The sequence below is a fragment of the Gymnogyps californianus genome, chromosome Z (genome assembly GCF_018139145.2).
Source record: "Gymnogyps californianus isolate 813 chromosome Z, ASM1813914v2, whole genome shotgun sequence".
Classification (NCBI taxonomy): Eukaryota; Metazoa; Chordata; class Aves; order Accipitriformes; family Cathartidae; genus Gymnogyps; species Gymnogyps californianus.
Window position 1 is genome coordinate 51,914,872 of NC_059500.1, and position 72,089 is coordinate 51,986,960.

Genomic DNA, 72,089 nt, shown 5'->3' on the forward strand with positions numbered 1-72,089 from the left:
AGGCAGACCCTGAGAGGATATCTCACCAACTTTGGTCACTACTTCTCAGTTCACCTCTATCTTTTCAGCTGAGATAAGCTAGTAATTACACCTGACTAATAAACATGACTCTGATTGTAGTAGCTAATGACAGCTTACAAATTCCTCGATTTTGGTATTCATATGATCTTACTTTGCAAAATAAATGTCACAGAAAAATACTATGCTTTTAAAAAAAAATCTTTTTTTATTAAAGAAAAAAATAGAACTTTTATATGTTAAAGATAGCTTGTGTTACAAAAATACTCCACTTTTAGTAAAGAAGTATTAAAATAAATGGGTTTTTTTCTTTCTTTTTTTTCCTTCGTTTTTCTTTCTTTGTCTGCTCTTGATAGCTCATTTATGTTTTTTTTTTCTTTTGTTCTTGCTTTGACACTAAGTTGATTTCTCACAGAAATTGGAAGATATTTATGTGTCATGTCAGCATGAAATAGTCATTTCTTATGATCACTCACTCCCTATGGGTTCCTCTATTTCTCAGTAATTGCAGCAACTGTTGACACAGATAGTACAGTACTGGAAGAGCATCATGTGGTTACCTGTGTAATCCATATCACAAGGTAATTAAAAATGTTTTGTCCCAACTGTAATAAGAGTTTATTTTTTTAAGAACTGGATCAGTTCATGGAATGTGATAACATGGGTTTCAACACTGTGTTGTGTGTAACATCAGCTGAGAGATGCTGAATTTGCCTTTCCTATTGAATTTAATTTGTGTGAAGATATGTTCTGCAGCCTCAAATTTTACATAATTTTTTTCATTCATCTTTTTATACTTCAGTTTACTACCCAGCTACCATCAGCTTGGCCTGATGTGTCAGGAAATGTCATTTATACTTTTGAGAGCTCTTTCTGGAATCTGTATGATGAGGAGAACAATTTTAAGTATTTGCTAACCTCTGTATAGTTAACTTTGTAACTCAAGCACTTACACTGTGTTTGGTTTGCTACAATTTCTCATGCAATGCAATGTTTACGCAATTTTCTGGAGCTAGAACACTTACAACAGAAAGCACAGTAGTGCTTAATAATCATATAAATACTTGTATCAGGTTATCTGCATTTAGCTAGAATCGACTAATAGTAGCAGGACTGCCATAGTTATTTTCCTACTAATGTAACATCATCTTAATTGTCTGGACAGCAGTTCACTGTTTTGGTGGAAACGCTGTATTCCAAGCACTTTCAGGGCTAGGGCCTTAAGTGTCACATGATGGGAGGGATCTCAGCTACCCTGATTAAATCACCAACAAATGTTTAAGAGTATATCTTTCTCCCCACCTCCCAGATTTAAACATAAAAGCTGTGGTCCTGCAACTAACTGATGAAGTCATTTAGACAGCTGGTCTGCAGGTCAGCAATTTTGTCCTTTATACGTCTGGTCAACCATTATAGCTATCACACAGTCTCTTTAAAATTGGTCTTGAACACTTCTAACAGCAGAGCTGATGCAGCAAAGAGATTGGCATTGACTCTCCACCAAGTATTTTCTCAATTTCTAAGGTTTTGAAGCCCATGATGAGTTCTGTGGTGCCACAGCTATGTTACTGGCCTTTTTATTGTCCTGGCTGTCCTTGATTTATTCAGATAGTAAATGTCAGAGTTAATGAATTTAAAATGATGTTGATGTTTCTAAAATAGGAGAAGTAGCAGTAATTGTATTTGAAGGTGTTCTTAATGGGCACTAATACTAAAAATAAGTGAGAGGAAAAGGTAAAGTCATTAAAGAAATTCAGTTTAATCAAAGTTTAATACCTGCTAGAAATAATTATACCATTTCTTACTCCAAAGAGTGTATAAGTTGTCTTAGCTACTTAATTCCATATAAACCTATTGTTACAGAGAGGCCTGAATGGAAACTTGAATTTCATGTACCCTACAGAGCTCCCCTCCCTTATAACTCAAGATTCCTCACAAAAATCTACAGTGGCCAAAATGTGGCTCACGTTCATTGTAAGACACAGAGGTGAAATGTGAAAAGTGGCAAGGAAAAAAAGTTGTGCTGACAGTTTTCTCTAGTAAAATGATTTTCCAAATTTTGTGTTTCTGTCACAAATAATATTCTATCACATTTCTCTGAATATGGGTAATTTTGAGCTGACTTAAGTAAATAAATGAAAAATTAAGAACATCATAATTGGGAAAAATAATTTGGGGAAAGTCTGTGCCTACAAAAAAAGAGAATCATCATTCCTTGAGAAGATGGAATGGAATAGATGGCATTGACTCTACTAGTAGACATAAAACCAAAAGAATTACTTTAAAGCAGAGCCTCTGTAGAAAAAAAATGAAAACCAACAGACATAACACTGAAAAGCTCTGCTCAGCTGGAAGGGAATAAGAATTGAGAAGACATGTCTCTTACACTTTCCTTGAAGGTGGTCATTAGGGATCATGATAATAATGATTTTGATGAAATACCACAGACTAGTGTATACCAGGGCTCCTGAACATATATCCTGTGTCTTTTGATCCTTTCAGTTACAGAGTTTTTAGACCTCTTCTGTATTGTTTATCTACAATGTGATAATTAGGACCCATTTCTTTTTCTTGTCTCTCCCTCTTGGACAAAAGCTCATTTTTCTCAAGTGATGTTACAGCCTGTGCTATGGATTCCAGCAAAGCAGACACAGATGAGCTCTAGCTGCAAGACATTGTCACAGGAACATTCTTCATGCCTTTGCAGAACAGGTTTAATTGAAAAGCAGTAAGACATATTCTATAATTTAACTTGCAGTTGGAAGCAAAGGTGGCATCAATGAAAATTCATCCTCTATTACTCAGATCAGATGGAAGATCTGGTAAATTAAAAACAAAAATTAGAACAATTGTGGATAGTGTTATCGCACTAGAAATATGTTTTCTGAAGCAATCCACTATGGGTAATATTAGAGAATTGTGCTTCTAATATTTTTGTCTTAGCACTTCAAATCTGATTAACTTGTGCTGCTCAAAGGTAAAGGAAAAAAAACAAACAATGAAAACTAAAAGATTAGTAATATATATGAATTTCAAAATGCCCATATAGGGTTTGCTTTTCAATTTCGTTGATACTAAATCAGTAAATTTTAATAGTATTTTCAGTTTCACCATAATAAAGCACATACAGGATAAATACCAAAGTATTTATTTAGAACAGAAGTCCCTAAAACATTTTCGTTTTCTCCAAACACTTTGTTATGTGCTCAAAATGACACACATAGCTCCCTATCTCTTTCTTCAATCTCTTTTAACGGTTATGATCTTCTCATCTTACTTACAGCCAATCAATGACTTTGGTTAAAGATGACTGAGAAGTTATATAGTGTTGGGCCAGTTCATATCAGCTTTGGGATAGATTTAAGTCATAAATTCTTGGTTAAAGTTAAAACTGGATTACTGTTTTTACCAAAAACATTTTCCATGTATTAAAATCTGTGTTAGCGACCCTGCACAGCATTAATATAATTGCACTGCATGCAACCATGTGTGTTCTTTGACGTCCTTGTGGTAACAGAAACATTTGTCTTGAAATAAATCTTTTTAGGAAGTTTTGATTTTAAGTAAATAAACAAATTAAGTAAGACTTCAAATGCTGCATTTCAGACATACTTGGTATAATGTAGGGAGAAAGAGTTTTTTGTTTTATAAATGCAGTTCATCATCTGTCTCTGTCTATAGTATTGATTTCATGATGCTATTTTTATCAGAAAACTTGCATCCTGTGAGACAGCAGTTTGAAAGTCCTCTATGCATTCATAGCTGCAGGGTGCATTCATAACTGCAGGCAGAGGAAGAAAGCCATCTGAGATAAACTGGAAAACATTTACCTAATTCTCAAAAAGAATATGCAAGTTTATTTGGTCAGTGCTTAGCTTAATGTAGAATTTTACATCTAGAACTTTCAGAAAATGTAAACTATATATTATTATTATCTAAGGTCTTGATGGATTGCAGATGAATTTGGTAATTGTGGAATCTGAAACCTTCTGTGGGAACATATAATTTTTAGCAGTACATGCTGGAAAAGAACTTTCTTTTCAGAACAGATTATGTGACAGAAAAAGAGGGACATGTACATATATCTCAGTGTAGGATGTTTACTGAACTGAGGAAGGTGAGGATAAAAGGTCCTGCTTGGCTTGAAACTGAAGAACCTATTTTCAAGAGCCAGCCCTAAGTGTCTAAAACCAGCTGTTCTCCCTTGCTCATTTTCTATGAATTTGCACTAAAACTTTGAAGGGTCTCACTTTTGATCAATGTGAATATAGTTCTAGGTTATCAGAAAAACTATTTGTTGCTCAGCTTACTTTTATATCACTTAATTATTTGATGCTTAAGTCTGTAAGAAGGAAGTGAGAAGGTAGGATTTAAATACACAATCAAGCCTTTTCCATGACAAATTCCTAAAACTATGTTGTATATGAGTTTTTCTTAACCTAGGGAACTAGAATCATTTATTCTAGTCCTTAGATTGTTTCTTACCAAATTCAGTGTGTTTCATAAAAGAAAATCTTTAATATCTTCTGTGTGTTTTGGGAAACACCAAATACACTGTGGATATCATCAAACAATACAAATGAAAACAGCAGCTTACATTAGCTCTAGCCCTCAGTGAAAAGCTTATTATTTAAGATTTGGGTTAAGGAAATTCTGTTCTTGAAAGTGTAGAGTAGTATTTTGTTAAGGCAAGAGAATGGTTTTAGTTCTTCCTAGGTTCAGCTGAAGGAAAACCCTGAAAAGAAAGCAAGACAACTAAGAAATATGAAGTTTTCATATTGAATGACTTCTGAATGGGCTCTGTTCTAGTCATGTTTCAATACCAAAATATCAATACCATACACAGTAACAGAACTATTACCACTGCCAACAAATAGTTCTACTTGACGTGTGTAACAAGCACTGCCATTTAAAAAACATGAAAAACTCTTGCTCATTAAGCGTAATCCTTATGAGCATGATGCAGAACTTCAGCATAACCATTAAAAGGCTCTTTTTTGGTATAGGATCACCCTTGCTTGCCTTTGAGAGATGTGTCATGCTAATCACTCACTTTTGCCACAGGAGACTTTTTGTAATTAATTATTATCCCTGTTTTCTGTTTAACCCAGAAGAGTTTAATCCCTTCCATTTCAAGATGATATAATTTTATCTCTATTTCCACCATATTATGATACAGCACACTGTCTGTTTAAGATGTAACCTCATGGCCTACTATGACAGTCCAAAGGTATTGTCAGAACCTGAGGTTATCTTGTTTAAATAGATAGGAATATTTTCTTGAGAGCTGGCATCTCTCAAGAGATAAGAAGAAATTCATGGAAAGTAATGTCTTTGGCAGATGAAAAAAGTCCCCTAGTAGCATGTAGCACATCAGTGTCTGTCAGCTAATTCCCAGGAATACTCCAAATGATTGTGGTTGTCCTTTAAAAAGTGCAGGATAATTCACAAAAGCTTATCATGAAAGACAGGTAAGCATGTTGATTGCAGAGAATTCAGGTAGACGGTTAATTTTACCATAGTTAGCCTGACTAACACTGCTGTAAGGACACTTCTGCATGGGAAGTTAATGCAGAGTAACTTGTGTCCAATAAATTCATATCCTGGCTATTGTGTAGTAACTCCCACAGGTAGACAAGCTCTCAGTGCAGACTGATTTACTTGGTATTAAAGTTTTTTTGATAGACATATTAGTCCAAATGTGTTGGTTTCTTTTTTTTAAAGTTAGGGTTTTTTCCTTCAACTTCTCCCAAAATACAGTAAGACTAGAAATTTTTTACTGTGTTTGATGCTAGTCTTATGAGATAGTAAGAGTTAACTTGATCAAACATATCATAACAAACCATTTGTACTACTCTCAGGGAAACTCAATGCAAATTATATAAGTCCCCCTATGGCACTAAACAGCATTTTACATGGTTGAAATACTGCAGATGGTGCTCAAGAAGGGAAAAAAAAAAAAAACCAACTAAATAAACTGTATAATTTTGTAAATTAAGAAGAATGTGTGTTGATGATGTTTGTTTGGTTGGCTGATCTTTTCTTTTTGCATGTTTGGACCAACAGCAACAAAGCTGTACTAAGTGACCTCTTTCTGTAAAATCTTTTAAAATGTGATTTATAAAGAGGGTATGGAAAAGGAAAATAAGATTATGCACCAACTTTACAGGAAAAAAATTGAAACAAAACTGTAGTATAAATTTCAATATATGCTTATAATGTATTTAGATTTTTTTTATATCAGGATTCAGAAGCATAAAGGAGACTGAAATGCATAGCTTGCAAAGAGAAAATTGTCAAGTATTTGAAAAGCTAAATCTTGGAGAATGAGTTTTGAAAAATGGCTGTTGTAATTATTGGTGGGTTCATGCTCTTTCTGAATTCCATCATGCACTTTACTAAACATATTTTATTTTTATTAGTTTTATTATGTTATGCTCTTTGCTATTTTCATGCATCACAGCACTGTCATGCCATCAATTTTCCTTCTGACTATATCTGCAGAATTCCCCCTTTCCATTAGCAGGCAAAATGTACCATCTACTCCAAGGACACTGATAATGCCACTCCTGTTAATCAACTACTGGGCAACTCCCATGGGAATACATTCAGCATCCAGTACAAAAAGCTCTAACTAAAGTCACCTCCAGGACACCTGACCACCCTTGAAGTGGTTGTTAGAACATGTTAACCTCCTGCTTCTGCTCTCCCATCAGGCTGAGCCTCAGCTAGGGTATTTATGTTTAGTGGCTTCTTTAACTTAAGAGGTATAAGTTGCTGTGATTGGTATGACTTGCATTGTCCTCTGCCTCCCTACTTACAATTATTTTTTCTAGCTATATGAAAGCTGGTGTATAGCTATGCTATTTTTATTGTCTCAGCTTCTCTACAGGTTAAGTAGTAAAAGTGCCCTTCACATTCTGCTTACTTGATTATTAATAGGCAGGTGACAAAAAATGCCTTAACTACATGCATCTCATATATAGAGCTGTCAAAAATACAGACTTTTGTTTATGAATTCTCAGGTCCTAACTTACTCCTACAGTTTTGCCTTCATACTGGAAAGAATTTTAATTTCTTCTGAGCTTGTTGATGCTTAGGAAAGTTTTCTTGCAATTTAAGGTTAGGCTGTTCGATATTTCATGGTAACAGCTGATTCAGCTGTTCAAGATAGTGCAATGCTGATAACCATTGTCTCCAACTGCATGTAATTGTAGCTTAAATGTAATGATAATACCTAGACATTTACAATCTATCTGGTTGGATCTTCCAGGCTTTTTTCTATTCCCTTTCAATTGAATTCTATTCTCTTTTATGGTGAACATTAATCTTGGTCAGTATTGTCCTATCTCTACTATGTCTGTCCTGTATATCTGGTATATTTGTGCTTTACTGTACTATAACATAGCTGTTTGTTTAGGATTTTTTTACAAACTTTAGTTAACATAATATATAATTAATGTAATGTAATGTAATATAGCATAGTACAGTACAGTACACTATACTATACTGTACTACACTATACTATACTATACTATCTTATAACATTGCAGACCAAAACCTCTGAACTTTTTAGGCATTGGCTGAAAATGCTAGAATCCTCTTTATCTCAATAGTGGACTAAGTTGCCTTCTCTGCCAGGGACAAAGGTATTCTACAAGGAGAAGTTTCTATTCTGTTTCTCAGATACCCAATGTGGAATGATTAATTTATATCAGCATTACAAAGCTTCACCTAATAATGATTATCCAATGAAGAAAACAAAATTGTCCTCATAAAATAGTTATTGCTATATTAAACTGTGGAATTTCTGAAGCAATATTATTGCTGTAGCAATGAAACACACAGAATAATCTGGTATTTACCCACAGAAACTTGCCAATTAACACAACCAATATATAAATCTACAGATCGGTACAATCAATGGATGTCTTTTCTCTTGCCTTTGATGTTGTTTCCTTTTGCTGTTGTTACCACCTGAAATTAGAGTTGAAAAGCTGGTTTGGTCTGTGCCCCTAGAATCACTGATGAGATCCTCATCACTGAGTCATGGTGTTGTTTTTGTTGATTCAGGCTTCAGTGAAAGCCAGATTTCTTAGGTGGGTAATGCTGGGTTTACCATTGCAGTGTCACATTTGAACAGGACTCTGTTCCTGTGAACATTCACCAATTTTTCTCTTTAAAATCTTTTCCCTGTGTTTTAATTCTGTATGACATCACTCTCTGAAGTAACCCTTCTGCATATTCTTCCTGGCTCCCTCCTGCCAGTGCTCGTAAATCATTACTAAAACATGTTGATAAAAATCCAGCTCCATAAATGCCCACAATGCATCTCCACAAGACACTAAATAAATCTTCAAACACAGATGTAGGCTTTGTGAGAGGGTTATGCATTGTTCTTTAAAAAGTCTGTTTCCTTATGTGTATTCAAAATTATCTCTCTCTCATATAACAAAAATTTGCTACTTTTTTTCTCTCTCATGTTAGCTTTGCTTTGCCGATAGGAATTAGAACATTCAAAGGCTTTTGCATGAGGAACAGCAATATTGTATAATTTCTCCCTGAAGACATTTTTCTGGATGATTTGTGAAGAGGACTCCTGCTTTCCTGTCTTTCCTTTGCATTTAAACATCTTTCTAGAAGGAGAGGAAAAAGAAAAAAAAAATAATTTAGAAGATTGTTCTGTTTAAACTGTAATCCTAGATACCTGTGAGAAAATTCTCACCCATAATCTTTAATTCTTTTTTTCTCAACATACCTAACGATGTCAAAGAACTAGTAAATTAAAAAAAAAATCTGTGATCTGCTAGTGGTGACAGAAATCTATTGGAATCTATGTGTGTCAGTTGGTTGATATGGTTTGATTATGCTACTGTCCTGTAAGTAATTATTTATGTCAACGTAGTGTGATTTTGAAGGGTTGCATTTTAATCCTATGTTACTACTGAATTTCTTTAAAAAAAATAATTACCATAAACCTGGTTACTGTATGTGTTCTGTAAGTGAGATAGCAAAGCAAAACATGGTATAGAATAATTGAAAGGGGCAATATTTGAGGGCTCATCAAAATACAGGAAATAGATTCAGAGATTTTCTGTTTTCCAAGTACCTATACAGTAAATGCTACTCTGAAAGCTCTTTAGCCCTTATGAATTTCTCGTAACTAATGGAGTAAGGGTTAAATAATTCTGTGTAATTTAGTAGGGCATTAACTGTGAGACACAGTTAACGTGAAGCATTATTCCATGTTCTTTCTCCAAAAAATGTAAAACTATGTGTTTTTAACATATGGTTTACAAGCAAGCTTTGAGTTTACCCTTTGAGAACATCACATGATTCTGCTTTAAACCCAGTGGAGAGAGCTGCATTTCACAGCAGTCCCAGATAAGCCTGTGGCTTTGTAAATCTTTCACACAGTTTATTATAAATGCTTAATAGCCTCTGGATAAGCCCTGACTTAAATTATTTGGCTGCATGTTTTTGTTTACCACAATTTTATATGCAGAGATCAGTAAGATTTATTATTTTTGTACTATAAATAAACATTATAATCAGGTAAAATCACCAGAAACTAAATGTTACTAATGTTTGTTTTATTGAGAGATATGTTGTAGAAATGAGTTTGCCTAAAACTCTTTTTCATAATGCTGTTTTGGTTGCTCTGTTGTCCTTCGCCTCAGTAGAGAATATGAATATATGCTTTTTTTTAATAAACTTCAGCAATTTATTTATTTTTAAAAGACTCTCCAAAGGGGTAGAATATTTCCAAATATTCTTCAAAGAACTGGCGTGAAAATTACTAAAAAGGACAGATAAATATAAGTGACTATTTCATTGCATTAAATAGTGAAATAAGTATGATATTTGTCAAAATATGACACTGCACTACAAACATCCTGTAGCAGAGGAACAAGAATTTCTATTTTACGCACTAATCTTTATATACAGTGCAATTTTGTTTGGGGGAGACTGTAATTATAGTACTTTATGTGCAACTGCAAACTATTTATTTGCTGATAGCTGACTTCAAATAAGGATTGATATATAAATTCAGAGTACAAATCAGTGTTTGCCCCTTTGCACTACTACTTCTCCAAAAGAGCAAGAACATACAATGCAAGCCCAGTAACCAGTATCAGCACGTCCTCCCAGAAAATATAATTATAGTGAAGTTATGGCTCCTGAAGTTTGGTTAAAGAGAAGTATGAAAATGGAGATTGCTTCAAGCTTTGTCAAACGTTGTCTGTCTTTCTGCACCCCTTCCAACTTGCTTTCCACTTAAGCTGTGATCTTTAAATTAATTACTTACTCTCAGACCCATAATTTTTAGGTTATCTGCATTTCAGCCAAACACCCTTCCCACACTTTGGTAAAGAAGGCTCAGTATTTTACTGGCTGCCTGGAAGCTGAGCAATGGCTGTGGATTCTGGAGATGTCTAATATGTCTTGGATGAGTTTGCAGTCTTGAAGCATCTGGTGCATCCTCATTAGCACAGTAATCATTATATTTTTAACACCTTGACCAGTACTGGAATATTAATGTCTGTACAAGGAAGCAAAAGAGATAAATTACATTGCGGGGGGGGTAGAGGTGGGGGTGGTTCTGGAAAATTACAATATCCACTGTCATACAAATCAGGAATATAAAGTCTGTCATTTTAAAAAAAATCACTTTATGAATGTAAAGTTAAAGATCTGCCGCGGAATTAAAAGCAACTTGTTCCTTTGGACTACTTTAACTCTTTCTTATGTATATTCTCCAGTTATCTTTTAAAATATGGCAGTGACTGGTTCATTAGAATTATAGATCAACATGATAATCTTATGACATTTCTGTTCATACAAAGTTTATTCTTTCATATATTTTTTTTTTCTGATTTTTATTTTTCCCAAACAGGTCATGGGATGATGTGAATAAGGAAAATGTAACATGTGAATCACGTAACTTTTGTATTATTTTATAAAGATCCATTTTTATAAGCTTGTACTTTGTGAAAATACAAGGCTTTTTTTCTTCTGGAGATTATCTGAATTGTAGACAAAGTATGACAGTATAGCGGTAATTAATAGTGCACAAACTCCTGCTTTTTATGACCTGCCTCAGGTGTCTGTGCAGTGCAGCATTTCCCTACACAGACATCAGAGCTTAACAGGTGCTAACAGCAGTGTCTTTTCTCTGCTCTCCTTTGCACTCTGTAGACATGCTCAAAAGGGCATAATGTAAGCAGGTGCATTTACGGTGTGTTTCTTTTCTGGGCAGTGTTAGGTAAAGCATACTTAACAGAATGTTTTAAGAGTCACAGAGGACAAACTGTGGTTTTAGCCACTAAGGGCATCTCTGAGACAGTTTTGTTTGAGGAACTGACCAAGGTTACTTCTCATAGTTGACATCTTGTACAGTATACAAACATAAATCACAGAGTAGCTTTTATCTGCCTCAGATTCATGACAAAAAGCTTTGCAGTTTGACCTTTGCAAGGCATATGTGTTCTAACCAAATTTTACAATGTAAAAGTCACCTTTAAAGAAAGAAAGGGGACAAATAGAATAACAAGAATCTGTTCAATTATGTATTGTACAGGGAGGTCACTCATTGTGTTCATTCTTACAAACACAGTGCTTCGGCTATAAAAGTTTATTTTCATATTAGTACAACCATGGAAAATGAACTTTGAAATAAATTAACTGTTTATGCATTTTTCTATTGTAGAACTAGCCTTCAGGCTAACAAAATGTTAGCTTGCCTAAAAGACGTTCATTTAAATTAATAGTGAAAATTTTTCTGACAGCTGGTAATTTGCTTATTTACAGCTTCCATATTAAATCTTCAAATACAGTAGATACAAATTAATAACCTTCAGCTGAAGGGCCCTTGTTCCCTTTTGATTGTTCCAGTTGCAGAGAAATTGAACTTCCTTTTGCTTTTTCTGTTTCTAATTATCACCTTTTGACACCCCATTCTGTTTTCTCTCTTCCACGTAGAGTTTAGATATGTTGCTATAAAGTGGAAATAATTAGTTATGAGGCTGGTTGTATATCTCTCAAGTACTTAGTTGTGGCATCAAAACTATTATACACTAGATTCCTTTTTTGTTTTCCAAGAGTGATCTCCCTCACACAACTTTCATTTCATACCACAGGCATAAAGCGAAAATAAGGTAATTGGATTATTGCAAACACTTAAAAGTACATACAGAGATAAAAAACAGTTAAGAAGCCCTGTTACTAAGAAAGCCATGATTTTAGATGTCATTTAGGGTTTTTTTTTAAGTGTAATCTTTTTTCTGTTATGCATGCTTTTTATAATTTTCTAAATTAGATTACTGCATTCCTTATACCTGACTTATTTGTTCAAGAAACTGCCTGCCCACATACTGACCTTTCCCAGGGGAAACATGAAATCAGTGCTCTTGCAGTCTTCACTGACTCCTGGTTCATTTTGAAGTGCAACTGATCTGTTAAAATCCTACTGCTTAACAAATTAAAAACTCCCACAAACAGCTGAAATCATCTCATTGGCTACAAACAAAAGATAGTAAAGTTGTACAGTTGTAACATATGCGTGTTAAGCTGAGTAACAGATGTAGCAGTAGTAATAGTGGAATAGTAACAGGATGTGCCAGAAGCCTAAGGATTCAAGGAAGGAATTGCTGCATTTAGTGACACTTCCTTTTCACTACTATTTTTTCCTGTATCACTGAGATTAGGCCTATACAAATACGTTCATCCATGCAAATGCCATGCCTTTTTCCAAAATGCAGAAGTACTTTTAATGAATCTCCAGTAACTTTTAAATTTAACCCACCCACTGAGTAGAACTTTGAATTTATTGACCATATTTGTGTAAAGAACAGTTCATCTGTTTGTCTAGCAAGTAATTTAGAGAAACAATATTATTGAATCTTTTCTCCAGAGCAGAAGGAGCACTTTAGTCCAAACCCATTAAAACTGATATGAGATGAAGTAATTAATTTTTTTGTGCTTCTTTATTAATGGGGTATATATTAATAGAGAAATTTGTTAGATCCTTTTAAAAATCTGGTAAAATAAAAGGAACCTAAAAGAATCCAGTAAATGGTGGATTAGTTGGTTTGGTGAAGGCAATGGGGTTAGTGAAACTTAAAACAACGTGAGTGGAACAAAACTGAAAAGGGCAGAATTCCTACAAACAAGCAATAGTGATGTTTGGTATATTTAATTTTTTTGTGTGTATGTGTGTTTGCTTTGTTTTATTTTGGTTTTCTTCTTAGGTCACACTGAGCTTGAGTTTAGCTATTGGGAAAGTTATCCCTTTAAGTACTGAGAAAATGTAATCTAGTAATAATTGGCAGTAGAAGCATTGAACCATTTGATAACATTTTTCCAGATCACTTCTCAGAATAGAGTTCCGTCTTGAAAGTATATATTTAATAGGTCAAAATCAAAAAAATACGTTACAGTACACTTTAGTCAGAAGCAGATTTTTTTGCCACGTGTTCCAATGTGCTGTAGGGAAACTAGACCAACCTTTTCTGAGGTTCTGTCCATGTCAGCTGCATGTAAGAGTACCTACTTCGCTGTTGGTTTAAACTTCCTTATTAGTCACATCATTGTACACGCTCCTTCACTCTTGAGATCTATATTTGTAAAGGGAAAGCTGACTACATTATTTGTAAACTGTGTATACAGTTTGTACACCATAATAATGAAACGATACTCTCTTTTGCTGTGTTAGTGGGGCTGTGTAGTATATTTCATTTGTTTTCTGGGTACCTGATCTGAAACTCCTGGCATGTGATTTGAAGAACTGTTAGATCTTCACATGGCAAATAGAAAAGTCCTGCCCCTTTTCATTTTTTATTGTGTCTTCACATCTGTATTGACACACTAAAGACCTAGAGGTGTTTTACTGCAAGGGAAATTATGTATGTATTTCTACACACACTTAAAAAAATCAGTCTCCATCTTTTATGTTGAATTTCCCAAAACAGTAAATATTCTTGCATTGAAATCTCTGTGCATTTGTTCTCCATTTGCAAAGTGTGAAGGACAGTAGTAGTTAACCATATTGCACTGTAAGAAACATAAATTAATTTTTGGTGAGAAGCTAATATGATATGAGATCATCAGAGTAAATTAATGAGATCATCAGGTAAATTAATAATTTTCACCTTACTCCAAGAACTGAATGGGACACACAGAAGATTACAGAGGTCTGCATACTGAATGCTAAGTCCAAAAGAAAGAGTTAATACACTTTTGCGCAAAGTACGCAGTAGTTTGGGCTCTTCAAATAAGCAGGTTTTATACAAAACAACAAACTATGCTGTATAAACACACAGAAAAATACATTTTGGGTCTTGGAGAACAACTGCAAATAGTAATTATAGTATTTGGAGATAAGTTTGCATAGTCCATCAAAAAGGAGCTGGGTTGGCTTGGAGCACAAATAGATCATACTCAGTTTTGTCATGGAATGTTTTCCACCAATTCTTCTTTAGAGATTTAGTTCATTAACTGAGTTTTCTTCCATTTATACAAATGTAATCTGGTGTCTCATAAACACGTGAAAATCAAAATAAACATTCAAATTATCACTTCAGTGGAACTTGGCACAAAAAGAGACAGTTTGATTAATTTCATTGCCTTTTCTTTAGAATTAAATAGCTGTGCTATATATTGTTTCTAATATTATGCAAACAAAGCAATAATAGTCCTTATCTTCAGAATATAAACACAATAGATTATTCAGTGCTACTAAAGGATTATGCTTTACGCACAGTTTGGACAATCCTATGGTAGGAAATATATTCATAATTCCCTTTCAGAAAAAAAACATTTGATTTAAGCATTTTAGACATAATTCATGTGAGTGAATTCTCTAGCTCTATACAACCAGTTTAAAGTAGGTCCTCTCAGCTAGGCTCCATCTATTGTATCAATCAGATTGGGGGGGCATAAGAGTCTTCCTGTTGCCAGGGAAATTTTTTCTCATAGAGTTGTATTCATACTGTTTTGTCTAATACAGTTTTCTCTTTGTTTTCTCCCTTAGTAGTATTTTGAACTGACTTTATTCATAAAGAATCGCATCTTTTATTTTCATATTATACTCAGCAGCTGTTTCATAATTTTTTTAATTTTTTTTTTTTTTTAATAACCATCAGGGAAAAAGACTGGTTTTGCTACTGGCATTTTTCTGCATGCTCATACACTTTTGACTACATCTGGATGAATACTGAAGGAAAAAGGAAAAAAAAAAAACCCAAACCACCACATTATCTCAAATCTATTGAAAAATCCTTTTGAATTTTTTTCCACACTATTTCAGCAAATGCACTTGCTGGCATGGATGCTTCCAAGAGAATACAAGTTAAGCAAATGTTGGGGAATATTGACTGACAGTGAATTTCAGATGAGTAATTATGAAAAATCACATATGATGCCTGATACAAAGATTTTCAGTCACGTGAACAGTAGGATGAAGTCATTCAGTTCAGTTATACTGATTTAATGGTCAAGCATGTGTTGATACTCTTTGAAAATAAAGGTTACGTTTTAAAAAAAAAATTAATTGTAGTATTGCAGTGCATGAAAGCCACTTACATGTTCTTGGATTCTATTTTCATAGGCTCTTAAGAACAAAAATTTTCCACATAATAATACCAACTACAAAATAAGTTAAATACACAACACTTACTTAGGTGCTTTTTTATCAAACATTTTATTTGCTGCAAAATATTTCTTAGTAATACTCACCTTGCTCAGTGCCTGCTTCTGCCATTTGTCAATTCTTTCTCTCTCAGAAGGGATCTTTTTATTCATGAGAACTTATTTGCAATAATTTTGTTTGGAAGATTTAAAGAACAAAAAGATTGGATAATTAGGGGAGGTTTATTATTATTTTACCTAGGGGTGATCTGATATGATTCTTAATACATTTGATAATGGTAAATTGTTTACTTCCAGTTTTGACTTTGGCAGGCATTGCATAATTTTTAATTGTTTAATAAAGAGAGCGATGCATAATTTTACCTTGAGATATTTTGCGCACATTTGAGAAATTTGAATGTATTTGGAACCACACATTCTACTACAGACTACATTGGATCACCTTTATCTTTGCATTTAATTTAATCAAAAGGATTTTCTATTTTGCACATGCAGTTTTTAAGCGTGTGCTACGGTTTCATTTCTCACTGCTACATAGATGCACTGGGAAGAAAAAAATGGCATATTCAATGGATTTGGGTTCCATTTCATTTTTTCATCATTCACATAATATATAGTATATAGACTTGAACCACATAAGGAAAGCAGATGTTGATCAAAGACTTTCTTACAGTTTCACATCATTGTAAAAATGAGATTAGATATTGCCCGCCCAATGTTAAGCCTCCTGTGTGCACTGCCTTGTACTGTGTTCTTACAATTTGAGAAACAAAGTCAGTCAGGTAATGATGATTCAGTTTAAACTGAAGGTTAAGTTGCTTCTCAGGAGGGGTTAAATTTTAATTCTTTACTTACACGGTGGAAGCCACATGAAATGCCGAAGTATCAAAACACAAGCTCGCTGGGAGACATGTTTTTACTTTTAAAATCTGTATTATCCATAAGGTGGCAGTGTGGCAACTATTTTTAACTGAAGTGGAAAAAAGGGAACTCCTAGACCGATTTCCAAGGTACAAGAAAAGCAACACAGCAACAATTTTGGTGTTCAGGGGATTTTATTATTTTATTTTATTTTATTTAAATGTATATACCTAAAACAACTTAGGTTGCTGAAAGACAGAAATTCCTAGGACTGAAATCTCTTTTGCTAATACTTGACTTCAAGCGAAGAAAGATTCTGGCAAGCTGTAGAGGAAATATGTAAAAATATGTTAAATATGCAGTCTACAAAATATTAATCAGGAGCAGGATGAGACGCTTAGTTATGAATACGTTACATGGTTTATACACATTCCCTAAAGGAAGTTCATTCTTAGAGAAATAACATTTCTTTAAAACATTAGGAGAGCAATTATATGCATGTGCATATACACACATAGGTACACCCACAGATGAAAACAATTCCAAAAATAAAACATTTTCAAACAACCTGAAGTTGTAAATTCACAAACACTCTCCCTCTGCTCCCCTTCTCCTCTATCCCCTTAGCATCTTTCTTTATTAAACACTAAAGCTTAGACAAAAGAGATGCAGGAATGTTTAGTGGATTCTTCACTGGCTTCAAGTGTGCATCATCCCAAAAGCTTCTCAAAAAAAATCCTCGAAAGTTATGAAGTGTATCACAAAAATGCAGATGGAGGAGAGCTCAATGCCTGTCCTTCTCAGGTGTTTTCAATAGGTTTGATCTCATTTCTGCAGTTAAAGTACACATATAGAAAGCAGTTGGCCATTCCTACTCAATTCTGAACATGCAGATGGGTAACGAAAAATTTGGATCAATATCAAAAGTGCAATTTTGATACAGACCATGTATTCATATGAAGTCTTTTCAGAGCTAATTTCCTTCTAAAAAATATTTACTATAAAGGCACTTCTTGCTGTCACGGATGGAGTGATGCACTTCACTCATAAGAGAGAGACAGCAATATGTTTATTAATATAAAACAGCGATTTAACAAAGTTTGATAGTAAATGCGACAGTGTTTTAACAAGATTCAATATCAAGGTACACTTGATTATTTACTGCATAGAGGACAGGTTCAGACAAAACTGTCAGGGAGACCTTCCATTGAGTCATGAGGTTCAGAAAGGACCCCTTTACATTCTAAACTCCTTCTCAGAGGGCAGTTTAGATACAGCTGGATCCAGACTTAGTCCCAGACTTGGTCAATGATTTATGTCTAAAGGATTGTATATGCACAATCAATCCTTTATATCACTTAGCTAAGATTTCAAAGTTTCAGTGCTCTTATTACCAATTCACTTCCTGAGTATCTGACGTGATAAGGATTCTCTCAACCTCAAGGAGTAACCTTGAGAGGCGTCCCTGCTCAAAGGGAGATCCTGGCATGCAGCCCGCTGCTGTGCAGGAGAGCTGAACGGGTCCTGGGCTGTCCACTATTTATGGACTACGATGATTGACTTATAGTCATATTTACATACCAACTACAGATGTTAGTTTCTTACAAATTTGGCTTGAGTCGGACATTGACCAGCACTGTGGTTAGGTGGGTGCATTGCTCAAATTAGCCCTTGGCTATTGTGTTGTTATCTGTCTCCCTCGAATTCACACGAACAGATGCATCCATTATGACTGCCACTGGTGGTTATCACTTGAGCAGGGTTACGGGAAATAAAGGTCAGGTTGGCGGGGGACGGGGGGAGAGGAGCATACCATCACACTTCCAAAGTGCAGAGAATTTCAACACAAACAAATCCGTTGGTTTGGAGTTGGAACTAGAGGGCCTTTACATCCTAGAGAATTAAAATAAGTGAAGAGAAAAAAAAAAGAGAACAAGTTAATGTTCAGAACTGAATGCATTTTTTTCCACTGTCTACAACACATTGCTGATAATCACTGGCTTTGCTATTTTAAGTCAAATTGTTATGGTTAAAACCTAGTTCCAGTGTCAGATTTGCAGTGAATTTTTTGCTTTTAATCCTTTGGATTAGCAGTTTTCTCGCACAACTGATTTATACAAATCACAAAGCTACAAAAAGCAGATAAAAACAACCTACTGTCATGGTTTAACCCCAGTCAGCAACTAAGCACCACGCAGCCACTTCCCTCTCCCCCCTCCCAGTGGGGTGGGGAGGAGGAAAGGGAAAAAAAAAAGTAAAATTCATGGGTTGAGATAAGAACAGTTTAATAACTAAAGTAAAATATAACACTAAGAATAGTAATAATGAAAAATAATAATAATAATAGTAATGAAAAGTAATATAACAAAAAAAGGAAAGGGGGGGGGAGAAAAAAACCCAGTGATGCACAATGCAATTGCTCACCACCCGCTGACTGATGCCCAGTTAGTTCCCAAGCCGCGATCTGCACCTCCTGGCCAACTCCTCCCTGTTTATATACTGGGCATGACGTTCCATGGTATGGAATACCCCTTTGGCTAGTTCGGGTCAGCTGCCCTGGCTATGCTCCCTCCCAGCTTCTTGCACACCTGCTTGCTGGCAGAGCATGGGAGACTGAAAAGTCCTTGGCTTAAGATAAGCGCTACTTAGCAACAACTAAAACATCAGAGTGTTATCAACATCATTCTCACACTAAATCCAAAACACAACACTGTACCAGCTACTAAGAAGAGAGTTAACTCTGTCCCAGCTGAAACCAGGACACCTACATTCATCATGACATTTGTCTGTATTTAAGCAGTTTTCTGTGCATTTATAAAGGCCAGCAGAATAGCTTTTCTATTCCACAAAAGTGCTAAAATTAATATGTATCTTCTTCAGAATGTCTTTTCATTCATGTCTTTTTTCTAATTGGTAATATAAAACTATAGCTATTTGCAAACACAGTAATTTTGCAGTTCCTTTGAAAAAACAAGCAAGCAAGCAAACAAAAAATTATGTATGCTACCAGAGGAAAAATTGCAAAAAGTGCATTTTCCCAAGGCTGTATAAATATTGTCTTAAACTCTTAGAGGTATCAGTGATAAATTTTCATCTTTCTGACAAGTATTAGATGAAAAACAGTTAGAAATGGTTAATCATATGTTTTACCTATAGAATACTGGTGTTTTCTTAATAAATAATAATTATTTGTTTCACTCACTAAGTGGTAAGCACAACATTTCAGGAAGTATTTAGGTATCAGTAAAAGAGCCAGCAAACAAAAAAAAAATCTGCTAAAATCAGATTAAAAGAAACCAACCAAACCACCAAAGCCCTCAAAAACTTCCATTTTGGTCACTTAGGATAAAACTGATGAGAAATAAATTAAATCAAAAAGAGAAGAGGATTATAATTCACCGGCAATGTAGTGATGCATAAGCTACTCAGTGCTTTAGGTGTCTGAATCAAATGTTTAAAAGCAGACCATGCTGCTATTAGGTTTGCACGGGGTTTTTGTCACTTCACAAGGGCAGTTCCCTCTTGAACCCTACAAATTACAAGTGGAAGCAGGTGGCAGCCTGCCTGGTTAGTCTTCCTGAAGAAAAAGGTCCTGGAGGTATGGGTCCCCAGACCATAAATAGCCTACGGCCCTGAACCTTGTCAATCCACAGCTGGAATGGATCTGCCTCCTGCAGGCCTCAAGCTGCTTCTCTTTCTACAAGGCTGCTTGCAACGTCCACATAGCTCAGTAGTGAACAGCTCTACACCCTGTGCAGGTGCCGGCAGTGTGTGCTGCAGGGGTGGCCTCTGTGAAAAGAGGCTGGAGGCTGCCCTATGCAAGACACAGCTGGTTCCAACCACCTCCAATGGACCCACCAGAGGACACAGCTGAGCCCCTCAGAAAAGATCTTGGTGCCTCTAGGAAAACATGTTTAAGAAAGGGTAAAGATGCTGGACAGTCAGAGGAGGAAAAAATAGTGGGAAAATAAGAGTTTCCTTCCCAGGAAAGGGAACACCAAGGGCAGAGAAGGAGAGGGAGGGAGTGCTCCAGGTGCCGGAGCAGAGATTTCCCTGCAGCCCATGGAGAGAAGCACACACTGGAGAGGGGGAAAAGAGTGAGGAGGAAGCTACAGCAGAGACAAACTGCTGTGTCCTGACCACACATCCTCCACCCCTGACACACAGCCTGGGGCAACTAGAGGAGTCAGGAGTGAAGAATGAAGTTGAGCCTGAAAGAGAGGGGAAGAAAGGTGTCATTTTAATGTTTGTCTTTGTTTCTCACTACCCAGATCTGTTTTAATGAGCAATAAATTAAATTCATTTTCCCCAAATCAAGTCTGTTTTGTCCATGATAGTAATTGGTAAGTTATCTCCCTGCCTTTACCTTGACTCATGAGCTTTTTTCATCTTATTTTCTTCTCCTGTCCTGCAGAGGAGGGGGAGTAAGTGAGCAGCTGGGTGGAGCTTTGGCTGTTTGTCAAGGCTTAATATCACAACAGGCTTCCCTGTTTAAAGCCTAAAACTGTCACTCTTACTGCTACAGGTCCATTTGCTTTCACAGTTCTTCATAAGCTATATCCTCTCCTTTGCCTCTCTTTCTACACTGTTAGGGTTACAGAGGCGTGTCCCAGCTCCTTGTGCAACTTGACCTATTTAAACGGCAATGTGTCGCCCTCTAGATTTATACAGGAACATAGATAAGTCTCAGTCATTTTTTGTTTCAAGTTTCTTCAGATTTTTCTTCTCATTTCATCCATGTCTCTTGTTACCTTCTCCTATATTCTTTATACTATGTTAGATCTTTCCTCATTTCTCTCCTCTGTTTCTTTTGTGACTTTTTTTTTCCCTGTCTGAGCTTTTATAACACCTTATTTAGAAGCTCACTTTTTTCGGCTGAGAAACTATACCACCTCTAGAAGAAAGGAAGGATGAGATAAGTGTCATTATGAAAAAGAAATGTATGGAAAAAAAGAAGAAGGAAAAAGAAAACTGAGTTTTCTTGAGAGGGTTCACAAGAGAATTGAACTGCAGTGAACAATGCTGTTTTCTTTTGCCTGGCTTTGGGGATCTTTTGGGCTTAGTCTCTTGGAAATTCAACTTTAAAAGCTCAGTTCTCTCTCTGTGCACACCTAGGCACCCAGTTGGCATTCTCCTCTCCAACATCAGCAAAATCTAAAAGAAACCAGTGTTTGGAAGTGTATTCTTCCCTTCCCCATACTTACACACAAGCACATAAGCAGACTGCACAAGACTTGTTTTCTAGCACCACGTGATTTGGGAGCAGGCATATCTGGGAAAATGGGGATGATAATAGGTGGCAGGTGTGCCATGACAAAAGTAATAGAGCAGAAAGGTTCCCAGGATGTGATCTTTCACTTTCTTCTTTTTTGTCTACTCAGCACATTGGTGATGAAAGAAATCTCTTTTATCAGGTAATGTCACTTGGACAAGCAGAATTCTGATGTGGGAAGCCTCTCCAGCCTTTCCAGCCTGGATTTCATGCCATTGGTTGTCCTTAGACTGTATAAGAAATTGGTAAAGCACAGGGTCATGAACTGGACCACATCTCTTCTTGTTATCACACTGTCAAAGAGTCCTGTTTAAAACAAAACAAAACAAAACAAAACAAAACAAAACAAAACAAAACAAAACAAAACAAAACAATCTCTATGATAAAGAGAGTTATGAGGATAAGAAGTGTGTGTTTGTTTGATTAATAATCTCAGACTATTTCTGTTCTTTTCAGAAAAGGGATACTTGCTTTCAGACTCTTTGCTGTCCTTTCTTCATATCTCCACAATCAAGAAAAAGAAACAATCTCATACTGAATAATTTAGTAATCTGTTAACAAAGTTAGTCTGTGTTTGTCTACCAAAATACAGTTTTTCAACATGGAGAGAACTAGTCCTGTGCAAATCCAATAAGCTTCTTACATTATACATGTTCTTCAGTCCTGAGTACCCTACCTGCCAGCCACCAATAAGACTGTTCAAACATTTGGGGTTTTACACTTATCTTCATAGTATGGCAAAGTTAAAACTTTCCCAGGCTATTCAGTGATCAGTAGCTAATTTACTCTGTATTCTTTGTCTCTCCCCTCTGCTCCTAAGTGCTAGTTTCTGCAAAATACATTCTTTTAAGAAACCTCAGCAATCTTTTACTTTCAAATATATATGAGGGAATTGACAACTTCCATTGCCCACTCAGATTCTTTATGACATCACCAGTCATGAAACAATTTTCGAAATGTCTGCAAGGGAGGCCTCCACATTCCCAAGAATTATTACACCATTTCCAATATTGTAACAGTGGTCTGTTACTGGTTTTTGCTGTGCAACTCTTCTACTCCACTTTCAATCCCAGGGTGGATTCAAGAAAACAGTCTAACAGCATGCACATTTTTGTTTAAGTCAACCTTTAAGGAGCCTTCTGAGTTGCCAATTAGTAACGGGTATTTGCCAGACCCTAGTCTCATTGCTGCAGGATGCAGTACACAAATGTACCTCTCTCCTGAGGGAGGAATTTAGTCAGGATTTTTGGTGGAGTAACTATGTGTTCTTTATTAGTGTTCCAGAGAGTGAAATCCAAAGAGCAAGAGTGGCACAAATTTCTCCCAGCAACGTCAATAGGGAAAAAAAATTACTTAGCTGCAAGCAAAAAGGAAAGAGATGCTTTAGAGTAATTAATAGCAGATCCAGAGGATGTTGTGCAATAAAAAAATCCGTAGTGAATCTGAATCATGTTAGTTGAAAATATGTGAACCATCCCTCACTATCCGAAATTTGAAGATCCTATGAATCTTATTAGCAAGGCATTCATCTAGCTCTGCAAACTACCAATGTGTCAGTGAGAGCTCTCAGCCTAAATAAATGAATTGCAAGAAGTGCTTCAAAAGTTTAGAAGATTTCTATTATTTTGGTATTTTTACGTTTTCTTTAATGTGTGTTGAAAGGGTGTAAAAGATAAAAAACAGTGAAAACCATCCTATCTTGAACTTAATATAAACACCATGTGTTGTGGTTTAACCCCAGCCGGCAACTAGGCACCACATAGCCGCTCTCTCACTCCCCCTTCCGTGGGATGGGGGAGAGAATCAGAAGGGTAAGAGTGAGAAAACTCATTGGTTGAGATAAAGACAGTTTAATAGATAAAGCAAAAGCTGTTCGTGCAAGCAAAGCAAAATAAGGAATTCATTCACCCCTTCCTGTCAGCAGACGAGTGTTCAGCCATCTCTAGGAAAGCAAGGCTCCATCACGCATAATGGTTACTTGGGAAGACAAACGCCATTACTCCAAACTTCCCCCCCTTCATTCTTCTTCCCCCAGCTTTATAGGCTGAGCATGACGTCATATGTTATGGGATATCCCTTTGGTCAGTTGGGGTCAGCTGTCCCAGCTGTGTCCCCTCCCAACCTCTTGTGCACCCCCAGCCTACTCACTGATGGGGTGGTTTGAGAAGCAAAAAAAAGCCTCGACTCTGTGTAAGCAGTGCTTAGCAATAACTAAAACATCCCTGTATTATCGACACTGTTTTCAGCAGAAATCCAAAACGTAGCCCCATACTAGCTACTACAAAGAAACTTAACTCTATCCCAGCCAAAACCAGCACACCATGTTATGCTTGAGTGGACAAAATGCCCATGTTACCATCATCTGAGGTAATCACACTGAATTTTAATTTTGTTGTGAGATGTTAATCTGGAATGTTGTGGCCACCAAGCACATGTGTTGCCTGAGAAGACTTAATTGGATGATACTATTATTTAGCATATTATTTCCCATGGGCAAATTAAGCTCAAGTGTTTAGCTCTGTGGATCCTTGAGAATCTAATGAACTACCCTGGGATCACACACAAGGCAACAGTGCATACACAGTGATATACAACAAATCACATTTTAATTTCTTCAAACAAATAAATAAGTTCTAATATTTTAGGGAAAAATTATTACATTTGCTTTCTATTTTAAATTTGACAATGAACCAGTTAAGTGTTTATGCAAGTACACTTATACAGGGCTTAGCATTACATTAAGTTGAATTAGAAAGCAAATGAATATATCATTCTATCTCCTTTTGAAATACAACAATGGTATTTGTGCAGCCTTTAGTTCTATTCCTCTGTGTCCTGGTTTCGGCTGGGACAGAGTTAACTCTCTTCTTAGTAGCTGGTACAGTGCTGTGTTTTGGATTTAGTGGGAGAATGATGTTGATAACACACTGATGTTTTAGTTGTTGCTAAGTAGCGCTTATCTTAAGCCAAGGACTTTTCAGTCTCCCATGCTCTGCCAGCAAGCAGGTGTGCAAGAAGCTGGGAGGGAGCATAGCCAGGACAGCTGACCCAAACTAGCCAAAGGGATATTCCATACCATGGAACGTCATGCCCAGTATATAAACAGGGGGGAGTTGGCTGGGAGGGGTGGATCACTGCTTGGGCATCGGTCAGTGGGTGGTGAGCAATTGCATTGTGCATCACTGGTCTTTTATTGGGTTTTATTTCTTTTTTTTTTTGTTATATTCCTTTTCATTGCAATTATTCTTATTTCTTGTTAGTAGTGTATTTTATTTTTACTTTAGTTCTTAAACTGTTCTTACTTCAACCCACGAGTTTTACTTTTTTTTCTTTCCTCCTCCACACCCCACTGGGAGGGGGGAGGGGGAAGTGGCTGCGTGGTGCTTAGTTGCTGGCTGGGGTTAAACCCAATTGTCAGGGACAATTCAATGTAATTTGGGGTATCAGCTGATACTATATTTTAAAAAATTAAAATGTTATCTTTATCTGCTTCAGCAAAAATTATCTATTTCAGGCAAGTTTATGGAAGATATACTTTTGTGATTTTGTGGAAACTTTATTTGTCAAAGGAAGGGAATTGCCTCCTGAAGCCGTTAGCTATGAGATGTGCATATGAAGACATGAAAATCTTCTGAAAGATTTAAAAAAACCCAATAAAATAATTCAGCCAGTGTAATTTTTACCTCTTAGTGGGTAAGTGACTTTTGTATTTAAGTTCACTCACCAAAACAAGAAAGAAGTTCTTCCAAGACTGATTCCTAATGCCATGAATTACTAAGAGAGTCTCTTACTGGGATGAATGCATTGATCATCCACCATCTCTCATTAGTCTTTTGTTGTCAAGGACAAGGTCATTTTCTGCAACTTCTTCATTTTCCCTCCTAAGATATAGGAGAAAATAAAGATGTAGGAATCAAATCATATCTTACCAAACCACCAAGAAGGTACAAAAGCATATAAAATAAATTGATGAATTTGGAAAAAAATCAAGATCTGCCACAATTATAGATTTATTATTTAGAAATACTCTATGTTTATTCCTTTAAATGATTACTTGTATTTTACATTACAAAGAATTTCTCTTACTCTCTGAAATTGGTTTTTAATAATATAGTCTAAGAACCATCAACTTATTTAGCATAAGTTTTAACAAGTTCCCGCTCCTACTTCCTAAACAAAACAATCAAACATGTTAAAAGAAGAAAAAAATAATATATGGCGTTGACTTCCATTTGTAATTTGAAATACAAAATTTTTCTCCTATTCTACCAATTTGGCTGGATATAATTCAAAACATTTTCAGCATCCAAAATGAGGAAGGTTATTCTTGCCTGATCCATTTTGTGTTTCGTTCCACTCTTTCACTGATAGAAAAAGTATTTTTTAACCACTGTTACTAGGATATTTATTAAAAATAGATTTAGCAACAGTACTAACAGGAGAATTGTGTGGCAAAAATACTTAAGTTAAAATAAGTAAAACTCAGATTAGTTTCGATGATTATATGGTAACTGTGTAAACTCTAATTTCATTTTTAGTGCATTTTTAATAAATCACATAGCAAAGGGAAGATTATCAGCAGTAAAAAATAATTTTAGGGATAAACCCTTTTTCCTTCTTATATCTTAATTCAAAACTATTAAAAAAATTGACCCAAACATAATCTTATGCCCGTTTCCTTGAGATCCAACATTTTTGTGAGCAATATTGTGTCTTCACTTCTGTATATCTGCAGTGAACTTTGGCTGGAAGGAGGAAAGGAATCTATTTCCTAATGGTTAAGAATGTTTTATTATATTAGAAACCTTACTTTGTATAATTTGCTCACTGTAAGACAACTTAGATGAAGAGAAAATGGACCACTGCAACAACCTGACAACCACATTTATCCATAAAGAGGGTTAGTTTCATATCAGATCACACCTTCAGCTCTATGAAACTGTACTATGATGGAAAGAATTCAAACAGTAGGAGAGAAATCTCCAGAACTCTATTATTTTTTTTGTTAGATACCCAGCTAACAAGCAAAGCTCTGTATCATTTTCCAGTTGCATAGTCACAAATCTAATGAAGCAGCAGGATCACTGGAACCAAGGAACATTTTATTTTCTTTGATTTTTATAAACATGTAGGCAGGGCCAAGAAGAACAGTGTTATCATTTTAATCAGTAGTCCAAAATCATGTGTAAATGAGTATGTATTGGAGTAAAGATAGCGCTTACAATGATGTCAAAAGCATGCTGACCTGAATCAAATCAGCTGGTCCATCTTGTGTATTTTGTCTTTGGCAAGTGCTAAATGCAAGATATTGAGAAAAGTACCAAAAAAACCCCTGCCCAAACTTCAAACCTCCACACCAACAGTCTTTCAGTTTACATATACAATAGCTTATTCTTAACTGGAGGTTGCTTCCACCCATTGTTGAGTGGGTTTGTGTGTTTCTCAGAATTTTTTTTTAAATCTGCCATGGTCTGAGTTGCCTTGGCTGTGCCAGGAGCCAGTCAGAGCAGGGACCACTCCAGGTGCTGCCCTTCACTGTCTCCCAGACGAAGCAGGCTTTCTAGAGCTCCCATTGACTTGTGAAGGGTGCTATAGTTGTTTTCCATCAATAAAAATCTGCCTACATGGGGTGTCTAACCAAGTTAATCTGCTGTGAGACCTCAGCCCTTGATCTATACGCCTGGGCTTTTCCTGGAGTTTGATAATTCTACCTCATAATCAGGAAAAGAAGAGCCAACAACTGGACAGAGGAGTTTTCTAAATACCATTATATTTGTGTTTTTCTGATATTCCTGAAAATAATTGCTTTTTGATGTGTTCTTTTTAATCAGAATGAGCAAGAGATAAAAGAATGTGAAAAAAGAATAAGCATAAGATAAAAGAATCTGAAGAGGAGCATTTCAGGGGCTTTCCTTCTCTTTTTTTAATTTCCAAAGCATTTTTGCCTTCCTTCTCACTGTATTTCCAGAGTGTATAGCTGTGTACTTGGAGCTGATGGTGAGACTTTTCTCTTTCTGGGAGACAAAAAGAAAATATATATATTAGAAAGAGATTATGAAAATGTTGGAGAATGACTCAAAAATAAGCAGAATTTGTAAATTTTTTAATATCAGAATATATTCACTATCTATGGTCATTAGTCAAAGTAAAACAGTTTTGATTTTCCAGGAAAAGAGGTGAATGTCCAGGTATGAATGAGTTAATTTTAAACCATTCCTCAGTTATGTAAATGCACAAAAGGTAGTGCCACTTTCTATTCTTATTACAATCGTGACACTGTCACTATAATTGATTAATTTTGTGCCATTCTTTCCCAGTGATCTCTTTGTCACAAGAATGAGCTATCACAGAATTTTAATGCTTAGTACATTTTAGTTTTCATAATGTATTCTGATTCTTATTCTAGTGACAAAGGTTGGCACAAAATCAGACCATATTCATAACAAAGGCTGCAAAAATAAAGCGGGAAACTGTATAGAATCCATCTTCATGACAATCTCAGGACAATGAGAACAGAAATATCACAAAACAAAACTCTTTGTTCTTGTGGCAGTCTTGGTATTGTAATATCAATGTACTCCAAAATGCATTTCTGAACCTTTTGGATTGGATGTATTAAACTCATTTTGCAGTATGGATATCTTTCACAATATTTTAAAAAGGGGACAGTGGGAAAAAAAATAGTGGGAAAAAAAATAGTGTCAAAATGTGATTTGTTAGAAATACTTGTAGTTTAATGGAAAATACCTTTTGGCTGCTCGCTAATTCCTAAATCCATCACTGACTTACTGGGGGGAGGGAGTCAGGGCAAGCAGGGAGGAAGGAAAAACCAATGGTTGTTTTTCGTAGAACCTTTACACCACAAACTAATTGTTTCTTTCAGGGCCTAGTGTTAGAACAATTATTTAATAAACTGCTAACATGGCAAAACTGTGAGTATCAAATACAGGAAACCTTCAGTAAGTTAGAAATAATTGCCATTTATTGAAGTTGTGGATTGTCATGTTATGAATTATAAGTAATCTCCATGTTCTGCTCCTAGAAGGAGCGTGAGCCAAGAACCAACGGTGAATTTATTTTTGGTTCTCTAGGGTAAACTAAGCTATGTTCTTTAACACTAAACTCATTGATTGCATACAATCTCTACATTTGTCTATGCTTCTGTCTAATGTTAGTTTTTCTTTCAGCATGCCAATTTTTCAAACTCTCTGTTGGAATGAAAACTATTATTAATATGCAAACAGATAGGTAAACAAGCCTGGCTATTTTGTACTTTTTTGTAAACAGAAAGAAAAACAACCTCTTCAACAGCTTGGTGGACAGATAATTGGATGGTGAAAATATTTTCTGGTTTAACAATGAAACGATAATCATAAATGTTTTAATTCAAAGGTCAGTCCATATTTCTAATTTGAACAGTTTACACATTTGGCTGTGAGCTCACACTTGACATAAAACTCAAAGTTGTATTTTATATTATTTTTTATATATATTTCTGCAATCCAAGAATAATAGAAGGGAATACCAAGTACTTACAGTAGAATTTATTAACTTTTAGTGTACTACAATGCAACTTCAGAAAGAACACTAAAATATTTATGCATGTATGGGACATCTCCTGTCACCTGTATTGCACTACTGCATATAGAAGCTTGACACATATTTAAATATTGCAGACTGGAAGCTAAGAAGGTATACTGGGGAGATACTCCATGCTTAGCTTTTCTATTCTAACCTTTGTCTCTGCTGTTGCCCACTGTTGAAATCAGAGTATTTCACTAGATGCCTTTTTCGTCTGACATGATAGGGCTTCTCTAATAGCAACTAGATACCAAGAAGTACACAGTCTTTTGGAAGAATAGTATTTAAAAAAAAAGTATTTCTTCTTATTTCCTGTTTCCACTGCACTACAATTCCAATAGGTAGTACAGTAATAAACACTCTCCTAGCTCTGCTCAGGTTTGTACATTTGTAATACCATTGTTTTTCAACGTTGAGAGAAGGTTAGTGAAAAAAAATCCCTTGTTCAGACTCTGGAGAAAGATCTCTTCTTCATGGGATCAAGATTAAATGAAATGCCTTATTTAGCTCTCTGAATTCTTAAGTGTATGATCATCTATTGCCCTGGGAATCCATGATCACCCCAGGAGGGAAGCAAAGGGGTCTTGCTTACAGGAATCATTTTTTAGACCACAATTTCAGTATACAAAGAGAGGAGCTAGCATCTATTATTGAAGCCAGTGAATTTTAAAGCTCAGCTCCCAAACACTGATGACCAAGAACTATGCTCACGTGTGTAGATGTTCAAATGCTATTTAGATATTTTCAGCATTCAACATCCATCTGGAGTAAAAGCTGAACACATCCTCCAAAAGAAAACAACAGAATCTTATCTGAAAACAGACAAATACACAAAAATTTGGACTTAAGTTAGTGGAAATCAAGTCTGTTACTATCCCAATTGAAATGATCTCGGAAACAAAACCCAAAGATCAGCAGTTTTGTAATCTATAAGCTACATGTGGAGTTCCTGGAATTAACTCTCTACAACATTTGTCTGCATGTTTTTATCTCTCAGAGACATTCCTTTAAACGTTCAGAGACAGCTGTGCAATTGTCTATGAATCTGTTTAGTCCACATACTGGATTTTCCAAAATATGCAGTCATTTATTAATATTTGCCAACCTCATCCCCATTACATTAAGAAAAAAACAATTTCTCTGGAGGACAAGTGCCTACACCGTTGTTAACACTGCAGGACCTGTTGGTATATATTGCATGCTCCCTTTTTGCATGTCTGCGTCTCTCCAGTGAAAGGAAACAGGGCAATGGGAGGAGAGAGGAAACAAGTATTTGTGGCCCTTCACGGTATTCAGCAAGCAAGATGTGCCCCTAGATTCAGGAACTGGGAAGTGCCTCCTGGTCCGACGGATTAAATTTGTAATTGTAATAACCCTCCAGGGCCTCTGTCCTGGTCAGCTGGGAATTGGCACACCAGGCTGGTTGTAAGTGTGTTTGTATCCAAGTGTGTGTGAGTGTGGGTGTCTTAAGCATTTTATTCTGCATTCTGCAAATTTTACTCCTCTGATTCAATCAGAAGTAAAACTCTTAGACAAACTAAAGTGAAAGTGTTTTGTGTCAGGCTAGTTATCCCCCTGGGTGACAACTGCAGGAAGATGGCCAGTCTGCTCTTCCCTGTTTGCGCTCCTCTCCCCTGCGGACCTTGAGTGTGTGTGATCCCTCCTCCTTGTGCTCAGGTGTCTGTGCTCTCACTCTGAATAGTAATGGGATGCAAAATATGCTAGTGCGATGAGAGCTCCAAATCATTGCCCTAGTGAGTACCCTATTAAAACCAACAACAAATTAACATTCAAATCTGTCCCCAGGTAAACCAAAGGGAAGTGCTGCCAGGGATCACACTTGTGTAGCTGCAAGCAGGCTCAAGAATGAGGGTCAGTTCTACAGCCCACCCTGTTCTGTACATTTAGGGAGGAGAAGAGTCAATTTTGGCTCTCTGAGTAAGGTTGTCCCAAGTACAAGTGAAGGGAGAAGAAAATCATGTCTCAAAGAAAGCAAGTGACCCATTTCTGTGGTTTTGTTTGTTTGGGATTTCTTTAAAACACAATGTGGATATATTTTATAAACTATGAGAATATAGGATTGCTTTGTGAAATGACAACTTTCAAACCCTCTTCTGAGAAACTTTAGAAGTTATGTCCTAGCAATACTCTATCTTCTTCATTTTTAAGAATTGTTCAGTGTAAAACACACTACTTTTTTTTTCTTTCTTTCTTTTTCTTTTTTTTTTTTCCCCTGGGGAATCAAACCAATAGGATCTGTTGACAAATCTCTTTGGCAGTCTTAGTATCAATGGTGATTCCTCTGGATGCTCTAGAAAGGAAGTCCTGGAAGAAGACAGTTGACTGGCAGATGCTGCTTGTGTGCCTTGAACATGGCTAGTTACAGTTTCTGTGTGAGGAGTGTCAGTACTGGTATCCATTACAAGACTCTGATCAGTTGCTGTTTCTCAAAGCTCAACTTCAGCATTTCTGATGTTGCCGTCTAAGACCCTTCTTGTGGTAGTAAAACTATAATTTTTGGCGGCTACTCCAGTTTCTTTGCTGACTCTCTAAATATCTTCACATTCTGTTATTCCCAGAAAAGAAGATGGAGACTCATTTTCCTTCTCATTTATCTGAGTTGTGCCTGTCCAAGTAATGTTGCTGTCAAATTCAATACTTTCTAGCTCCTTGTCACTATCACTATCAATTGTAATCACAACTGGAAAAGAATGTGCTGAGTTACTTGTATGAGCTTTCTAGTGTTTATTCTTATGTTTTGCCTTTTTCTTTTTACGATGCCTCATTGTATCATTTTTCCATCATAGACTGTCTTTACACTTGGACGCCTAATCTCTTTTTTTCATTTTCTTACACTTTGTCTTGCTACTTGCTTGATTGTCTGAAAAGCTATCTTGAGTTTTGTAGCAGTCACTGAATTTTCATAATGTTTTCTTGTGGTCATTTCTTTTCTCTAGTATCGTGCTGTCCTTGACTGCATTGTCCAAGCGGTGAGTTTTGTACTTCCTTTTTCCAACTGGCTTTTCACTTTTAATTCCATCAGTACTTCCAGAGGATGTCCTTGACCTATTGCTTGATTGACTCCTTGACCTGCAGCTTTCATAATAACAGTAGTGTCTCTCACAGAGTCCCTTCCAGCTCTGCAGACCTATAATTTCAGTAAAAGACTATACTGTATTCTGGACTAGTAGCTTGCCTTGAATAGCGAGCATTAGACTGAGTCCTCCTCCTGCATGAGGATTCATAGACTTCTTCAGCCATGTTTTGACTATAAAAAGCAGAACCCTCCTGGTATCTACTTTGGCAATTGTCTCTCATATAGTAATGATGACTTTCTATGCTTCTTGATCTTCTTTTGCCAGGGCCTTTGCTATGTGCTCATGATCTACTAATTTCTCTGGGTGTAATGCTTTCATGACTTAAAGAGCCTCTCTGGCTTTCTTGAGAGGTGCTGGTGTCATGAGTTCTCAACATCCTCTTGTTTCTTTTGCTTCTGGGTATCCTACTATCTCAGTTTCTTGATCTTCTCTTTTTAATTGACCTTTGCCACGATGCTCCTTCCTAGTCCTACGGCCATGACTGCCTTGACTGTGCTGTGAATTGGATTGTGGACTTGTGGACTTCCCTTTTCTGCACAATCTGTGATTACAAGGAGAGCACATTGTGTCCTTTCCTGAAGAGGGGCTCCAGATCAAGTCCTGTGGAGACAGATCTTTTACTTTGCATTTGTTCTTATCATCTTTCTTCTTGACTGCAGGAGATGAGCAGCTTTTACACCTACCTACATTCTCTGAATACATGGAGTATGGCAAAGAACTTCTGCTTGGTTCATGTCACTACAACTGTGAAATTGAGTTGGCTGCTGTTTATTCACGTCTTCCCTTTTATCTTCCCTGACTGACTCATCAGTGTCCAAAGACAGCTCAACTGGCTCTGGCATCCTCTCAGCTAATGGCTTAACATACCCAACAATAACACAATTGTCCAAAAAACAGTCACGGTCATTTGAGTCAGCATTAGCCTGTAACTGAGTTTACTGTTCAGTTCTCTTCACAGCAAAGTCCTCACCAGAACTTTCTGAAACCTCTAGAGGAGAACTTATCATTGCATGAACCTCTCTCTCCTGAAATGGACAATGATATTCCTGGAGTTTCATCACCCAAGGGGGATTGATCAATATCAGTCACAGATGAACTGTGACCTAGTTCCTGAGAATCTGCCTCATACAGAGATACTGTAACAACTGATGAGTCTGAACAGCTCTCTTCATCATATAATGGAGCAGGAGAGTCATATTTAGCATGCTGATCATATGCTTCTAAGTTAAAAGGAGATAGGGCAAGACTGACGAATTCAGCTGAAGTATGGTGTTCCCATGTTAGCGTGTTATGGTAAGGAAATCTCCAGCCATCAGGAGATTTTTTTGGCTTCAAAAAATGGCTTCAAAAAATGAAGGTCTTTTTTTGAAGGTCTGAGTATATACTCCTTAAAGCCACCTTCATCATGAATTCTGTGGAAAATAGAATAGGAAGACTGCTTGCAGAGCAGGCATTCTGCTTTGGTTTTTGACCGCTCCTGGACAAACCAGAAAAAGAACCTGTAGAAGCAGTGATCTAGATAGCCAACATTGTCAAATCTGTCCAAGCAGATGGGGCTTTAGTATCAGGAGATGCTTATTTAGAGTCACCAGATGTACTGGTTTTGGCTGGGATAGAGTTAAGTTTCTTCATAGTAGCTTGTATGACGCTATGTTTTGGATTTGTGCTGAAAACAGTGTCGATAATACAGGGATGTTTTAGTTATTGCTGAGCACTGCTTACACAGAGTCGAGGCCTTTTTTTGCATCTCACACCACCCCACCAGTGAGTAGGCTGGGGGTGCAGAAGAAGCTGGGAGGGGACACAGCTGGGACAGCTGACCCCAACTGACCAAAGGGATATCCCATACCATATGATGTCATGCTCAGCATACAAAGCTGGGGAATGAAGGAGGAAGGGAGGGGACGTTCGGAGTGATGGTGTTTGTCTTCCCAAGTAACTGTTGCACGTGATGGAGCCCTGCTTTACTAGAGATGGCTAAACACTTGTCTGCTGATGGGAAGTAGTGAATGAATTCCTTATTTTGCTTTGCTTGCACGTGCAGCTTTTGCTTTATCTATTAAACTGTCTTTATCTCAACCCACGAGTTCTCTCACTTTTACCCTTCCAATTGTCTCCCCCATCCCACTGGGGAAAGTAAGCAAGCAGCTGTGTGGTGCTCAGTTGCCAGCTGGGGTTAAATTACAAGTCATAGAATCATAGAATCATAGAATCATAGAATGGTTTGGGTTGGAAGGGACCTTAAAGATCATCTAGTTCTAACCCCCCTGCCATGGGCAGGGATACCTTCCACTAGATCAGGTTGCTCAAAGCCTCATCCTGCCTGGCCTTCAACACTTCCAGAGATGGGGCATTCACAGCTTCTCTGGGCAACCTCTTCCAGTGTCTCACCACCCTCACAATAAAGAATTTCTTCCTCATATCTAATCTAAATCTACCCTCTTTCAGTTTAAAACAGTTACCCCTCATCCTGTCACTATAACCCCTGATAAAGAGTCCCTCCCCAACTTTCCTTTAGGCCGCCTTTAAGTACTGGAAGGCTGCTATAAGGTCTCCCCAGAGCCTTCTCTTCAACCTCAACTCTTTCAGCCTGTCTTCACAGGGGAGGTGCTCCAGCCCCCTGATCATCTTTGTGGCCCCCCTGGGAGGCCCTCCTTGTATCTGTTGGCATCTGGTGCAACTTACTTGTGCTAGCTTAGGGTAAAATGTTGCTACCCACTGCAAACTCCTTAGCTGCTGAAGTCATGTTCCACAAAAGTAATCGACAGAAAGATCATTAGTGTTCCAGAGAAAAAAAAAATGTTAAAGTCTAGACAAAGAAACCCATAACCATCGCCTTTAAAGTTAAAAAAGCCAACATTAGCCAGCACTGAAAGAATATTAAAAAAAGAGACAACACAACACTAACTACTTTGCTTGGTTTCTCTGCAGAAGACTTGAGAAGTGTAGGTGTCATGAGTAAATTTCATCCCAACACAGAAAGGAAGGACGCTGAAAAATATCCAGGCTTAGGAACCACGTTTCTAGAAAACCTGCTCTTCCCAATGAAGTAATCTCATCTGCCTTCACTAACAAGAGTGGAACTGTCTTTTCTCCTTGATTTTTAAGTGGAGGTCTTCATTTGCAGCACCACCTCTTTCAGGAGAACGTAGGAGTCTGTAGGATCATGTATTCACGGAAGTCCTGAAACAGCTGTTCCCTTGCAAATGCAGACATGCCAGAAATATAGCAACTGACACCTCCTGCCCCCCAAAACACTGACATTCTTTCCACCCTTAGAAGCCCAGCCTTGACACTGGTGTTTGTTCTTTCTGACTTCTAAAGGACCTCTTTTTTGCTTTTCAGTTCTACATTCCTCTTTTCCTACTGATGCTGTTTCTCCACTGTCTTCTTTTTCTCTCTCAAGGTTCAGCAGCTGTTCCCTTGCTGCAGACTCTGTAAAGTTCTTTGGGGATAAGGCACATGAGAAACTAGCATGAAGTGGATCTCCTGGGCACTTGTTCTGGCAGTCAGCATGCTGTAGCTTCTGCTCAGTGGTGCTTCTATACTGCTTGAACAGTATCACAGAATAAGAATGTATCTCCACAGAATAAGATGTATTGAAAGTGAACAAGAGAAGCAACAGAGGGGCATAGTAAGGCTTATGGTCAGAGGACGGGCAACAGTCTGATCTAGTGACTTTGGAAGCACTGGCAGAACCAGACACATGATGTTGCTCGAGGTGCTGCTGCACTAAGCTCATTATCCTGTGACATTACAGCAAGCTATGAGTTCTGCTGGCTCCAGGGTCAATTGCTACCAGTACGTAACATGTTGTGATTTACCTGATCTGTACATACAATGAGTAATTTTTAAACTGTTCAAGCAATTCCAGGTCTCTGTTTCACATTAAAATCAGGCTCTGGAGTGTTGCAAGTTTTAAGTGGAGCTTGAATCATGCTGGCATATGTGAAGACTACAGGTAGGACTTGCTCTGTCTTCCCCATTCTTAAATGACTGTTTTGAAGTGGTTCAACAAGATTCTGATTAACATCCTCTGAGACACATTTCCAAAAAAGATCAACCTTTACATATTAAAAATACAAGAACAGTTAGTTCCATCCTTTAAGAAAAAAACCAAACCAAGTATTTAACCTAAAGTACCAGTCTCAAAGTTCTGCTGGGCCTGTATTGTTCATATACCCTGTGCTTCTGCTTTACTGGGCCAAAAGTGCTGGCTACTATTGGTGGACCACGCATAGAGATTGTTGGCCTAGGTGACCTCCAGAGATGCTTACTACCCTAAATTAGTCAATGGTTTTATAACTATAACAGAAACAGCCAGATGTCATTCCTACACCCATCCTCAGGTATGCAGTGCCTTTGTATCTAGTCAGACTGTCAAATGTGTTTAGCCATAAATGTATCTATTTTAAAGTTATTTTAGGTCAAGATTATGCTTAGGCATTATGAGTCAGTGGAAATGACTCACCAAGTTAATTACACAAAAGTCATTAAGCCATCTTTTGCAGCAAGCCCAGGAGCAGGTTGTAACCACATGCTGAATGCTAGGCAAAAAGCATGCCATACAGGCACACGAGACATACACACGCTCACACAGGCACAGGCATACATGTGAGTGGACAGAAAAGTCGTGGGCTTGTGCTCGCCAATGAGTGCATCTGAAAGTGTGTGTTCCATTCTGTGTGCAATCTGTCCTGAAATAGCCCTCTGTGCAAAGATCACTGCAATGGCAGAGAGTTGGAAAGATTCACATGAGAAGCAGTCTTCTCACAAAAAGTCAAGCTGGCGCAGAAGATCAGTCTTTGGGGTTGCATTTTTCACGTGTTATAACCAGCCAAAAATACAATTACACAACAGCAGTAAGTTTCATTAAAAAAGGTAGAGCAAAACCTACCCACAAACTTTAAAATACATATTAGGAAATGTGTGGGAGAGGTAAAGACATTTCCACACATAGAAGAGAACCATAAAACAACTAAGCCAATATTCAAATTGACATTGTGCACATGCAACACTGTCATATCCAATTGTTGATATTCCTGACACTTATTTTTCTAAGCAGTCACAGAAATCCAATTCTCTCATCCCTTCAGGCAAAAAGAACATGATACTGTGCTATAGAAACATGGGAGTTTCTCAAATCTCTATTCTGTCTCAAAATATTTTATTTTCCTTTGATAGAGACAACAGTTACTATTACTGAACCCTGTGATTTCTCTATTTTTATAATTATTTTTAAGAAGGGATTTAGTACCTTCCTTTTATATCAACTGGTGAATTCGCTAATTTAGTTTATAAACCTTTTCAGCCAGCATTTACAAATATCATTCGGTAGTTTGGACAGCTGGATTTTAGATGACATATTTGGTGTACTTTATAAATGATGAAATTTATAAGGAAAAGTTGTGCATTCAGCTCTATTTGACTGTATTTCATAGTGAGTAGCTTAAATTGTGAGTATGTGTAAGTTAACAGAAATAAAATTATTTAGTGAAATCCAGCTTTTGCCTAGGTTGCTTTTATATAAACAAAGGTTTTGCATCTTGCAGGAATTTATAATTGATCCTTCAATGAAGTCAATAAAATGTTGAACGTGTCAGTCTCAGTTATAGCTGTCATATTTACCCTTGGATACAATGATTTAAGATTATTTTTCTGATAAAACAAAGACTTGATAAAAGATACAGATCACAAACATGCATTTATTTAAATCAAATTATTGGATAATATAAAGACCATCTGGAAGCATGATTGCGAGGTAAATGAATGTTTTCCTTTTTCCAGTATAACTGCATATAAAATGATGCCTCTTCCTTCTTAAAGTTTCTTTTGACCAGAAGAGGGAGTTAGTCAAATTTATGATAAAATTTTTTTAGGTACTATATAAAAGAAATATTTTGTAGTAAGTGTATAAATAGACCATTCATGAAATTTCGTGAAACTTTAAAGAGGTTGCAAGGTATTAATAGCTGATGGCAAAAAATAAAATAGATAAAAATAAATAACCTGTAACATATGGGGATTTCTGTGGAAGATACAAAATTAAAATGAGAACTATTAAAACCCAATTTGCACAACTTGAACTTAAAACAGAATCAACAAGACTAAAACAAAACCAAAAATACAGTACAAATTATTTTAAATTTTTAAACTTCAATTTTTAATCTGAAATGTTAGTGTCTCTTTAGTCTAAGGTCATTGTCCCACTTAGGATCTTAAAGGCTTTTTAGTTATTTTATTCTTTTTGTAATCTTCTGGTAGTTACCATGCTTTTGTGTAAAAAAAGTGCTTTTTGCTAAAATGAATATTTTTTTCAGACCAAGTGCAAATAACTACATGACTGAAGCATTTTTGACATTATTATTATTTGAGCAAGTTTTTTTTCTGTCCCCTTATGGATAACTTTTCACCTCTGTTACTTGGCCTTTTAAGAGCCTTTCTGATCCAATATTAATGCAAATTACATTGTCATGTTTTGTGACTTTTCTACACTTATCACTCCGCTATAGCCTAGATTCACAGATTTTTTTTTTTTTATTTTTGTTTTTTTTAATCACTAATGGATTTGCAGCTAACCTATGGCTCCAGCCATGGCCAGCTGCCTTCAGTATCATTGATGTATGCATTGTGCTGATAAGTACTGTGGTTCATTTTCCTCTTGGGTAAGCACAGTTAAAAAAATAAGATGGGGTGGGGGAGAGAGGGAGAGAAACTCTCAGACTAATAATTACCTTAGCCTGAGACGAGGATGACAAAACACACTTGATTGCTTTCTAACCTTCAGTACTGTGTAATGAAATATGGCTGCTTCAGGACAGAAAATATGTGATAGCTTCTTGTCGTTTTAACGTTATTTCACTAAATTCCTCAAAACTGCATTTCATTCAGTATTATCAGTGTGATAATGTTTTAATTAAAGGGCAAATCTTGGTCTAATTATGAATTCTTTCCCCACATCAAAAGGACTGTCCCTAATATTCTCAGTGTCATCATTTCTTATTACATTTTAATTTGTTCGTTCATCAGTGTGAACTGAGTATCCTAATATGTAAAGAATCATTCGTCATGATTCAGTGATCTAACAAAGCTTGTTGAAAGGTGAACTGATTAGTAAAAAGAAAGAAGATTTCAACCTTATGGAACATATTACGAAATAAATTTTGTATGCAAGAGTACTTGTATCACACAGGAATACAGGAAAGACTTCTTCTGATATGTATTTTTCTGTATTACATACAATTTTGTCTGTTTCTTGGTCTGAAAAGGAAAAAAAAAACAACAGAACATTTAATTCCTTGCTAGAGAGATTTTAATTCAGCAATAGTGGTTGGTGCTGTACAACAAGTAAAGATTTTGTGATTTTATTACATACTGATTATGAAGATTCAAGGTAGACCTGGCCAGATAAATGGATAAAGTCAGAAGTTATGTATATCTCAAACTGCTCCAAGAAATGTCTATCTGTATATCTGCATGTTTACATAGTTTCTGTCATTAGTATCCCATAATTCCTTTATCTAGAGGTAAAAAGTAAAAAAGGGAAATGAATCATCCAAACTGGAGAAACATATTGATATGTAGCTGATTAAAACTAAGAAGAGATTTGAATATAGATAGTCATGCTTCTTTTAAGAGATTTTGGTTTTAAGAAAAATCACACCTATTCTTTCCTTGTCTTGCTACAAAATTCATGTGGGTATCTCTAAAAATCCATCTGTTGTTGGGGTTTTGCTGTATCATAAGCATTTGCTACATCATGTCATCTGTTGACATCATAAATAACTCACAATTACTTTTATGGCTTGTTTTATCTGCAGATGTTTTTAGAGTGTATACAACTGAGCGTTTGAGAAACAGCAGCATTCTAGAAGTATTATTTCCAGAGCGGTCCAAGCAACGAAACCTTGAAATGAATATGTCATCCATTTGTCTTTCATTTTTATTTGCATTGTCTGCAAATGTAAAGTTGGCTTTGTTTACTTTAAGACTGACAAGTAAACTGGGTTACAATAACATTTTACAAACACAGGGTTAGCATTAGCATTATAGTTTGCACCAGGCTTTTGAAGTGGATCTTCTGACTCTCTCCACTGACCAGGCTTTAGTTCACTTTGTGTCCTGGGTCTGCAAACTGGATACATTCCAGATGAAACTGAAGTGGAAAATCTGCTTCGGGAGTGCACACAATATGACCCAGTTGTTAGAGGGCATTCATTGTTGAGTGACAGACAGGAGTTAATCTCAGTTAAAAGCCTTGAATCACATATAGTTTGGATGGTGGGTCCCAGCACGGACTGGGGACTACCTCAGTCTTTTACCATGTGGTCTTTAATATGCCTGTGTTGTACCAGTTTTCAGTGATTGAATTTGAATCTTGAATGCTGAAATCCAACTCTTGAATCTCTGAATGCTTGCTTTAGGTCCCCCATACATTTATGTGGAGAGCTGAGCAGTGAAATTCACAAACACCACACTGAGAAACTATCTGTAGCTGGACTATAAGTAATGATAAGGACAAATGTATTTTTTACACCAGATTTTCTCCAGTATTTCAATATCTTTCCAACTGATGTAGACAAGTAACTTCTTCAGTTCTTTGCTCTGAGCTCTCTTCCAAAAATTCCTGAGACCTTTCTCTTACTTAGGGTCATTCCTTTATACCAACACATAGCAATGACAATCACACCTCCCTCCTACTGCAGCTACAGCTAGGTAGAGAATATTCACTCATGATATGATAAACCTGTCCCAATTCTCTATTTCTTCTGATGGAACTCAAAAGTACATCTGGTTTGTTTTCAGTAGGAGGCGAAAAGTAAAAGATGTTGACGGCTGTGGACTGAGGTTGTGCTCAGCCTTCCCTACACAAACTGCTCCATTTTGCACAGAATGCAACAAATAAAAACATTTTAAAAACAAATTCTATATGCTCAAAGAAGAAAGGTGGAGTGATTGTGATTCCCTAGCCTACTGCTTATTTCAGTGGGTAGAAACCCTAATTTTCAGGCTGCCTCTGCATTTGACTCTTTCCTAAACTATCTGAACTTTTTCTGAGAAATTCTACCTTGCCACAGCATCTAATTTTTCTGATACAGATTGCAGTTTAAAAGTCACAATGCAGCTAATTGAAAGCCCTGTTATAAGGCTCATCTCATTAAATACTGAAATGCAAGCACCTCCCGAGTGAAATGTGGCAGCTGTTAAACAGTGAACAGCAATACTGCACAAGAGCTCAGGACAGTGAAAAAGAACATTGTATCTAATTGAAACTGCAGGAGAATTGTTAGTAGACAGAATGCAATTATCCAAACTGGAAAACGTCCAAAATACTGGGGTTAACATACATGTCTTCTACTCGTTTTTTGATGTTGGGGGAGAGGGAAAATAAGACTGTTATTGTGCTACATTAATGTATAAAACATTAGAATTTGCGACGCTAATACGTAAATCATTAGAATTCCACTTATTTGTTTCAAACCAAAAAAAGATCCTCTTTGGAAGAAAGTCCACTACATTATAGGATCAGAATAAAGCTAACTCAGCAGGAGGTGTCATCAGTTTACCTCCTTCAGCACAGTGATCCTTTTGGGTCTCTTAAGTTGTGTTCTGCACAACCCCTGAACTCAAAGTCAGTGTGTTGGCTCAGAAACACAACGTCTCCTAAACAGTGGTTTTACAGAATGATGTAACATGAAAAGCAAACATTGGTAAGAAGGTACTCTTTTCCTTGCAGCACGATGCTATTATGTGGTGGGTTTGGGTATTTTGGCAGCTCTTTTGTCCCCTTGCCATTTACTCATGTCACCACCTACATGCTTGCTGAAGCAAGCTTTTTGGTCAGTTCTTTACCGTATGCTCCTTCAAGTAAAAATGTTTCTTAACAGATTTTCTTTTTCAGTTCATTAACATAAAGAACTATTTTTATATCATCTACAAGGGGTTCCTCCCTGTCCTTCATATATGCTGTGTCAAACAATACAAACTTCCTATCCCACTGATATTAAAGGTATGTCAAGATTCATTCAGGTTGAGAAAAAGCATCCCTGGAAAGTTATCACCTTCAATCTACAATTCTGCAGGAAAGAAACCATTTGCAGCCAAGAGATGGGGTAAAAAATTCCATTTCCTTTAGAAAACTGAGACTGCTGCCTCTGAAATACTTCCTCAGAAGGAAATAACACTAAAACTAGAAACAGAAAAGGTAACTGTGCAGTGGGAAAAGCTTTTTAATGTGTTGTATATTGCCAGGAGAGTTACAAATAAAGAGTCCAAACTAGTTGATAATTCCTGTCAAGTTATTCAGGGTTAATGGAAAAACAGTAGATGTAAATAAGCCACCTTAGAAAAAACATGGTTACAAAAAAGGGCCATGCTTTTAGTGACGAAGATATTACATAGTTATGTACTGTTTTACTGAAGTTGAGAGGCTGGAGAGAGACAGAAAACCTAAATGGTTAACACTATCTGGAGAGAAGGGACAGAGGAGAGGAAGATGAAAGTAAAGCTTTCAGTGAGCTTTTTTCTGGGAGAACAGAGTGATGTAAACACAAGGACATGCCTAACAGAAATGTTCAAAGTAGCTGGAGTATCTCTAAATGTACAGAAAATGGTAAGACTTAAGGGAAGATGAGAAAGTTTACACAGTGGTCATTGTCATCCTCTTTTTTTTTTAGTAAGTTTTAGTACTAATAAACAACCTTCTCTTAGGTAGGGTTGACTATTTACTGGGGACAGCTTCCAGAAAAAACAGAAGTGAGATAGAGAAGCTGAGATGATAATAGATAGTACCTGGGGATATTGATGCTAGTCCTATGCTAAATGTTAGCATGTTGTGGAGCTCTTCTTGGAGACATGTGGTCACCTGAGATCCCTACTTGAAAACAGAGGTGCTTAAAGGTCTGAAGTGATGCTGTGAAGGTGGCTGAGTCACTGTAGTATAAGTTAGCAATGAGTTTACTATGGTGAAAGACAGAGAAAAAATCACGTATCTTGAATTTGTTTAGTGGATGAACAGTGCTCTCTGGGCGTGTTGCACATGCTTTTGTTGAGAAGACTATACAGTAGGTTTACTTAAAGGAAAAACATAAAATAAATGTAATAGAGAAAAAAATTGAGCAGATGCATAGATACTAGTATGATATCTGTAGAAATATTCCTCCTTTAGTATTCTATGTTACGTCTTGCACAGAAAATATTTTCTCTGCTAAAAATTAAAAAGAAATCAAAGACAAATATTACCTTTCCATCCATGTAATGGTATAGTGGTGTGACATGTTAATGTCAGTGTTGCAGGTTGATAATATGGTACAATTACCATTTTATCACTCACAGGTGCAATTCAGCTGCCAGAATTAGTACAGACTGCTTGCACAGATTCTGACCCCCTACCCCTATCAGAGGTTCTGATACTCTTTTATGAACTCATATGAATCAGTCTGGGCATAATTCTGACACTGCTGTCATTGCACATCGATATAACTACTCTGTTTGGCAGTAGCAGAGTCCTGCAGTGATTTTGAAAGAATAATGTTAAGACGTGGTTTTAGGAGGATGATGTAATGTGTATATGATGAAGAGCTATTGCATTTATTAGGTCATTATCAGTATAATTTTTAAGAATACCTCTATATCATATGTATACGAGTAGAATGGGAGACAAGTATGGCATGATCATGGAGAAGATTTTACATTTTCTTTAAGAATATCTGTTGTGGAGTTGAAACATTCACTGTTGTTTAAATTTTCTACCTCTTTATGGTTAAGAAACTTCACGAACCGTAAGAAAAGTAAATAACCTCAGTGATTTGGGCCCAATCTGCATGCTCCAGGGGGCTTACTCACCTTTGGACTATCAAATTTCAGGTCTATGTGTTCAAATTTAAGCTGAAATAGCAAAACAGGATTAAATTTCTGGAAAATTATACTAATGAAACTGGAGAATGAAAATACCAATAACTTTGTTATGGACCTGACAATAATAGAAAATGATGGAATTAGACAATGAACAAGAGTTCAGTGTTGCTGAGGTAAAAACCAAGGGATTAAAGCACTCCTTGGAGTTAAGGTCAAGACTATCAGAAAACAAAGATGCTGAATGTAACTTGTGTTGCTTGTTTATTTTATACCACAAAACAGTCATACAAATCTTGTCTAAATGAGTCTCATGGCTACTTTTTTGTGTCTATAAACTTAAGTCAGGGTATTGTCAAGATTTCCCAGCAGTTTCCTCTTTTCATAAGAGTAAAAATCGAGAACAGTCAGTATTTTATCCAGCTTTCTTATTCTGATACAAAAATGAAGATGTAATACCTTTGACTGAATGTTAAATATTTGTGTTAGATAATAGGTAGTTAAGTAGGAAGAGAAAGATTATGCATCTTCTGTGCTTCCAAAGATCTATTAATATTTAAAAATTATTATTTAGTGGTAACATATGAAGAAGATTTTGGAGATTAATATGCTGTGACTAGAAGTGATTCATTTCAGTCCTAATTCTACATCCAGCTAGACAGTATTCAAGAAATCAAATTCTGCTCTCCTGTGTACTGTGTTGTATAAGGAAAGTCACTTACACAGATATGAAATTAACCGTGATACAATGAGGATTTCTGGATGGTATCCCAAGACAGCATTTTGAGTATATTTTCCTCTTTTTTTCCTCTGCTGTGAATTAATAATGTGTTTATGGACCCATATCTTGGAGAATGCTTTTCTATTTATTTTCATTATGTAGGTGTTTATAAGCTGTGCATTTTATCTGTTGACACCACTTCATTCTCCCCTTGTAGAAAGATCTTGGTACACAAAGTAACTCTTTAGTTTACTGCCCCTATTCTGACCTGTCTTGCTTTTCCAATGTGTGTGTTTACCTATAATTGACAAGCCGTTGCAAGGAATTAGATATTCCCTAGCTAGCTGGCCTTTGCAAAGAAGATCCTCGAAAGCAATCAGCAAACTGAAATACCACACATTTTCTTAGCTTGAAATTCCTAATAAACCAATATAAGGCAAATATTCATACATTAAAGGTTAAAAACGTTAAGTCTTTTGACAGTAAGTGAGTGTATTTTCAAGAGAGGTTTAATTTTGATAGAGATTCATTTTTTCTTTCCATTTCATCACCATTTGCCTCAGATAGTAAATATTTCATACTACTGACTGACACTTCACAGTTGGCACAAGTAAGTATACAACAGTCAGATCTAGTTTAAAGGCCTCCAGCTGCAACTTTATTAAGAAATACCATTCCATAAATAAAGCTAATGTTTACTCAGTGGCTTTATATCCATGGAAGCAATATTCACATACACACCACCAGAACTGCAATAGCTCAGACCGTAAGTCTCCCATCAGTCCTAGTCCCAAAAGAAGGATCAGATGCTCTTGATTAAGATGCCTCGATAATAAATCTCAGAATAGCTGCTGATGTCATTAACATCTGTCTAGTCATGGCAACACCTCTTTAATTTTGAACTCTGAGATAAGGCTTGCAGACTGTATTTTCAGAGGAATTAGCATGCTTCGAAAAGCACCTGAACACCTAACCTACACAGGTGCTTTTAGAAATCACATTGATGAGAGTTAGATGATTAAATATTTTGGCAAATCTACATCTATCTTTAACATACTGAAATACCTTTAAAAAATCTTAGGGCTTAGGCATTTTTAATAACGTAATCAAGAAAAGGCATAAGACAAACCCAGACAAAACTATGCCTGCATACAGCAATATACTGTGCAGAATAGCTTTTTCCTTTTCTACATGGTATACATCATGGACATAAAATGAGTAATGAATAGGCCTTGGAGTTCGGAGCATGATAAGTCTGCTATTCAAAGAAAATATTTTTTCTTACCACAAATACACTGATCATCCAAAATACTAAGAGTTCTTTGAAGAACAAAACTGCTATGTCTTTTTTTCTGGTTCCACACATCATGAAAGCAGCAGAAGTATAAAGTAGTTCAATCACAATTTAATGCTTGATCAGATGAAGTGGGTGGGAAAAGTATTTTCTGCTCAGGTATGAAGTGGGTGGACAGCCCCCTCAGCCTTCATTCACAAAGCTCCCCAAAAGTCAAGCGAATAAGGCTGAAATTCATCAATCAGAGGTTACCATAAACCATTTGAAAACATTGTAAAATGTTAAGCTATTTTTGCCCATTGGTAGAGGCTATATTCATGCAAATTTTTATTTCTTTGCTCAAATTTGTATTGTGTTAAAGTATCCTTTGGACTTTTATGAATCAACCAAGTCATTTTATCATTTCAGTGTGAAATCTTGTAATTTCCGTGCTTACTTTCATCATTGTAATATATCAACTTCAGTGACTTTGTTTTCAATTGATACTAATGTGAGTAAGGTAAGAAGGAATTAATCCACGTTACGACCCAGACCGGAAGACCAGAGGGTCGTAGAGGTTCTGGGATCCCCCAGGCTAAATTAAGGCGAAACGACACCAAATGATCAATTTGGATGCTTTATTTGAACAATCCAAACTGTGGAAGGCATAACGGTGGGCAGCGTGGGTTGCAGCAAAACGTTCACAAGAAGAGAGAAAACAGAGGGAAAAAAAAGAAAGACGGGGAAAAGAAAAGAGAGAGTCACCACCCTTGGATCCTGTGGCTTCGGCGACCAGTGTGGCAATCCTCCGGTGATGGGCGCGCCCAACGTGGCTCTTTGCAATTGTGTCTTTTATAGTCTAAAGCTCCGTCCACAGTCACGCCTCTTGAAGACTTATATGGGGTCATTCCAGACAGTTCTCAACATATATGGTAGTGTTCCAGAGGGTTCTTCACCTACTGAGCATGTGCAGCTTGTTGGGGTGGTGGTCTCAGGGACTTTCCAAGGAGCTACAAGCCCCCTCCTCAAATAAGCTTTGTGCGGCCTCTGGCCATATGTGGTGGGTTACCAGGCTGGTTCTGCCAGAACACAGGACTGCATACCCTCCGGCATGCCCCCTGTGTCCATGCCAGCCAACTTCTTGCTAATGTCCCTCTTTGTTAGGTAGACTGTACCTTGGTGGCTACAATGTTTGAGACACTGACAGACGTTAACTCTTTCAGTCCCCGACAATCCACACTGGCCAAACATCACACAGGTCACTCAGTTGCTGCCAATAAACCTGTTTGTTTTCTTAAATGATCAATAAAAGCTCAAAACACATCTTTGATGTCTGTTTAGGTTCAGTGCATAGGTTCAGTTCCTGTCACTCCTCTTACCACTAACTCTTTATTTCTGGAATTCTTGTAGACATTAGTCCTTCAAGTATAACATAATTCAGCTTCAGGTCTAGGAAAACTCACATGAGGGAGAGAAGGTTGGACTGTTATTGGAAGCCAATTACTAAGTTATCTGGAAGAACTATTGTCCAATACATTTGATTTTAAATGATAAAGGAACATAATAGAAAAGTTGGTATTTTGAGGAATGGGTTAGGAAGAGCGGCAGAAGGGAGTAACTGTTTCATGAGGAAACATGTCACTTAGCTGCCAAACAGACATCACCTTGGTGAGGTGCCACCCCAGGACGTGACTGGGTTGCCTGTATTTAAGAATAAGTGCTTGGTGCTCTATTGCATATTTATTATCCTGAGAATGACATCCTGAAGCTACGTATTTGCCATGTGAAAGAAACTCTTGCCACCTTCTAATTTGTTTTTTTAAGATGCTGTGAATTAGACCCTTTGAAATAGTCCTATGTGCTTTCACTGATGCTTACAGATTCTTAACTTAAAACAAGTGCATGGGTTATTGAATCTAAAGAATTCAGTAGCCTTTCCTTTCACTTCAAAGATATGCCCCCTCCTTCTAAACTCAGTTAAAGAATTCTTGCAGAATATGATGTACTCTTTCTCATGCCCTCCTTATAGATATTGATCAGTAAACCCCACTTGAAACATTTCAACGAATCTGACAAGTGACAAGATCAGTCACTGCTCTTAAAGGTGAGCTGTAGAAGGTTTTTAGAGTGTCTAGATTATACCATTAGGTTCAAAAGTAGGAAAGTAATAATTTACATTAAGGTCACTGCTAATTACAACTTTAACCTTGCAAAGTTTAAAAGTGTGAATAACTCATAAGAGTGCAATTCAGCTTCTGAAGCAAATTAATTCAAAGCCTAACTAGCATGAACATACACTGAAATAAATTTGTGCGTTCTGAGCCCTTGGTTAGATCTGGTTATTTTTTGTTTGTTTGCTTGCTTGCTTGCTTGCTTTTGTTGGTTTTTTTGGTGCTTTTTTTTTGGCAGAGGAACTGGAATTGTCAATAACTGTTTAGGCCAACGACTGCATGTGTAGAGCAGTAATAAGTCATGTAGTCAGTCATGTAATAAATTGACCATATGTTATTTCTGATGTAAATCCTGATTGCAATTTTTACTTTTATCTACTTTCTGCTCACTTGTCCATATTCCCAATAACATATTTGAAAAATCTTGATCCCAGATCAGTTTCAAGTATTCATTATTTATACAGTCAAATTGCTTAAGAAAAGTTTCTTCTTCTGTCCCCATAAAGTGAAATATCCTTCCTGCAAGCAATCAGTCTTCTCCTGTTGGACACTTAAGATTCAGCATTTGTAATTACTGCAGGGCTAAAACTAAGATCTTTATGCAGTTGTATGGTAGATTTCAGCCTCCTAATAGTATCTGTTGTTATTCTTAGACCTTGCAGCCCTTAAAATTTCACACTTGTAACAACCTTAAGTCTTTCTTAATAGAAGCATTTGGAATACTTATGTGAACATTGTGTCTATAGGTTTCATACTAGGGGTGCATATATAGCCGTACCGACAGAAAAAGGGGTGAGCAAAATTGGTGAATAAAGCTTTTGAACATTTCCTTCTTCAATGCATGAAGATCTTAAGATGTGCACATTAGAAATGTTAGTATAGATATTATACATGGTCAAATCACTTGTGAATAAAGTGCCAAGTCTCAAATCAATTTGATTAAGCTTTCATCCTTTGTTATGAAATATTGCAGAGTTCTGCAATGGCATATCAAAATTCTACATCTGAATAGTTTTGTTGCAACAATATCAAGGACTCAGATGTAGGAACACTGAAGTTAATGTTGATAGCCTACCCTGGTTATTATTATCTAATTATTACTACTTGAGTCCCACTTTTCCAAAAATAAATACAAAAAACCCTGAGACAATTTATGATATTTAATAGAATGTTTTATGCAGCCTTGCAAACAGTGCATTTAAATGCTTTACATTATAGAGTTTTTATTAGAGTTGGTCTTTAAATGTCATTAAAATCTGTAAACCAATTCAAGCCTGAAAAAATGTTTCAAGAATTACAAAGTATATATTTGGAAATGCTGACCCATAGTACAAATACTGAATTCTGCATCATTTTAGACTTTCACTTATGACATCATTTAAACATTCAGTTATGAAAATTTCAATTAAAAATGTTCTCTGATAAGATTTCAAATTCATAATAAGACTTGTAAAAAAATCCAGAAATATCAGATACACTTAAAAAGAGGAAAGAAAGAACTGCAGAAGTGCATTTCCACTTTTATTGCTAATTGATCTTTTCACGTATGTATCAGGTACTACAATGTTTATGAGTCATAATTCTTTCTGACTCTTCCTATCAACAAACGTAAATCTGTGTATGCATAAACCCATGGTATTTGACAATGACTGTTACTACCAGTAATATCAAATTCTTTTTTATTTTTTTTAGATCTCTATCCTGAGACACAACAGGATGTGCCTCGGAGAAGAGTAAGTTAAAAAATTCCTTGTCCTTGATATTTTTTTCATTATAATAATAAACAACTGGATACTGTATCTCGAGTTGCAATGAAATGAATCCGTTAACCATTAATTTTAAAAATAGTAAGCCACTCCCACTGAGTCCTATTTACCAAGTCCTACACTGTTTATTCAGACTTGAACTTGATTGCAGCAGGAGCTTTACCTAAGTAATGTTCTTTTGAGTACATTGAATTTAAACATTAACAGTTACAGTAAATTAGTATCAAATATTTAAGCAGCTATGTTTCTCAAGATCTCCTAAAATTTTATGAATAGAAAAACATCCTAGATGATTTTGTTGCTTCAGGTCACTTTCCTCTAGAAAAGAAACCTGAAGGAAGATGAGCTATTCTTACAAAAAGAACAAAGAAACAAAGAAAATGATGAAGTACATTTATCAGTTTCTTTTCAGTGATGTACATCTTCCATATGTAAAGACCATATGGAAAAATATTTTTATAACTTTAGCTACCTGTTAATTACTGGGTATCCTCCTTTCTCAATGCCTGAAATGTCTGTCTTCTCTGCAGTGCTTGGAAAGTTGCTTTTTATTGTAAAAAAAGTCACATAAGACTAATATACAATTTATATCATGCTCTCATACAGCGTACTTGATGAGCTTTAAAATTGAAGCATTTTTCATGTCCACAACTTTTATTGTTTTGCTTTATCCTAATAACAGCAGGTTCAAATGCAAATGACTCAATGACATAGCTTGAGCAGAAATAAACAGTGTCTGTTAACTGCTTGGTATTGAGGGAATGACTAGCAGCAAAGTCTTTGCTATGTCAAGTCTCTGCTGAGTCAAGAAGTTGTCATGCTGCTTTCAACAGCAAAATTAGTGCAAAGTAAGTAATATTGATTTCCAAGTGGTATGATGTTACATTACAATGCTGGTTGCTAATCCTTATTTGTATTTGTTAAAGATACGGCAAAGTGTGTTTGAGTGGAAAAAGTAAAGTTACTATAATCCTGCAGTTATAAAAGAGAACATAAGCACACTTGGAATTTTGCCTTTGATTTGATGAGTTTAGGACTTGGATTTTAGACCAAAGACTAACCCCAGTCCCTAAAGAAACAGAAGTTCTCTAGCCAGGAAAATGAATCTTGTTTCACTGCACACAAAAAAAAGATGCAATGGGTTGAAGGTAGGAGCGATAGGAGTAGATTGTCTGTGCCTGGCTCCTGGGAGAATCTTTCATTTTTTCTTTCCCCAAATATAGAAGCAATCTCCTACAGCCACTGAAGTCACTTGAGGTATATCTTCAATTCATTTCAATTGTCACAGTTCCGTTCCATTCAACAGAGTGGTATTAATTTTCATCACCTCACTGCTTGAACATAAATCTTTATTACCTCAATTAATGAGTTTCATTTTTCCCTTCCTTTGATGTGTTTTGTGAGAATATGCTGTATTTCCAGTCACATTCGCAGGGCACTCTATGAGACGTTTAGCATAAACTCTTCAGTTTTGGAGCTATGCTGCTTTCAGGCCTACTGAGAAATTGGTATCGTACTCAATTCATGAATGCCTTTTTGTTCTGAAGCTATTCTTTACTATTCACAGTTGTATCCTAATAATGCCTCAAGAAATTTTCACTAGACGGGCAGAGATAAAGTTCTAATTGCAGGAAGCAAGTCAAGAAGGGAAAATGCAGTTTTCTTTCCTTAAAGTTACTATGTTGCAAACATGAGATCATACATAAGCAAGGGCTGAATCACACATTTAGCTGTTAGAAGGATAACTGTTCTTTTCCTAAATGAAGATATTTTCAGACAGAAGACTCTATGGATGCAGTTTACTGCATACAGTTGCAAGTAACACTCGCAAGACATTTCTGGCAAACTAGGAGGAAAAAGGGATAGTGAACAGGAAAATGTAAGTGTTGTGTCCTAAACCCAGTATTTTGATTCAAAATACAGTAGAATACCTATGCCTTCCTACCTTTTACCCATTCCAGATATGTACTACAGTTGTATTCATAGAATCATAGAACAGAATCATAGAATCATTTTGGTTGGAAAAGACCCTTCAGATCATTTAGTTCAACTGTTAAGTTAACACTGCCAAGACCACCACTAAACCATGTCCCTAAGCATCACGTCTACTGCTGTTGGCAGGTAAAAATAGATTCACTAATTTGCAGATTACTATTTCATGCCAGCAGAGGTGTCATTAGAATAAAATGTTTTCACACAAAGTTCAGATTACAGAGTTAAGCTAACGTTATGTCAACAGAAGTCGTACGATAATCTTCGCAAAATTGTAGTTCATCAGGTTAATCCTGGACTGCACTTAAATGCAAAACACCTTAACAAAATAAAAATGTTTTTAATTAAAGTCTTAGAAAAGTCTATAAACTTAGCAAGTATGCTTAAAAAAAGAACAGCTTTAGAACATGGGAGAACAAGATGCTGAACTTTCTTTCAAAATCCAAACCATGTCTTTTTCTGGAGAAACAAAAATGGGGGAGCTGAAATTTAGTTTTTAACTGATCCTGCTCTGTTCTGTCAAATGACAAATGTTTAACACCTACTTTGAGTATTTGCTTTATCAGTCAGACTAATATGAAACTCCATTAAAACTCGATTTACAGATAATGTGTATCTTTGAAAAATTTCTAAGCAAGTGTCCAGAAGCACGTACATTTTTAAATAATGTAATTAATGAATTAAGATCATCATGGTCATATGTTTTCCAGCAAAATTCTTTCAAACCTCTACTTCAAAGGATCAGTTCTGAATTGAGGTCCATTGTATGTACTTTTTGAGCAATGAAATGGAGCAAATTTCAGGGATCTTTGGGTAGAGGTAGATATTTTTCAGTTCTGTGTCTGTCTCTCTGCATACAGCAGAAAGTTTTCTAGTATTCTGTTAATAAATTTTTGGGTTCTTTTATTACTTTATATATTATGTGTTCCTTAATTAAATAGAATTTGTTAACATTTCTAATCTTTTTGATTTATTACAGCCAAATTAGTAGAAAGATGTTGGTGTTATTTCTAAGTGAAAATGAAAGAGATAAGAGAACAGTTCAGCCTTAAATGTGCTAAAAATTGTGAGCTACTTAGTAAAATGCATCTACATCCCACCTAAATATCACAGGAAGAAAAAATGACATGGGTAGAAATTGAGGACAATTTTATAGTCTCACAAAATGATTATGCAGCATATGGCTCAAATTAGAGTAGCCAAAAAAACTCAGCCAAAAAAAAGTCTCCATCTATGTTTTTGCCTATAAAATATTTTTCTCCTTGAGTATTCAAAAGTGACTATAAAACCCCAAACCCTAGCCCATTGTTTCTATTATGCTGGGAAGGTCCTGAAAAATTAGCAATGCTTTCCTTTTACTTACTCCAATGCAAAAAACATATGCTTATTATAATGGCAAAAGTAAGGTTTGTTAGTCTTTCAAAGACAAATTCCAAAGGTGATGTGCCCTACCTAACCACATCAGATAACCTCACTTTTTTTTTTACATCGAATAGTGGAACACAACTAAAACAAAAATAAAATAATCAGGCCACTTACATTTTGTGAAAAGAAAAACTAAACCTCCCATTGGGGAGATCTCAACCAACAGATGCAACCCGGGTATCTAGAATGGAAATGAATAATATTTTCAGCTTCAGGATGGGAACCTCCCTCTCTGAAAAGCACAAACAGAAGACCTCCAGTGTATTAACCAACTGGCACAAATTCCTAAATACTTTGTAATGTATGGCAGGCAACTTAGCTCAAGGTTTTAGTATTGTGGTACTTTTGTGAACTCCACATGTTTAGAAGCCTGTAGGCAGTTACCATTACCACAGGATATGAGATTTTATAACTGCAACAAGGACAACATATTTCCTACATAGCTTCTTTTTCTATATGATCTGCTGATGTCTGTGTAAAAATCCTAGTCAGCTGTCCTTTCTGGAAATGATTAATTCACCAAGTTCTTCATTTCATCAGGACAGTTGTGTGTGAAAGGTAAGAGTGAAACTAGCTCAAGAATATCTTCTAAAACTTACGTCAGATGCTACTCAATTCTTTATACACATCAGTATGTTTCTGCTGTTTAAAATACATCTGTTAAGTAAACTTCTTATGGTTCTTTCTCAAAGGGCTGTTTTCATTTTGCAGTCTTCACAACACATTGACTTTGTAAAAATAATAAAAAAGCAGTACATTTGGGTTTAGGCTTTTTCTGGTTTGGTCCTTATGGTATAAGCTTTGTGTAGGATACTGATCTCAGTTTTTATAGTTACTATCCTTCACAGAGTTTCTGTTAATGATTTGATTATTTAATTTAACACACTAAAAAAGAATGCTAAACATTGCAGAGTTTTGACAGTGTGATGGCAGTAATGTATTTTTTTGTAGATCAACATGGTCGGTTCGGATGGTAGGTTTCTCAATTAACTTAACAAACTGAAATTATTGCCATTTAAGGTAAATGCCATTTTCATTTTTTCTGTGTGAAGACAAAGGTAAAGTTGAACAGTGACAGAATATTGTTCTCCTCTTGTATGTGGTTCATATCTGAAGCCAGTAAATGAGAGGTGAAGGAGCTACCCTCAGATGGCTGCTATGCCATGTCTGGGAGAAGGAAGTTGCAGTCTAGTCTGATTCTCAAGGCCAGCAGTCAAGTTCAAGTCTTGTCTGCAGCAAAGATTCCTAGTTTTCCCCCCCCGCTTTCTTTTTTAATATTCAGAATGTTTCTAGTCAAATGTTTTCTGACAGTCTTAATGCTAGGTAGGGCCAAAAATCCAAATGTGTGAATTTTATACTGATGGAAAAGTCTCTCTGAAGTTTGGATGTGAGGAGGCCAGGTGAAGATTTTAAATGCTTTTACCTGGATTAAAATTTTTCCCTGAGGTACTCGAAGGTCCGCACTGCAGTATTTCCATGTTTGAAGTAAAGTAAAGGGGAAATAACTAGAAATGTACTATGAAGAAAAGTAAGGCAATATAGTTTTTGGCATTGGACAAACAGTAGTGTTTTAAATTGTTCCCTTTTCTGACTGTATTATTATAACAGCAGCAAGTAGGCAAAATAATGTAAGTGTAGAAGCTTTGTCTTAACAATGATGTTTCTATAAAGCATCATAGCATATAACTTAATATAATTCACTGAAACTCTTTTAGCTGTGCTTATTTTGAGGTCTGTGCTGTTTTGCTGATTTTTATTACGTTTTCTTATTTTGGTGTTCTTTAAAAAAAAAGGAAACACTATGAGCATTTTACTTGAAACAATCATCAGATAAAATTAATTTGATACAGTTATCAGTAGATAATTGTAGACAAACAAAATGTGGTATTTTGACTCTGCCAAAGAGATAAACATTTTGCATTATGCACTATAAACAACCATGTTATTTTCCTGCAGTGCTGAATTTTGCTTGTTCATTCTGATATTGTGGATCAGGCAGCCAAATCATTTTTTTCTTTTCCAGCCTCAGTGTTTCTATATGTTTACTCATAAACAACTTCTAAATACATTGTTTTGCCAGCCTTGTATTGCTAAGGAAGACTTTTTTCCAAACACTTGACTCTGTGTGTGATTTGAAATTTGATCCTAAGGAAAAAGAGAGAGGCCACTAATCAAATATTTTTTAAAAAATCTGAAATAATCTTCTCTACTTTATAATCATAATGGCAGGAAGTTCAATATTTCTGCTCAAATAAAAAAGCTGGTAGATGTATTTACCAAAGGCCTTATGATGTTTGCAGTTTACTTTGCAGAAGACAACATTTATAAAACCTTTACAGTGTCTGGCAGGTGCCATGCTTTCTCCTGGGGATTAGTGTTATTCAGATATTGTCTTTCAATTGAACTTCAAACCCTTTTTCTTTTTTTAGAGATAGCTTTGTAATATGTTTTGGAAATTAAAACCTTTTTATTTGTGTCATTATAATACCCGCTACGAATTTACTTTTGGGAGACAAATTCCAGTAAAGCTAAAGGTTATTGTAATGTTTAAGAGTGGAAAAAAAAAGAAGAGGTATAAATGTAGTATGAAACACTCAAAGAACCTAAAAGCATGACATGTGCCATGTTCTTTTTTTTTTTTAACTGAATAAAGGCAGATATTTTTCAGTATTTCCATCTTTCAATATCTAGTCCCACAGAGACCTTATTGTGCTATAAGTAGACAAAATATTGTGTTTAGTAAGACTTAGTCTTAGCAACAAAAATCAGCTAAGAATTCCATTTTGAAAGTGAAAAACAAGATCTGAAGAGGAGAGACTTAACTGATTTTGGTTCTTTAAAGCCCCACAAGTAGGTGAAAAATGTAGATTGCAGCTTTCTAGATTCTAGATTTCTAGTGTATGTAAATTTGGGAAAAACACAGAGAATTAAGGAAATAAAACAAAATGGTGCTCAGAAGGATGGTCATTAGGCAGTTGCTTATAAATTGTCTTTCTTTTGGTGCTTTTTGTATTTAGACAATATGTTTAATTCCATACTATACCTTAAAGTAAGCTCAATGTAAAATTAAAATGGAAAAAAAAAATCTTTAAAATGTCAATAACAGAGTTCAGGCTGCCAAAAGGTACCTAGCGTTTTGGGAACCAGGATGATATACTGTTTATTTTTAGAACTAATAAGCACTTTTTTCCCTAGTTTCTAAAAGGAAAGGTGTCCAAGGATCTTCCTTCCACCCTCTCTGGTTTATCACAGCTCTCTTGGGGGCTGAATGAAAAGGAGGTCAGCAAAAAGTCCTACCTTTGTTTTCCTGGAACAGATAAGAATCTCCTCAGATCTCAGCCCCTCTGACAGCTGAGTGGAAGTGTGTCCACCTTTTTGCTTGTTTGCCTTTTACTCTAGAAATGCTTGGCAAACGAAACTCCTGTCCTTTCAGCAAGGCTTTTGGCTGTTTTGTGCTGAACCATAGGCCTGCATTTCAGTCCCATAAATTTCCATGCTGCTAAAGTTTCCAGCTATCTCCTTCTCACCCAGCAGCCCACTATGAAGTTGTGCCTTGTGGATTCCTCTGTGCTAGTGCAGGTTCTGACTGCTTCTGCTTTAGGGTCCTAAGAATAGTCTTTTCATTGATTACAAGCATTGCTGCCAAAGAAACTGTGAGGTACAGCTCCAAGAGGAAAAATAAACAGTTTGATAAAAGCTGTTTTTCACAATAGTAGTCTTAGTTGCTTTCAGGGTAGCACTGGGCTATAGGTTTTGTTTGTCATTGGGTATAGTGGAAGGAAAGAATGGAAAAAAGCTGTGAGAAGTTACATTGAGATTTCTGAAAAAATGGTAAAATAAGCACAGAGCTTGCTGGCACATACAGACATGTTAGTGAAGAATAAGAAAAAAAAAAGGCCGACTGAAAAAGGTGAAAAGTGAAATAGGAAAGAGTCAGGTATGTGAGAAGGACTGCAAAAATGTGAAGAAACTTGTACTATCAGATTCACAACATCCACAGACTAGCAAAACTCCACAAGTGCCTATCACATTTACATATTTTGGTCACCTGGAAAGTTTTGTAAATAAATTCCTGGAAAATTTACTTTTGTTAAAATATTTTTATGGCTTAAGTTGGTCCCCACAGGTTTCCAGCTCACTCTTAGATCTTCCCTGGTACACAGAAGTGTGTTTTTAGACTGAGTAGCAGACGTTTGATCAATACTTAGCTATGTGTGTTTCATATCTTGTAGCTGTGAAATGTGCAACCTCGCAATATTTTGTTTATTGTTGTGTCAAAAATGTTATGTGACCAAGAAATCTAAAAACTCTTGGATGAACTGCCAGGCAGAAAGTGGACAGTTTCCCCATGTGGCACCTTTAAAAATAAAAAAATAAAAAAAGAAAAAGAAAAAGAAAAGGTTACTAAAAAGAAAGAGAACTCTTATTTAAGAATTTTGGAATTAAACTAAAAATTTTTTATACCTTCATAAAGTGGTTTGATATTTCATATGCTTTCCTCCCGAAGTGAGGTGGAGTGGTGTTTTCAAGACAGATATGATTACTGTGTGATCACTCAACACAATGACTTTTTACCAATGTAAATAATAATTTTAAACCAAATTATTTTCTAGTTTAACAGGTTTTGTTTAGCTTTCTCCAAAAACAAATCTGAAAGACTAGCTAGAAGAAATGGAAGAAAAGCACATTTTTGTTTTAAATTTTTCTGTTTAATCCTTTTTTCCGAATGTAGACAGATACCAGAGTTTCTAACCTGATGGATACTGTTTCATACACTTGTATGCAAACAGTATGGTTTTTAGTTGCTTTATCTCAGTGCACATTCAGAGATGTAACTGTGGATTATTAATCAGTGCTCTACAGCTGGAATTAGTTTGTCTGACAGTGAAGACTCCTCCAGAAGAGCTCTCCTCTCAGGGAGCTGTGGTTTGAGAGGAATGAAGGGAAAGTAAAAACCCCTAACTGAAAAACAAAAACTTCTTCACTGACTTACTAGTAGAACCTGATATTATTAAAAAATCAGTGCATTTTTAACATAAATGCATTTTTTGCCTCTCATGAAATGCTCTGTTTTTCCTTTTAAATTTCTATTCACCTTGTATCAAACGTGGCTTATCATTCTGACACTACCATAATGATGCATCATGACTTCTCTGCATTTTAGAGGATTGTACTAATATCCACCTCACCCAAAAGAACTTGAAATCCTGTTAAAAGGTTAAAATTTTTACTAACATGAAGGACAAGGTGGAGGTCTTTAAAAGTAAGAAGGAGAGAAAGACTGACCTAAGGCCAAATGAAAAGGTACATATTTTGAGTTTTTCTCTGTCAAAAACAATTGATGCCTACATTTAATGAATAAACTGCTATTGTGCTGGATCATATACAAATTTAGAAAAGCAGTAACTCCTAATTTGGATTGCTTATGATCTGAGACAGAATTTTAAGGACTAATTCAGGACAGTATTACAGGGCAACCCCAATTTTGCAGTTCCCTCCATACTACAAAAGCCCACATGAAATGGAGGTTATTACAGAGTTGGTTTACTACTTTTATGGTTTACAGAAGCTTAGCAAACTTTGAAGAAATAAATACAGGAGAGAGTTTTTGCTTAGGAGCTCAATAGAAAATATAGAAATGAGATGATGTAATGAAATGTGAACATTCAAATCTCTTCCTTACAGAAATTGCTAATGAAATAGAAGATTTGCTTTACATTTGGTTATACATTTTTCTTTAACTCAAAGAGAGAGTTTTCCCGTTTCTGACACCAATTTAAAATGTAAGTTCCTCCTGGAATATTATCTTCACTTTTGATATATTCAACAATGGAGAGTACTGAAAGTGACAGAGTAGAATACAATCCATAGTTTCTTCCTTTTTCTTTCCTATGCTACGTAATTTTATATTGGTGAGGAAATTCAAAGAGAAGGAGGATATCTAATATCTACTAGAATATATACTCTTTCTGGTAATTTTTCTGCATGCAGTACTATTTATGTTAACCACTCATCTCCTGCATGAAATCTTTTCAGATGCATTTTGAAAGAGTAATTTTACAGAATCTGGAGAATTTCTCTTATCTGTCGTAACAGAAATATTTTCAAAGGACACTGTGTGATTAAACATGAACTCCCGTGCCTGAGTAGCAATCCCAAATCAAACTCTGTTTTTCGAGGTGTTTCTCCAAGCACTTTAGAATATTTCGAAGCGTACCCCCTTACAACTAATGTTTCACTGGTTGGTCTGGAATTTCCTGGTTTTCATCTTCCCCCCTTTTTTTTTTCTTTTAACGATAGCTGTGTTCTAGAAAATCTCCTTCTTTTCAGATGTTTGTGCTAAAAATTATGGTAGAATTCAGGTGTACAAACCTGAGATAGAGCCAAATTCAGACAAATTAGGAAACATTTAATGAGATATTTTGTCCACTTATTTCAGCATGCAAATTAGAGGGTTCTTTGCAGTTTTTTTCTGCAGATTTGTCTAGAATGACAGCAACCCATTAACATGAAATTTACACTTCCTTACATGTTTTCTGATTTAGGCCTTTGAGTTTGAGTGAAGGATTATGCATAAAATTTATATCCAAATGAATATATTATGCCTGTTTCTAAACAATCCCTGATTCATTATTGACTTTCTTTGAAAGCTGTGCATTCCAGAAAACAAATGGAAAAGTTAATTCTTAGGTCAGCTAACCTATGCTTAGTGGTGTGTCTTTTATCACTGTATTTTCATTTCCTGCTTTGACCAGACTTCAAGATGTCTCGTATCCTTTTTCCCTTTTGGATACCCTTTTAGGAATAATTTTTTCTTACCAGTCAGGCTAAAGTTTTCATTTCAGCTCTCCCAGTAAATCCTAATTAGAAGTTCTTCAGAACTTTTTTCACTCTAAATAATCAAGGACAAGATCTACATCCGAAGTTTCAGGTCTCCCAAACTGATTGTGATGGGACTGCACTTGGCTGTAGAGATTTTCCCACTTTGATATTTGTGGAGAATGAAGGTATTAGATAAACAGCATGGAAATCGGTTAGTTGCAGAAAACTGGCAGATAAATTTAACTTTTCAGAACTTTCCAGATTTTAACGATCTGTCATTGTTTTGTGATAATCAGTTGATGCCACTTTACCCTTTGCCATTAATTGAGGAAAGAGAATTAAAAAATGGTTACAAAAAATCATCTGTGAGGAAGGGGAAAGAACAGATAAGAAAAACAAATGTTCCTACATGGACCATTTACCGTAAGTAGTGCGAAGTTTTGAATTATGTAAGCCTGAATCTGTTGTAAGGTACTGGACATGAAAATTCCCTTAATGACTCAAATGCCCAAGAGCTAAAAAACTAGATTTCCCAGAGCAGTGAAGGAAATCTTTTAGTTGATCTAATATGTGGTATTTCCTCAAACAGCCAGAATATAAAGAATTTTCATAGTACAATAATAAGCAAACTATGTGAATAACGCTGGGGATAAAAAGTGTTAGAGGTGACATTACACTACACAGCATTTTGCCCCTCACTTGATGATGGATCTAATGATAAAAATATGGAAGAATTAAATATCAGGGACAATATAACACTAGGCATTTTTCACAAAAACCAGATATTTGCATTAAATGTGGAGTATTAGGAACAGGGCTTATCGTGATGTATTAATTTTTTGTTGTTGAGTATTTCCATAGAAAGCATCATATTTATCTGAGTCTATGCAGTTTGGGGAAAAAAAAAAAAAAGGCAAATTTGACTAAATATTATTTAGGAAAAAAATACACATCTTTAGCATTTCACAATAAAATATTTTGATTTATAAATATGTTTCAAAGGACATAAATGACAGATTGTATCTTTTTATGTTTGCATAGTTTATACTACAAAGTTTAAGGTCTGAAAAAAACTTCTGTTTTATTAAAATGAGCAATTAATCATTTTGGTGTTTGCACGTGACTGTCAGAAGTTATTAAAGCCTTTTGTTTCCATAAAAGGTAAAAACATGAGCAGGCAAGGAGCCAGAAAGTTTTTTGGAGTATCTAGAATGGAAAGTATGATCTAGATGTAAATGTTGCCTTAAAAGGTATATATTTAGTTCTTAAATATCATGCTGATATACCATATTACTTCTAATATTGTTCTAAGATTTCTGATGTCTTAATTTCATAATATGTAGTGTTCTCTCACTATGCTGCTGTACCACTTTGTCCTGTTTCTTAAGTTATGTTCAGTGAACACTGAAAAAATTAGAATCAGTTGTTCTCCCAGGAAATATATAATACATACAAAGTGCTGCTAGTGTTTCAATCAATTGTCAGTAGTTTGGATTTCACCCCATACTAAACCATTTAGAACCTCTGTTTCTTTTATGTTGCATAGATGGTAAATAATTTACTTCCTGCTAGGTGATCTATTTTACATTTTTTCCCTTAGTTTTTTAACTCAGGTTTGGAAGTAGAATCACGCTTCTTTATTCTCTAGTGTTTGTTATTAGTTTCCATTCATACAGCACAAGCTGTTGTATTGGAGAGATATCCAGTCTAAATTTGAATGTCTTAGTCGGGGTAACAGAACAAGATGGAAGAACAGGGAGGCATGAGATTTCTATGAGCTTGCTTTTCAGACATACTTTCAGTGTTCACCTTGGTTTAGATAATTTCATTTTCATTGGTTTCTTTGATATGAGAAAAACTTTGCTGTTCCACTTTAAAAAAACAATAAAAAATTGCCTCTTCTTGTAATTGCTTTGCGATTGCAATTACAAATTATAATCATTTTTAGCGGTTGTAAGTTATTAGCCCAGCGTGAGTACATACATTCTGTTGGTCAGGTTCTTCAGTTTTGAAGATAGAAGTCCAAATCTTTTGGCCCAGTTTTCTTGTAGGAAGCCTACTCCAAATGAATAGATAGGCAATTCAGTGACTAAGAAGTAATATTGCTGACAAAGAAGCAGGCAGGAGCCCTGTTTCTCCGTCAGTCACAGTTTGAAGATCTGCTTCAAAAGCACTATAATACAAGAGCACTTCGTGCCAATACACTGATGTAGCCACTCGCAAGCTAAGAGGAGACTTCGCTCTGATCAACCTTTGCTTCCTCCTTGGGAGTGTGCAACAATTTTACCACATTCCTGGAAGAATGTTGAGGAGGGTCAATTGCCCAAAGATCATTTTCATGTCAAAGCAACTGCTTGCTTCCTGCTTGGTGTTAGTCAAGAATAATAAACTACAAGGATCTATGCCACCTAGATTTTTTTCTATCAGTTGTGCATGTAAACATATATACTGGCATGGAGGCAATGCTTCAGACTAAAAGGTACACACTTCGTTACCAAAGGAAGAAGGAAGAAGATTTCACTGAATAAAGAAATTGTTAGTTAAGAAATTAAGTATAGTAGATTTTGAATAGTTGGACAACTTAATATTAGTATGACTTATGCAGGCTGGAAGAGTACTAAGATTACCTCCTGCATGAGTTAGAATCAACTGCATTTTGGGAACTGTCTGAAACCTCAGTTCTGCAGCTCTTCCTTCAGACTCTCCTAAGGGTAAAAGGGTGCATGCACACACAGAGACATGGATACACACCAGTATTACATGGGCTAGTTAGGTGAAGTGTTTTGGAGAGAAAAAGTGATAACCACCTTTTTTTCACTGGTGTTAATCTGAAGAGTATGCTGACACACTGCAAAGTAGTGAAAAGCACATTTTTGGAAGCTGAAGGCTCCCAGAAGGGTTTTGGTCTTGCCAACACTGGTCCACGTTTAATTCTTCTAATGTTTATTTCTGCTTTTCGTCACATCCATTAATGCTAGTGACAGGGCAATCGTCATTAGTTCTATCTGGCTAGTTTATGTATCTGCTTAGTGCTTATGTATTAAGCATTGGTGATGGAAAAAGAACATGCATAGTCTCAGAAGCTATCCCATTAATCACTGCCATTGAACTGTTGTGCTGTACAGCATATCATCAGTTTTGACATACCATCAGCTACTATTGCAAGGGGCTGATGTCTTTTCTATTTGTCCCCAAATCCAACTGATCTTTTCACATAAATTTGCCCTTGCCTATTGAGGCACTGCTGTGGTGTAGCATCTCCCAACTGTGGGACAAGAATATTCACCTACGGAAAAGAAATCCTGACACCAAAACCACAGCAAAAACCTGTTAAATCTAACTGTTTATGGCGCATTAAAATACATACTTCCTAAATCACATAGAGAGATTGACATAAATAGGTTGTTCCTGTCCCAGGTAGTTATTATAATGGTGTTTTGTAACTGTTTTCCTGAAGTATATTAAGCAGAGGCGGTATTTTGGTTGTTATGACAGGTGACCGCAGTTATTTAAGTTACCACAGTGTCTACATAGCCTGTATTCATCAGACATGATAAAGAATTAATTTAAAGGGAAAAGGAAAGAGGATGAGAAATAACCACCTGCTGCAGTTGTACTATCAAGACAGCTGTATAATTCACCAGTTGTTAGGCTGTTTGGCATCCCTTTTGAATTAGGATGTTACATGGTGATATTCTGTATCAGGAATGATAAGAAAAAAATACGACTGTGATAACAGTAAATTTTTAAAAATACAATCTTCCCAAGTTTCCACTTTCATCTCACCAGCAGCTCCTGTGACTCAGATGTGAAGACTCAGTTGCTTGTGTATCAGTGTGTAGTGACCCATATTTAGAGCACAAACAACAACCTCTCTTCCATTTATTTGTTTTTAATTAGGTATTTCAAAAAAATAAATTCATGTTGTGATGTGTTAAAAACCAAAAACATAAAAACCCCACCAAACCAAAACGGCAAACAACAAAACATCACAGAAGCAATTGAGCTGACACAACTGAGGTGGAAGTAACCACCTGAAAGGGAGCTGCAAAAAAGCTGCTAAAGATAAAAATGAGTCATTTACCTCTTAGATTGGATCTACTTCCAGTAGGAAATGACACATAAACATGGTCTTATACTACTTTGATTACAGAAATTCTTACAGAAGGTGTCCCTATTATGTCCAAGGAAGATTTCTCAAGGAAACAAAACAAAACAAAACAAAACAGAAGATGATCATGTACTTAAAATAATTGTCCATAGTCTTGACAAAAGAGATGGTAGTGCTGCTCACCATGTTGTGTTATCTACTTCAGTCTCATCTTTTGCTGAGTTCTTACACCTCAACCAATACAGTGACAACTGAAGGCTAGCTCTCCTGGGACTCTGTTTCTTACCAGAAAAAAATAATCAGAAATATGTAGCTTTGTATTCACGTGATTGTAAGCAAGCAACAATCAAAGAAGCAAGGAGGAGAACTTTTAAAGTCAATACTAAAATTAAATGCAAAAATTCTGAAGATCAGCAACAAGTGCTTGCATCTTTCTGATCTCGCCTTCCTTATAGCCCATCTTATACAGAAATACAGACCCCATTTTACACACACCATGCAGTCATAGAAGTTGCTGCAGGGTATTTCTGCTTCTAGCTAGCTGGACCCTCAAGACATTTTTACTGCCAGGTTTTGGGGGTTTGAGATTTTTTTTTTTATTAGGGAGTTTGTTTAGTCAGAAATTCAGTAAGTGAAATATTAAAAATGAAGCATTGCTATAAACTGAGAGAAAGAAAAGAACAAAAAAGAACAAAAAAAATCCCCAACCAAGCCAAGCCTCAAGCAACAAAGAGGGCTGGGGGGTTTTAACTTCCATCTCCCTGATGTCTCTTTGTCATGGGTGATGTGGAAATGAACATCAGAGTAAGTCTTAAACTCTGAATACCAGAGATGTTTGTAATGTCAGAAAATATTTCTGTTCCTCTTTGGTTGTCTCCCCATTTTTGTGCTGAAATGAGTAGCCCTAGGAACTGCTGAAAACTGCAGTGCAGTGAGCTTCTTGAACAGTGGCTGAACTGCTGGGTCTTTGGTGAAGGCTTTACTTTATTTATGCATATAAAACTCCTAAATGTGTGACTGTAGTCAACCTTTTATATATGCTGCTGGAGCCTATGAAAAACTGTCAAGGCCCATGAAGTCCTCAGCTCAGATGTGACTTGCACAACACCCCAGCAGGTTCAGACCAGTGTATGTATTTATAAATGATGAACAGGTCTACAGCAGGTTAACTGTTACTCACAATTCCAGACATATTTCAGGTGTAACCCAGCTATCTATTTCCAGTTATGGGATAGAAACTTAAGACTTTTAACAGACCAACAAGTCAACAAAGCTGCAATGAAGGACACAGGAATGATATGAGCTTTCAGCATGGGTGTTAACCCCTATTATGTGTCCATCCTTTCTGTCACGTAACTATATCTCTGCCTTTTCCCTTAACACTTTTATCATCTCGCCTCTCCTTTCCTGAAGAAGCCATTTGGTTTTGAACCTCAAAACATTTGTTGTTTAAATCTCAGAGTCTCCTCATTCTGCCAAGACTGTGGTGAGAATAACTGCCTCAGTGCATGTGTAACACAGCTGTTCAGGGCAGGGGTAGGTCTGGCAGCAGGAACATCCCGCTCTTCTGAATAGGATCATTTCTGTGATCCTGTTTACCCAATGGTTCAGCAGCAGTTGGGTCAACACAGTAGATGGGAGGCATTTACCATGTCATAGAGGCAGGAGTATAATTACCTCTGGATAAGGGTAAAAAGAAATTTCTTCAATCAGTTTTGCTACCAGAGGAAGTGTTGAGGTAACTATGCCCTAAAAAGGCATATCTAATGCAGTAACACAGTCAATTACAATCAGTTGTAAGTAGCCCACACACTAAATGTCTAATTCCATTCAAGCTAATGACTGAAGGTAGTGTGATTCTTTGGAGGAATAATACAGTAGGAGGCTAGTGAAAATGTCAACCAATGTGTGGATTAAATGCAGGTGAAATGTATCACTGTGACTTAGGGTCATTCAAAGGTTGTGCTAATTTTATTTTTCCGTCTTTCTCAAGATCTTAATCAGAGTCAGAGCAGAAGCCTGTGGCCTCACGTACTCCCTCACTTCAGAGCTTCATTGTCTGCCACCTGCTGCTTTTGTGCTTCAAAACCCTCTGAAATTTCACATCACAGAAATGTGGAATATCCTCCTTTTGTTGTATTTTAAACAGAAGTGTAGATCTATAATACACTACTTAATTACATACTGACGATCCCAATCCTGCCCTTTGAATAAAAAATGCTTTTAGATCTTCAGTGAAGGGAAATAGATTTTATGTTGTATTTTGACCTCTGTTTCACACATCCATATTTGCAGATCTAGCATGAGAGAGGATTTGAGACCCAGCTCTTCTGTCACAACAAGATGATATTGCTGTACTGCCAATTCTTAACTCATGGTGCATAAAGTTCAGAATATCAGCTATCATGTTTGTGTTGTGATGAAACAGTCAATGTTTATTTCTGATTTTGTGCATTGGTGAGCTCTAAGCTGACAAACGGAGATAAAGATACTGAAGTTCAGCAATGCTCAGATATGAAAGTTAGATTCATCGAGTACGAATATAACACTCCAAGGGACACATCCACGTAGCATAAAGCAGATTAAGGCCCTGAAGCATTGCCTAGGCTGGCATTTCTATTTATTAACATGTTAATTTTCACTAGATGAATAACATACCTAAATGCAATAGTAACATTTCTGGTATTTTACCCAGCTTGAATTTATTTTGTATATTAATTCATAGTACTATAAAGTTTTCTGTGTCTCTTTTGTGTGTGCTGTATTTTCTAGGTCAAACTTAGGAAAATGCCATAGATCACAGCAAATAGGAAATTACCAAGTGAGAGGTTTGGGATTTTTAATAACTTTCACTGAATTCCCCCTATGTGGAATCTGGATTATAATGTCTGTTCCTAGTACAGTGAGGCTATCATTTTGTCTCAGAATGGTTTTTCAAAGTGTAGTTAATTAATTTTCATAGCTATCTGTTCCTTATCATTATCTAATTTTTACACAAGGCTTAAAATTAGTATGTTTGTTGAAGATATTAATTTCATAGAAGTGCACAGACTGACAGGAGTACTGAAATTCAGAATGCATGAGAATTTTTTCCTCGTTCTGTCTTCATAAAGCTGCAATTTGTGACCTTCATGACAACTGAAGATTTATCTGCAGGAAAAAAACCCAAACAAACAAACAACCCAAACCTTTTATTTCAACAAATAACTGCTCTTGTCATTAGCTTTTTCTTTTTTTTTTTTCTTTTTTTTTTGTATTTTTTTCTGGGGGAGAGAGGATCTCCTGGAATATACATTCTCTTCTGTGGGAATGTTACAGATTACAATATCAAGCAGTTCATATGTTCTCACCTCTTTCATATAAATGAAGGGTCTAATAATACAAAACAAATGGTTTATCATTGTAAGAGTAATTGCTCCCATCCCCTGCAACGCAAACAGTCTTGTTCTCCTAATCATCCACTGGATTTTCCATTGTTTGCAAAGCCAAAAGGTTATTGAATAATTTCTGTGCAACTATAGGAAAACGTTGCTACTGTACCTGGTTGTTTGTCTGAGGCTGTACACTCCTATAGTGTTCACCTTTCCTCCTTCAACTAACAGCGTTGGCCAAATATATACATATACATGCACGTATAAATATATATGTACCTACCCATATAATATGCATTGTTATTCTGACAATTGCTATATAAAAAGTAGTGTTATTTTGATTCTTATATAAACAAGTATATACACACTTAAAAGTATAAATATTATTTTATATATATGTAATACATATAACCAGCAAAATAGCAATACATTTTTATGTACCAATCAGAAAAATAACTATACATATATATAGGCATAATTATATATATGGATACATATATAATCAGCAAAACAACAGTATGTTTTGTTACCCCCAATACAGGTTTTACTAGATAATTCTAAAATAATATTATGCTCTGTAAAAGTCTTATAAATAATACATTTGAACATTTTAATCTGTTTTAATGTTGTATATGATACACAGAATATCCACACTGATTCTTTTAGTTACCAGGTGGCAGTGGAGTGTAGCCTTTGGAAAATAAAATCTAGGAAATTTTTTTAGACATGTATTTTAAGTCTTAACCTCCCATGTAGTATGAATCTCAAATGGGATGCCTTATGGGTGAAACTATGTACATAAATATTATTCTGGGAGGTTCTTTGTTTCTTTACTAGGGATGCATGTTGCACTCTTGCCTTTTTCAAATGTTGCAGAGTATCAGATTGCTTTTCGGTAAGCACATCAATTTGCTGTAGCTAAAAGTGATACATTTTTCTTTGTTTTTCTTACATGGAAGCAGCTTGTGTCAGATTGAAGCAAAGGATACTGAAATCTCAAGTCAGCAAAAATTCCAGTGTAAGGAAGGTCTTGAATTATAGAAAGAGCTATCTTAGCTGGCTACATGCATTTCCTTCTTGGACAATTCAATATAGATGGCATTATAGTGTGCATAGGTATAGCATGCTGCTACCTTGGACTTCCAGAGGGCAGACTTTGGCCTGTTTCGGGGGCCTGGTTGACAGAGTCCCTTGGGAGGCAGTCCTGAAGGGCAAAGGGGTCCAGGAAGGCTGGACATTCTTCAAGAACATAATCTTAAAGGTGCAGCAGCAGGCTGTCCCTATGTGCTGAAAGATGAGCCGATGGGGAAGAAGACCGGCCTGGCTGAACACAGCTTTGGCTGGAACTCAGAGAAAAAAACAGAGTTTATGACCTTTGGAAGAAGGGGCAGGCAACTCAGGATGACTACAAAGATGTCATGAGGTTATGCAGGGAGAAAATTAGAAGGACCAAAGCTCAGCTAGAACTTAATTTGGCTACTGCGGTAAAAGATAATAAAAAATGTTTCTATAAATACATGCACAATAAAAGGAGGGCTAAGGAGAATCTCCATCCTTTATTGGATGTGGGGGGAAACATAGTGACAAAGGCTGAGGAAAAGACTGAGGTACTTAATGCCTTCTTTGCCTCAGTCTTTAATAGGAAGACCAGTTGTTCTCAGGGTACGCAGCCCCCTGAGCTGGAAGACAGGGACGGGGAGCTGAATGAAGCCCCCATAATCCAAGGGGAAAAGGTTAGCGCCCTGCTACACCACTTAGACACACACAAGCCTATGGGGCCAGATGAGATCCACCCAAGGGTACTGAGGGAGCTGGCAGAAGTGCTCACCAAGCCACTTTCAATCATTTATCAGCAGTCCTGGCTAACCGGGGAGGTCCCAGTTGACTAGAGGTTAGCAAATGTGGTGCCCATCTACAAGAAGAGCCAGAAGGAGGATCCACAAACTACAGGCCTGTCAGTCTGACCTCGGTGTTGGGGAAGGTGATGGAGCAGATCATCCTGAGTGCCATCACACGGCACATACAGGACAAGCAGGTGATCAGGCCCAGTCAGCATGGGTTTATGAAAGGCAGGTCCTGCTTGACTAACCTGATCTCCTCCTATGACAAGGTGACCTGCTTAGTGGATGAGGGAAAGGCTGTGGCTGTTGTTCACCTGGACTTTAGTAAAGCCTTGGACACCGTTTCCGACAGCATTCTCCTGGAGAAACTGGCTGTTCACGGCTTGCATGGGTGTACTCTTTGCTGGATGAAAAACTGGCTGGCTGGCTGGGCCCAAAGAGTTGTGGTGAATGGAGTTAAATCGAGTGGGTGGCTGGTCACAAGTGGGGTTCCCCAGGGCTCGGTATTGGGGCCAGTTCTGTTTAATCTCTTTGTCAATGATCTGAATGAGAGGAGCGAGTGCACCCTCAGTAAGTTTGCAGATGACACCAAGTTGGGCAGGAGTGTTGATCTGCTTGAGGGTAGGAAGGCTCTGCAGAGGGATCTGGACAGGCTGGATGGATGGGCTGAGGCTCAACAAGGTTATGAGGTTCAACAAGGCTCAGTGCCAGGTCCTGCCCTTGGGTCACAACAACCCCATGCAATGCTACGGGCTTGGGGAAGAGTGGCTGGAAAGCTGCCCGGTGGAAAAGGACCTGGAGGTGCTGCTCAACAGCCAGCTGAAGATGAGCCAGCAGTGTGCCCAGGTGGCCAGGAAGGCCGATAGCATTGTGGTTTGTGTCAGAAATAGTGTGGCCAGCAGGACTAGGGAAGTGATTGCCCCCCTGCACTCGACATTGGTGAAACTGCACCTCGAATACTGTGGTCAGGTTTGGGTCCCTCACTACAAGAAAGACATTGAGGTGCTGGAGGGCATCCAAAGAAGCGCAACAAAGCTGGTGAAGGGTCTAGAGCACAAGTCCTATGAGGAGCAGCTGAGGGAGCTGCAGTTGTTTAGCCTGGAGAAAAGGAGGCTGAGGGGAGGCCTCTTCCCATCCCTCTTTGCATGCCTCTCCTATAGCTTTTCTTCTCCTACATTTTTCTGTCACAGTAAACATCTGACCCTGTCCTTGCTGCTTCTGAAATCAGTGTAAAACCACAAATGAAGTATTCTCATGCTTTTCTGCTAAATTTCCAAACAAAACAAAACTGACAAATGTTACAATAAAATCTGTCATGTTAAGGTTCAAAACATGGACAGATAAGAACTCAAACTGAAGAAGAGAACAGATTAAAGGATAGTTCCTGGCAAATAAAGAATTCTGCATTAACAGAAGTTCCTTCTTCCTCATGTGTTTGTTCACAGGAAATTTTTTAAGGCGACATTCAGATGCACATCAGTCTCTGAGATAGGTGTGCAGCTTTTGCCTCCCTTAAGCACGAAGAAGATGTAAGCCTGGGTGGCATCATCTTTCTTAGACTCTTCCTCAGCCTGGCCAGTAACCACGACTGGCTGCTAGAGAGGGAAAAATAATGTAATTGCGAGAAGGATAAGACAAGTATAGAGCAAAGATGTGGGTTTTTTTCTTTTTAGTCTACAAAAAAGATAGTTGGAAAAGTTTGTATTGTTTGAGGCTTCCAAACTTTAATTTAAAAACAACTTAGGAGAATTTAGAAAAGTTTAAGATAGGTCTTGGGACATCTTTCTATATAAGAAGGTTTGATGCTACAGTAGCATAATGAGGTAACAGTCAGGATTAGTTTCCAATAGTTTATGCATCTGTATGAATAGGTTTTCTTCTACAGTGTACTTCTTAAGAATTAGGAATCTGAGAAATTGTCCATTTCTACATGTGGCACACATCCACTACTAAGCAGAAGTGAATGCCATTTTAATATTTTTCATTTTGGTGCGTGGTGACTTGAGATTTTTTTTGTCTCCAAATGCAAGGTTTCTAAAGCTGATTTGCTGACAAGGCCAGCTTCCAGTACTAATATAATTAAAGACCTAGAAAGAGAATAATGTTGATTCACTTCCTTAAATACTAATTCAGGTATTTCTGTTCAGGGGAAATATCTAATATTCTGATATAGGAAGGAAAGTCAACAAGAATAACAACAGGAGCAGCAAAAACAACAACAAAAGAAGTGCTGTATCTTTAAATTATTGCTGCAAACCCAAAACA

At 36.5% G+C, this 72,089-nt stretch overlaps 1 pseudogene; it reads right to left on the minus strand.

Moving 5' to 3' along the window:
* Positions 1 to 31,608: 31,608 nt before the first annotated feature.
* Positions 31,609 to 36,220, minus strand: LOC127027759 (E3 ubiquitin-protein ligase Topors-like; annotated as a pseudogene).
* Between the last annotated feature and the right edge of the window lie 35,869 nt (positions 36,221 to 72,089).